We start from the raw sequence: 72,089 nt of genomic DNA on the forward strand, positions 1-72,089 counted from the left end.
ACCAGTAGTCGTGATCATGACAGAATCAGGAGTGAACTCATCCATGATAGAATAGGCGTGTGGAACCACATTAATACAAGACATAGACACACACACACACACACACAAACCTGATAATTTTTTTTTAAGGAATGGTTGGCATTCATTAAATTAAATATCAGTTAGCATGAAGGTACAGACCATCTAAATTTGAAGTTTCAAATAAACTGACAAAATAAGTCCATCATTCACTGTGTTTCCACGGAACCATTCAAGAAAAGACAATACCTGGGAATCAGTGAGCACTTTGAAAAGTAGAAACCACTACCATGTGAATGGCTTTGGGAGTAGGTTGTATTCCCCAAGGGATAATGCTAATGAAATCAAATGCTGTGGCCAAAAAAAAATTTCCAATATCACTTACAGAGGCAGTGTAAAAAGAGAACAGCAAACTGATTTCCAGAGTGGTTGTACCACCTTGCAGTCCCACCAGCAATGGAGGAGTGTTCCTCTTTCTCCACATCCTCACCAGCATTGCGGTCACCTGAGTTTTTGATCTTAGTCATTCAGACTGGTGTGAGATGAATCTCGGGGTTGTTTTGATTTCATTTCCCTGATGATTAAGGATGTTGAATATTTCTTTAGGTGTAACCAACAGATTGGGACAAGATCTTTTCCAACCCTATATCCAAAAGAGGGCTAATATTCAAAAAATCTTGTCCCAATCTGTTGGTTGCAGTTTTGTTCTATTGACAGTGTCCTTTACCTTTCAGAAGCTTTGCAATTTTATGAGGTACCATTTGTCAATTCTTGATCTTAAAGCATAAACTATTGGTGTTCTGCTCAGGAAATCTTCCCTTGCATCCATGTGCTCAAGGCTCTTTCACAGTTTCTTTTCTATTAGTTTCAGTGTATACGGTTTTATGTGAAGGTCCTTGATCCACTTGGACTTGAGCTTTGTACAAGGAGATAAGAATTGATGGATTTTCATTCTACATGCTAACCTCCAATTGAACCAGCACCATTTGTTGAAAATTCTGTCAATACCATTCCTGAGCATATACCCAGAAGATGCTCCAACATGTAATAAGAACACATGCTCTGCCATGTTCATAGCAGCCTTATTTATAATAACCAGAAGCTGGAAAGGACCCAGATGTCCCTCAACAGATGAATGGATACAGAAAATGTGGTACATGGAGTACTACACAGCTATTAAAAACAATGAATTCATGAAATTCTTAGGCATATGGATTGAAGTAGAAAATATGCCCCAGTACAGGGGAACGCCAGGGCCAAAAAGTGGAAGTGGGTGGGTAGGGGAGTGGGGGGGGGGAGGGTATGGGGGACTTTTGGGATAGCATTGGAAATGTAAATGAGGAAAATACCTAATAAAAATATTAAAAATAAATAAAAATAAATAAAACTACTACCTGGGGATTGGGAGATGGCATAGAGGATAAAAGTGCTTGCTGCACAAGCAGAGGTCCTAGGTTCAAATCCCACCAAAAAAAAGGAAGGAAGAAAGAAAGAAAGAAAGAAAGAAAGAAAGAAAGAAAGAAAGAAAGAAAGAAAGAAAGAAAATATCACCCTGAGTGAGGTAACCCATTCAGTCACAAAACAACACACAATGGTAAGCATTCACTGATAAATGGATATTAGCCCAGAAGCTCAGAATACCCAAGATACAATTCACAGACCACATGAAGCTCAAGAAGGAAGACCGATGTGTTGATACTTCAGTCCTTCTTAGAAGGGGGAACAAAATACCAATAGACAAAGATACAGAGACAAAGTGTGGAGCAGCAACTGAAGGAAAGGCCATCTAGAGACTGCCCCACCTGGGGATCCATCCCATATACAGTCACCAAACCCAGACACTATTGTGGATGCCAACAAGTGCTTGGTGACAGGAGCCTGATATAACTGTCTCCTGAGAGTCTTTGCCAGTGCCAGACAAATACAGAGGTGGATGCTCTCAGCCAACCATTGAACTGAGTACAGGATCCCCAATGGGGAAGCTAGAGAAAGGACCCAAGGAGCTGAAGTGGTTTGAAGCCCCATAGGAGGAACAGCAATATGAACCAACCAGTACCCCCCAGAGCTCCCAGGGACTAAATCACCAACCAAAGAGTACACATGGAGGGACCCATGGCTCCAGCTGCATATGTAGCAGAGAACGGCCTTGTCGGTTATCAATGGGAGTTTTGGCCTTTGGTCCTGTGAGGGCTTGATACCCCAGTTTAGGGGAAGGTAAGGACCAAGAAGCAAGAGTGGGTAGGTTGGTGAGCGGGGGGGGGGGGGGATCAGAAAAAAGGATAAAGCATCTAATAATATATGTATATACATATATATTTTATATATGGATATATATGGATATACATATATATACATACATATATATATGTGTGTGTATATATATATATATTATGTGTATATATATATATATATATATATATATATATATATATATACATATATACATATGAGAGAGAGAACAGCAGAAAGGCAATAATCATTCCCAAGTTATCCTACCACTTAGCAAGACATAGCCTTATGGAGGAAAGATCACTTCCCCAAACAAAAGCTGGACCAGGAAAAAAAAAAAAGAGGCATTTTATTTCCAGTGGCCAAGGAAGAAAGCATAAGGCAGCAACCAACAGCACTCTACTACCAGAGGAAGATGAAGAGGTGAGATAAATATCGATGAGTTTAAAGTTGACAGGGGAAGCTAAATTTGTGGGTGGCCTGGGGACACTGTGATATAATTTCCAACAAATCGGATTCTACCCAAGATAAAAAAATAAAATAAAATAAATAAGGATTAATCACGTCAACTCCAAAATCAAAATTTAGCTCTACTACAGACTACCTGTAATTAACATTATACCGTAGGTGCCTAGCACATGTACCCAGTCCAGAGACAGATTACCTACCTCAGTCTCCACTGTACTATGTAAATTCTAGCATTCAATCAAAGGTAACAACACATACATGCCAACAAAAAATAGATATATATATATATAGCCTACAATCGGGGGCAGAGGGAGAACTCAGAAAAGCCAAACTCAGAAAAGAACAATATGTTTGAACTATTAAATAAAACATGTCAAAGACATTGGAGAGGTGGATTAGCAGTCAGATAACTTTCAGCTCTTCCAGAGAACGTCAGCTTAATTTCCAGGGCTCCCACTGTGACAAGCAACCATCTAGAGCTCCTGTTCTGGGGGACACAGCCCTCTCTTCTGACCTCTACAGGCCTCTACAGGCACTATATGGTGCACATAAATAAGTTTTTAAAAGTGTGTGTGTGTGTGTGTGTGTGTGTGTGTGTGTGTGTGTGTGTGTACATCAAAACAATAATTGTTAACATAATTATCTATTATTAGTAGGCATGTAGTAAAAACATGGATTACACAGAGTCACTCCTCATCCCAGTTTGCATCCTGTTATTGTGTTTTCTGGGCACAGTGAGGTTCTGCCTCACTCTACATCTCAATAAACTGAAGGCCATTAGCAACTCTGTGTAGATAAAGTCTGTCAGTACCACTTTCTGAGCAGCTTCACCAACCACCTCTACCATATGTTTTAAATAAGGAATACACACCTGCTTTCCTAAAAACAATGCTATTATACATTTCACACACTGCAGTGTAGGATAACCATGATGATTATGTGCCCAGAGAAACCAAATATTTCTGTGAGCCCCTTACTGCAGTGAGCTGGAGCTAAACACACAGAATTTTCAAGGTGAATCAGTAGAAAATGGAAATGGAAGTTCTATCAGAAACAGAAGAGTCAACAAAGTGAACATGGTAAGCACTGAGAAAAGACAGAAACCAAGGTTCAGAGAGCTTTCCATAGGTTCATCAGTAAATTCATACAACCAAAGGAAAGACATCCCATGAATTTGAAAGCACAAAGTCAGAAGAAGAAAAAAAAGTATATAATGGAAACAGAAAGAAGACTAGTGAGGCAGATAGAACAGGGCAGTTTCTAAACATAAAGTATCAAACATCCACTAGATAGAAGAGGACATGAGAAGAAGAAGGGCCCAAAAGAGGCATGCTTAAACAAGGCCTCGATGGAATTCTAGGAAACTCTCAAACAGATGCATATTAAAACAGACAAAAACTAAAACTTTCAAACCAAAACCATTGTAAAGCAAAGGTGAACAAAAGAACATATTTAATGCATCCAAAATAATACGAAGTCACAGATGGAAAACAAGTACAATTGCCAAGGTAAGACAGAACCGCTTGCATTTTTTTAAACTACGAAATGGTACAGAACAAACTCTCCGTGGGAACTGCACTTTAGCCTGGAAGCTTAATCTCTTTCTCAGCCTAACGAGCTTGTCTCATCATGCCAGGCAATGTCAGCAAGACAGGTGTCCTTCATCCACATGACGGCAAGGGTAAAGTGGTGATAACTTTAAAGGGTACGGGTCACCAGTGTTTCTTAGACACAGGCATTAATTAGTTACATGAACTAATTGATACTGAATTTCCAAATGGGTTTGTGTGAGATGGATTTGCACCACCCTATGATAATGCAAGTGGTATTAGAGCTTGCGTGTAAAGGCGACTGACCTTTGATGAGCAGGAGGTGAGATATATTAAATGCATTTGAATGTACAGTATTTTCAACTTACAGTCAGGTTATCAGGATATCTCATCATTATACAATAGAGCTTCTACATGAGAACACAGCAGACCTATTGTCAAAAGCTTTGTAAATTAATAGCCAATAAAGTGACTACTTAGCTAGAAATAATTTTAAATTTTCTGAATATCCCCTTCATTACTGAATTATCCTTTTAGATATAAATTTTAAAACATCCTTTTTTTTAAAAAAACAAGGAAGGGACTTGGACCACTGAAGTAAACTAAGATTTAAAAAATATACAGATTAGTAGATGCTGATTTATCAATTTATTTGGTGATTTATTGAAAGCCCTGCTTGTGCTGCTCATTTGCCAAGCATGACTTCACTTGCTACCTGAAACAGAACGACTTGGAGAAACAGCTGAAACAGTGGGTCTTTGCCCTTAACAACCTGCTGACTGCCACATATGGCTCTGCAAATTGTAAATTCTTGATTGCTTGCCCATGTCACCTTGTGCTTTTAGAGAATAAAAAGAGAATGCAAAGTGGACTGGGGTAGAAACCTTTCAGGAGTTGTCCTGGCTTTGATCTCTGGTGACACCCCCTATCTTCCACTCTCACTGGCATCTGGGTGCTTACTCCAAAAGATTCCCACAACACCACACCCCAGAGCCTCCTGGAATTCACCATGCAGCTCACATTAGCCCCAGACTAGCAGAAATTATCCTGCCTTCACTTCCAGAGTGGTGGTGTTACAAGCAGGAAGCCCCAGGCTCACCTCTACATAAATGAAATTATAGAAGATTAATTTCCAAAGAACTTAGAGAGAAATCTATGTCATATAATTAAGAACCTTCTTAATAAATATTTCAAAATTTAAATATAAAAGTACTGACTTTTCATTTTTGATTAAGATAAAGAAAACAAAGCATTTTAGGGGTACACAAATTCCAAAATTCAAATGTATCATAAAAATGATGAAAATAAAGGGAAAGTGCCACTTGAGAATATAGAGATAGTTCTTTGGGTAAAGTGTTTGCATTGCAAGCATGAGGACCTAAGCACAAACTTCCATAAACTAAAGGCTGAAGCTGGCGAGCATTCCCAGCACTGGAGAAATAGAAGCAGGAGGATATTTGGGGCTTTCTCTCCAGCCAGCCTAAACTTCTTGGCTGATTCCAGACCAGTAAAGAACAGTCTGAGAAACAAAGGAATAACACGTGAGATTATACTGTGCCTCCAGCCTCCACCCCACTTAAACACCCCCTATACACACACACACACACACACACACACACACACACACACTGTGGGGAAGTGAGCAATTGAAGTAATATACATTAAAGTTATTACACTACACTTCAAAAAATAAGGCATTACTTGAAGATAGATCATGAAATGACATTCATTCTATAAACTCCAGGGAAAACACCACAACTTGTCAAAAAGAGTATAAAATAATGAATTAGCATTGAAGATAAAACAAGTCAAAAATAATACAGAAACAGATGGTAAAACATAGAAACAAATGAAACTCAATCTGATGAAGTGGGAAAAAACTAGAAACACGATCTTCCAGCACTCCAAGTTATTTTAAATATAACCCAGGTAAAAGAACGATTTTGGTAATGAATATGCATCATCCAACGTATAAGTATCTTTAAAAACTACAAAAACACGATTTAGAAACCAAACACGAAAATTCATATGTAACTCTCAGTAAATCTATCTGAAATACAACTGTAAAATAAATTCTCCTACCATATTATTTTTATTTTATTGAATATTGTCTTTATTTGCATTTCAAATGTTATCCCCTTTCCCAGTTTCCTTCCCTCCCAGAAACCCCCTATCCCATCCTCCCTCCCCCTGCTTCTATGAGGGTGTTCCTCCACCCACCCACCCATTCCCACCTTCCCCTACACTGGGGCATCTATCGAGTCTTCATAGGACCAAGGAACTCTCCTCCCGTTGATGCATGACAAGGCCATCCTCTGCTACATGTGCAGCTGGAGCCATGTGTACTCCTTTGTTGATGGCTTAGTCCCTGGGAGTTAAGGGGGGTCTGGTTGGTTGATACTGTTTTTCTTGTTCTTCCTCTGGGCTTGTCTCTCAGGAGACAGCCATATCAGGCTCCTTGCAGCATGCACTTCTTGGCGTTCAAAATAGTGTCTGGTTTTGGTAACTGTATATGGGATGAATCCCTAGGTGGGATAGTCTGTGGGTAGTCTTTCCTTCAGTCTCTTTTCAACACTTTATCTCCATATTTGCTCCTGTGAGTATTTTGTTCTCCTTCTAAGGAGAACGGAAGCACCCACATTTTGGTCTTCCTTCTTATTGATCTTCATGTGGTCTGTGAATTGTATCCTGGTTATTTGGTGCTTCTGGGGTAATATCCACTTATCAGTGAGTGTATATCATATGTGTTCTTTTGCGATTGTGTTAGCTCATCAGGATAATACTTTTTAGTTCCATCCATTTGCCTAAGAATTTCATAAATGCATTGTTTTTAATAGCTGAATAAATGTACCACATTTTCTGTATACATTCTGTTGAGGGACAACTGGTTACTTTGCAGCTTCTAGTTATTATAAATAAGGCTGCTATGAATATAGTGGAGAATGTGTCCTTATTAAATGTTGGAGCATCTTCTGGATATATGCCCAGGAGTGGTATTGTGAGTCCTCCAGTAGTACTATGTCCAATTTTCTGAAGAACCAAAAAACTCATTTCCAGAGTGGTTGTACCAGCTTGCAATCCCACCAGCAATGGATGAGTGTTTCTCTTTCTCTACATCTTCACCAGCATCTGCTGTCACCAGAGTTTTTGTTTTTAGCCATTATGACTGGTTTGAGGTGGAATCTCAGGGTTGTTTTGATTTGCATTTCCCTGATGACTAAGGATGTTAAACATTTTTTTAGGTGCTTTGCATTCTTTATTCATCAGTTGAGAATTATTTGCTTAACTCTGTACCCCAATTTTTAATAGAGTTATTTAGTTCTCTGGAGTCTGACTTCTTGAGTTCTTTATATATATTGGATATTAGCCCTCTATTGAATGTAGGGTTGGTTAAGCTCTTTTTCCAACCTGTTGGTTGCCATTTTGTCCTATTGGCAGTACACTTTGCCATAAAGAAGCTTTGCAATTTTATGAGGTACCATTTGTCAATTCTTGATTTTAGAGCATAAGTTATTGGTTCAGTTAATTTTCCCCTGTGCCCATGTGCTTGAGGCTTTCCCCCACTTTCTCCTCTATGAGTTTCAGTGTCTCTGGTTTTATGTGGGGTTCCTTGATCCACTTAGATTTGACCTTAGTACAAGGAGATAGGAATGGATCAATTCGCATTCTTCTACATGATAACCACCAATTGTGCCAGCACCATTTGATGAAAATGCTGTCTTTTTTCCACTGGTTGTTTTTAGCTCCCTTGTCAAAGATCAGGTGACCATAGGTGTGTTGGTTCATTTCTGGGTCTTCAATTCTATTCCATTGATCTACCTACCTGTCAATGTACCAGTAAGATGCAGTTTTTATCATAATTGCTTTGTAGTACAGCTTGAGGTCAGGGATGGTGATTCTGCTTGACCTTTTTTTTTAATTTTTTTATTATTGAGTAGAGTTTTTGCTATCCTAGGTTTTTTGTTACTCCAGATGAATTTGCAAATTGCTTTTTCTAACTCTATGAGGAATTGAGTTGGAATTTTGAATCTGTAAATCTGTATTTGTTTGAGTTAATTTTATATACAGCCACTTTACTGAAGTTGTTTATCAGATTTAGGAGTTCTCTGGTTGGATTTTTGGGGTCACTTACGTATATGATCATACTATCTGCAAATAGTGATAGATTGATTTCTTCCTTTCCAATTTGTATCGCTTTGATCTCCTTTTGTTGTCTAATTGCTCTGGTTAGGACTTCCAGTACAATATTGAATAGATAGGGAAAGAGTAGGCAGCCTTGCCTCATCGCTGATTAGTGGGATTGCTTCAAGTTTCTCTCCATTTTGTTTGATGTTGGCAACTGGTTTGTTGTATATTGCTTTTTATGTTTAGGTATGGGTCTTGAATTCCTGATCTTTCCAAGACTTTTATCATGAAGGGGTGTTGGATTTTTGTGAAATGCTTTCTCATCATCTAATGAAACTATCGTGTGTGTGTGTTTTTTTTCCTTTGAGTTTGTTTATGTAGTGGATTACATTGATGGATTTCCATATATTGGACCATCCCTGCATCCTTGGGATGAATCTACTTGATCATGATGGATGGTTGTTTTAATGTGTTCTTAGAATCAGTTTGTGAGAATTTTATTGAGTATTTTTGCATCAATATTCATAAGGGAAATTGGTCTGAAGTTCTTTCTTTGTTGCGTCTTTGTGTGGTTTAGGTGTCAGAGTAATTGTGGTTTCATAGAACAAATTGGATAGTGTTCCTTCTGTTTCTATTTTGTGAAATAGATTAAAGAGTATTGGTATTAGGTTTTCTTTGAAGGTTTGATAGAACTCTACACTAAACCCATCTGTTCCTGGGCTTGTTTTTTTTTTTTGTTTGTTTGTCTTTTGTTTTTGGTTTTTTGTTTGTTTGTTTGTTTGTTTTGTTTTTTTGTTTTTTTGGTTGGCAGACTATTAATGACTGCTTCTATTTCTTTAGGGGTTATAGGACTGTTTATGTCATTTATCTGATCCTGATTTAAGTTTGGTATCTGTCTAGAAAATTGTTCATTTAATCCAGATTTTCCAGTTTTGTTGAGTATAGGTTTCTGTAGTAGGATCTGATTACTTTATGGATTTCCTCGGTTTCTATTATTATGTCTTCCCTTTCATTTCTGATTTTGTTAATTTGGATACTGTCTCTGTGCCCTCTCCTTAATCTGGCTAAGGATTTATTTATCTTGTTTACTTTCTCAAAGAACTGGGCTCTAGTTTGATTGATTCTTTGTATAGTTCTTTTTGTTTCTACTTGTTTGATTTCAGTCTAAGTTTGATTATTTCCTGCCTTCTACTCCTCTTGGGTATATTTGCTTCTTTTTGTTCTAGAGCTCTCAGATGTATTGTCAAGCTGCTAGTGTATGCTCTCTCCAGTTTCTTTTTGGAGGCACTCTGAGCTATAAGTTTTCCTCTTAGCACTGCTTTCATTGTGTCCCATAAGTTTGGGTATGCTGTAGCTTCATTTTCATTAAATTCTAAAAAGTCTTTAATTTCTTTATTTCTTCTTTGACCAAGTTATTAATGAGTAGAGTGTTGTTCAGCTTCTACGTGAATGTTGGCTTTCTATTGTCTATGTTGTTATTGAAGACCACCCTTAGTCTATGATAATATGATAGAATGCATGGGATTATTTCAATCTTCTTATATCTGTTGAGGCCAGTTTGGTGACCGATTATATGGTGAATTTTGGAGAGGGTACCATGAGTTGCTGAGAAGAAGGTATATTCTTTTGTTTTAGGATAAAATATTCTATAAATATCTGTTACATCCATTTGGTTCATAACTTTGGTTAGTTTCACTGTGTCTCTCTTTAGTTTATGTTCCATGATCTGTTCATTGATGAGAGTGGGGTATTGAAGTCTCACACTATTATTGTGTAAGGTGAAATGGGTGGTTTGAGCTTTAGTAAAGTTTCTTTTATGAATGTGGGTGTCATTGCATTAGCATAGATATTCAGAATTGAGAGTTTTTCTTGGCAGATTTTTCATTTGATGAGTATGAAGTGTCCTTCCTTAACTTTAGGTTGAAAGTCAATTTTATTCGATATTAGAAGGACTATTAGAATGGCTTGTTTCTTGGGACCATTTGCTTGGAGAATTGTTTTCCAGCCTTTTACTCTGAGATAGTATCTGTCGTTTTCACTGAGGTGAGTTTCCTGTATGCAGCAAAATGTTGGGTCCTCTTTGTGTAGCCAGTCTGTTAGTCTATGTCTTTTTATTGGGGAATTGAGTCCATTGATATTCAGAGATATTAAGGAAAATTGATTGTTGCTTCCTGTTATTTTATTTGTTAAAGGTAGAATTATGTTTATGTGTCTATCTTCTTTTTGGTTTGTTAAAAGATGTTTATTTTCTTACTTTATCTAGGGTGTAGTTTCTCTCCTTGTGTTGGAGTTTTCCATTTATTATCCTTTGAAGGGCTGGATATGTGGAAAGATGTTGTGTAAATTTGGTTTTATCATGGAATACCTTGGTTTCTTCATCTATGGTAATTGAGAGTTTTGCTGGGTATAGCAGCCTGGGCTGGCATTTGTGCTGTCTTAGGGTCTGTATGACATCTGCCCAGGATCTTCTGGCTTTTATAATCTCTGGCAAGAAGTCTGGTATAATTCTGATAGGTCTGCCTTTATATATTACTTGACCTTTTTTCCCTTACTGCTTTTAATATTCTTTCTTTGTTTTGTGCATTTGGTATTTTGATTATTATGTAATGGGAGGAATTTCTTTCCTGGTCCAATCTAGTTGGTATTCTGTAGGCTTCTTTTATGTCCACGGACATCTATTTCTTTAGGTTAGGGAAGCTTATTTTCTATAATTTTGTTGAAGATATTTTCTCGCCCTTTAAGTTGGGAATCTTCGTTTTCTTCTATACCTATTATCCTTAGGTTTGGTCTTCTCATTGTGTCCTGAATTTCCTGGATGTTTTGGGTTAGGCCCTTTTTGCACTTTGCATTTTCTATGACTGTTGTGTTAATGTTTTCTATGATATCTTCTGCACCTGATGTTCTCTCTTCTATCTTTTGTATTCTGTTGATGATGCTCAGATCTATGATTCATGATCTCTTTCCTAGTTTTTTTTTTCTCTCCAGAGTTGTATCCCTTTGTGATTTCTTTATTGTTTCTACTTATATTTTTAGAGCCTGGATGGTTTTATTCAATTCTTTCACATGTTTGTTTGTGTTTTTCTCTAACTCTTTAAGGGATTTTTGTGTTTCCTCTTTAAAGGCTTCTACTTGTTTATCTGTTTTCTCCTCTATTTAAGGGTGTTATTTATGTCTTTCTTGAAATCCTTTATCAGCATCATGAGATGTGATTTTAAATCTAAATCTTGCTTTACCAGTGTGTTGGGGTACCCAGGACTTGCTGTGGTGGAAGAACTGGGTTCTGATGATGCCAAGTAACTTTGGTTTCTATTAGTAAGGTTCTTGCATTTGCCTTTTGCCATCTGGTTATCTCTGGTATTAGTTGGTCTTGCTGTCTCTGGCTGGAGCTTGTCCTTCCTGTTGGCCTGTGAGCCTGCATCAGCACTCCTAGGAGACTATTATTTCCTGGCAGAACCTGTGTACAGAGGGCTGTGGAAAAGCCTTACCTCCTGGGTTCAGATAGTGACCAGAATAATCCAGTCCCAGCTGTTCCACTATTCCTGTGCGCTATGTGCTCCTGGCTGGTCCTATATTAGACAGTTATTGGAGAGAAAGTGGCTATTTCACCTCTGAGCCCAGGAGTGAGAGCACTTCTGGGAGAACAGCTCTCTCCTGGTAGGACCTGTGTGCAGAGGGCTGTGAAACAGCCTTAGCTCCTGGATGCAGATCTATTCTGCTTAATATTATAAGGCATATCATGAGCATTTATGAAAATCACAATTAAACTCATTTTAATACAATTAATATACAATAATACTAAAATTACTCTCTAGATTCACTGAGTCATACTTCATTCACATCAAAATTATTTTAAAGAACATTACAACAAATTCTTTAATATTGTAATATGCTCTTTTTCCAGCAGGTGTAATGAATGGTGGAATATATGGATTTTTCCTCAGTAACCACTGACTCTACCTAGTTAAGCAGAAGATAACTTTTATAATGGTCACTCAGCACTACAAGAAAGTGATGTCTCATTAGGCAGAAGTTTATTGCATCCATGCTGTCTAAGAAGAAATATTTGGCAAATTAATTATCTTTCCTCTTAACTAGCTACTCTGCTCAAGTTCCTGTGATATATCCAAAAAGAATATGTCTATGGCAACATGCACATTCAAAGTAATAAACTCTAATATATTCCTCAGTAGCCTCGTTCTGCTTTGAAAGTATAATTCAAGAAATATGGAGGGACTCTTCCCTTGTGGTTTATTTATTAGGTTCCTAGGGTATTCAGTTGGGTTTGTTTGTTTGTTTGCTGTTGGGTTACTGGTTTTCATTCATGGATTTAGAGACAGCATATCATTTAATCCACAGCTTGTCTCAAAATTTCTGTCATTAAATGTAAGGCTTACAAGACAGTGAAACCACTAGAGCCACACTGAGACCAAAGAACCAAATTATACTGAAGTACAAGCTGCCAAGTTTTCACCAAGAGAAGGAAGAGTAGCATTGCCAAAAGGGAGGTTAGCTTTCATGGGATGATTTAAGTCAAGTGGGAGAGTGGTCAGGGAGCACTGAGGGGAAGAAAATTGCTGCAAACAAAGGGATTATTGTAAGCAGGATGAGGGCCTCTGGTCTTTAAGATAAAAGGATGCTTTCAGGGTTCAGATAACAGGATGCTGTTGTCAGTCTGCTCTCGATGAGATAAAGGTCAGATTCCTGAGATGTGCAGTAAGGGTAGGTTTTATTTCCCCTATGGGGCTTGTTTCATCTTGGTCAGGGACTTGGGTCAGCCTAAGATCTCAGCCTTTTATTGATTATAGGTCTGTTGGTAGTCTCCTCCAGGTACCTCCTGTTGAGTGGGGCATCAAGTCTGGAAGTAGAAAGGCTGGGTATGTCTGGTCCAAGTCATAGAGTGACTTATTCTTCAAGAGAACCTAAAAGGTGATATGGGAAGGAAGACAGACTGGTTAGGAAAAGTCTGAGGAAAGTATGTTTACCTGGTTTGAGTGCATTTAAGGAGGCACGAGGCTGGGAAGCAAACAGTATGTGCAGTTTCTATTTCTCTGAAAGGTCTGCTTCCCTCCTAGCCAAGGACTTGGACAAGTCTAACAAGAAGCATGGCCTAGCACTCCTAATCTTTCTGCCTCCATCTCCCAAGTGCTGGGATTACAAATGGATGCTACCACACCTGCTCATAGTCTAAATAATAATCAAAAGTGCAGATGTTTAGAATCTAGATCATGGTGGATGTGATCTCCAGTTTTTATGTCTCCTGCATTTATAATTTGATAATCTCTTATTTCATGTCCATGATAGATGTACCTTCACTTGAGCTTAAGGACAACACTGTAAGAAAATTACAGTTGAGTGAGGAGCAGAAGTTTCTAGACAAAGCTAAAACTCTAGGCAAATGTCTGCTTTACCATCCACTGCTTAGTGAGTCTTGATGATCCAGATGCATAAGAGTAGCCTTGCAGCAGGCACACGGATGATACCATCTTACCTTCCAGACTAGGATCTCCAAAATGCCCTGTACTTTAAAGCCACACACAGCAGTGTCATTCAAGACTTCATAGGCAAAAGCATTCTTTTAATCTGCTTCCTACTCTTGTTCTTGTGGATGTCTCAGAAAGCAAAGACAGACTTTAATTCATTAATTCATTCATTGAACAATGTTCGGGTTTGTGTTAATCAACCATTGGGTAGCATTTTCTCTGGGATTAGAGCATTCCATCATACAGAGAAGCTCTTTAAGACAGAAGGTAAACGGCAGCTTTAGGAAGTTCCTGAAACCTACTAGACTCAATAGGCCTCTCCCTCCCAAGAATAAACAATAAGATGGCTGAGAGGCTGAGTCATACTCAGACAAGACAGAAAGTCTGCTTCTTTGCAGAACAGTTGAGCTTCCTAGAAGAGGTGTAGACCAACTGAGCAATTCTCTAATCTCTTGAGCCATCTGTGTGGTAAGTTCTAGATTTTTTAACTTTTGTCACCCATGACGGGATAAGCTTAGGTGACACAGCTATCTTTGAGTCATTTCTGCTCCTAAGTAACTCCTCAACCATACACTGTTAAGTAAACCTAATACAACTCATTGGTTCACCAAGTTGGACTTTGGACTTTGGTGGCATCCATCCTTTGTTGTGTTGTGAGCTCCCTAGCTGGGATGAATAGATGTTTGTATGTGAGTTACATCTTCCCAGGGAAAGTGTTGTCATACAACATATCTTTTCTCTTTTCTCTTTTCTCTTTTCTTTTCTTTTCTTTTCTTTTCTTTTCTTTTCTTTTCTTTTCTTTTCTCTCTCTCTCTCTCTCTCTCTCTCTCTCTCTCTCTCTTCATTTTTTTGAGGCAGGGTTTCTCTGTGTAGCTCTGGATGTCCTGGAATTCACTCTGTAGACCAGGCTGGCCCCAAACTCAGAAATTCACCTGCCTGTGCCTCCCAAGTGCTGGGATTAAAGGTGTGTGCCACCACTGCCCAGCACAAAGACTTTTCTATACATTTTTATATGTAAGTCTGAGATAAAAATCTTTGAAAGAGAAAAAGATTAATAAAACATCATCCATATCTATAGAAGGTCCAAAAGGGAGAAAATAAGACTCTATTTCTTCAGCCTTGATGTTGCATTTGACCATTTCAATTTAATCCTTGTACAGCCTTGTCATCTTACACTTAAAGTAACAGTCACACAAAGAATTATACATACAGAGATAGAATTAGCACACTAACATAGGCAGGCATACTTACTCTTACAATATTAAAACTTATTGAACAATAAATTCATTACACATCAATTTAATTGACTACAATTTTTGCCAAGTAGTTATGATTTTCCTCAGTTGGTTGACATGGCCAAGTATATATCTTTTTATTCCAATTTTAATTACTAATATTAATTCTTTTACCATATAGAGAACATCACACAGTTGATAGATAGATAGATAGATAGATAGATAGATAGATAGATAGATAGAAAAATAGATACATAGAAAGACAGATAGACAGATAGATGATAGACACATATATGTATGGTTATAGAAAAACTATAATAAGATTAAAGAGGCTGCAAAGTCCAAGGAATTCAGAGCTCTGACTGAAGGCAGAGAGATCATACAGATGCAAAGAAAATCACTGCAGATGATTAGTCTTACCTCCTGCGTACAGCTTCTGGAGTTAAGCAGAGCCAAGCTTCAGGGCCTCAATGTTGAGCCAGGTGCAGGATTGAGTCTAGCTGCAAAGGAACACACTAGTGTACAAGAGGCAGAGGTCTGAAAGAACAAAATATGAATGGACAGATGGAAAATTGAGTGAAGACCATCAAGAAGTAGAGCCTGAGCTGAGCTGAGCTGAAGCTATAGGGGTAATTAGTTCTCCACTTGACCTCTTTATCCACATCGCAAGTGGTCAAATAACAGGTCAGTGGAGAAGGTAATTACTGTGTTATCCTCACAAAGTTAAGTTGTCTCCTCTTTATGGGGTCCATGTGAATATTTTGTACCAGTCATCAACAGTGCACTCACTAAATTCTCAAGCCTGGCTTTGATACCTATACCTATACCTATACCTATACCTATACCTATACCTATACCTATGTATACATAATGGATCTATATCTATGTCTATACTTATTTCAATATAAATATCTATAATCAACTTATATTTGTCTATATCTTCTACATCTATAACTATACCATTATCTAGATGTATCTATATTGTTAGATATATCATTATATATCTGTATCTCAATACCGACACTGATACAGATACAGACATAGTTATAAATAGACTTTGTAGATATATGTGTGTATATGTGGGAGTGTGTATCAGAATTTGACATCAGGGTGTCTTCTTTAGCCTCTTCTATTTTTATTTTGATCTTTTATTCCAGGCAGAGTCTGTCACTGAACCTAGGGTTCACTGTATCGTTGACATGAGCTTGGCAACAAGTCCCAGAGTTCTCCCTGTCTCTGCCAAGCACAGTCCTGAGGTCCTAGAGATGCTCTGGCTCACACGTGCTGGAGACTTGAGCTCAGATTTTCATGCTTGTTTATCAAGCTTTTACCCACTGATCTCCCTGTGCTGTATAAGTTTTATCTATTGTTCCTAAAATATTCTTTGGTAACTTTTAAATTTGGAGATTATAAGATAATTACACAATTTCTCTTTTCTCTCTCCGCCCTCCACAATTTCCCATACACCCCTCCTTGCTCTCTCAAATCCATGACCTCTTTTCCCATTAGTTCCTAAATATAACCAGATCAACCCATATGCTGTCACTTGTACAGTTGTTTTCAGCACTGACCATTGATATTGGATAACCATTTGGTGAGCTCTTCTCTGGGGAAGATTATTTCCTCCACTCCCAGAACTCCTTAGTTGCCTGTAATTCTTTGTGTGGGGTTGTGGCTTTAATATATCCGTGTGCTCCTACTTTCCTGGTGTACTTTTGTAAATTTATGGACGGTGCCTTTTTATTTTCAGAATGAATGATCAGTTTGTGTCTTGCAGGTAGTGCTAGATGCAGATAGGAGATGGTGTCCACCTGCTAAACTAGAGATGCAGAGTCATCCTGCCTCTGTATGTGTGCTCAAAACAGAACCAGCCTGCTTATAAAATGGAATCACTCTAGGCAGAGCACAGGATGAAAAATACTATTTATCTCGGTATTGGCATGGCTTATATCAGGGCAGAGACACTCATAAATACCAGGCCTGTGGCTTATCCTGAGATCTCTTATTTAATAAGAGATTATTTAATAATACATTATGTTTATTGTCTAGCAAAACAATTTGTAAAGGATCTGTATGTCAATATTATACAACACCTTTATTGTGGTTGTTGTGGAGTTCAGGCAGAGGAAGTCAGTGTAAAATTGTCCTCACCCAAATAGCATAAGCACCTGGAAGAAAGAGAGAAATTTCTAACTCACAACAAATGAGCCACCTAGGAACAGCCTGTCTGTCTTAGCTTCAACTTCTATGTGCTGAGCAAATAAAAGATACTGCATGTGTGCAGCAGAAAGTGTTAAATAACACAAAAAGGAAAAAGAAGGGGGGAAAACAGAGGTAATGGAGTTTCAATTTCTCGGGCTTTAGAAGACCAAGCAGCAAAGAAATACAGGGGTTGGGGGCAGACCTTTGCAGGCCCTAGGGGACAAATTATCCACTTAGGGAATCTCCTTCTACAGTCCCTTTATGGTTTCAGTGACTCAAAATTTGCAAGACACCCTTCCTTACTGCCTTGCTTTTAAGTGAAAGCAAGCTCTGTCAGGAAGGTGTCTGAGTGATAAATTAGATGTCCTCTGTTGAAAGAGGGTGGAGCAGGGGCTGACCCAGGAGTGCTGGCAAAGCATCCTCTTGCCAGCGGGGATGACTTGAGAGATCATCAGTTGGCTAATTATAGCCTAACCAATCACAAGCTCCCTGCAGTCCTCTGGAGATGCAGGCTGCATTCCCATTGTGAAGCCACACTCCAGGGCTGTGTGAAGGCAGTCAGTTGATCTAGAATTCTAGACAATAGACGCTGCTGCCCTGCCTCAACAAGTCTGTTGATTAGCAGAGGAGCAAAAACTATTGTGTATCTAGACATCTAGTTTCTAACACCTTTTAGGAATCACACCCCTTCCCACTTACTTTGTTTGCTTTGGGTTGGTATTTTAGCCAAGCATGCATAGTTCTTAAGTACCTATGATTTATTAGACTCTGTCAGGGAAGAATAGGAGTGTTGTGGCCTCTTGCCTGTATTTGCATTTGTGATGTCCTGCAGTTTTCATGTGATAGAAGTTGAAGAATTATTGTTAAATGCATAAATGAATAGCATTGTAGAGTCATAAAGCATCCTGTGGTACTTTACACTGTAGTAATTGATGACATCATTATTTCAATAAAAAAAGACATGGTGAATAGAAACTCATACCAATCAATATTATGCTGGAATCTATAGACTGCTTTCCCCCAAAACAAGCTCAGTGGCTTCATCTCCCTTAAAAACAGGCTTCTTCTGTGGCTTGCTATCTATTAAGTGAGCTTCAATATGTATCCTACCGATTGCTAATCCATATTCCTCAGCCCCACCTGTGAGTCCAGGATATCTGGGGAAAGGATATGCTGTTCACAGTCTGAACAAGTTTAAGACTACAGCTATCCATGATTAGAAACGTGCAAAAAGAAACAAAGTGTTATTGTGTAGAAAACACTGAATCTAAATCAGGGGCACCCTGGGACAAAGGAGAAAGAGCAGCAGCTCTGGGACCTGTGAGTGTCAAATGCAGTCAGGGCTATGTGATAAAGAACAAGTCCAAAAGAGCAGCTATGACGTCAGACCATGACCAGTCAGGATGAGTTGGGTTATCCCTGTTGGGAACACATCTGGAAAATGTGGGCTTGGTTAGGAAGTACAGCCCTGGTCAGCCTCCTCTTCCTCCCATGAACCTCTGGGAGAGATACAGCTGCTGCCTCCTTCCTGCCTCCATGCTATGCCAAAAGCTCAGATTTTCTCTGTTTATCTTACTGAGCAAATGCCCAGTCCTGATACTACTCCACACTAGTGGCATCGCCATGACCATGATGGAAGCGGTCTCTACCTTAGACTATCCAATGTTTAGGAAAAAGCCATGGGCATGGGACTAGTTGGAACCTGTGGAGTGTTATATTTTCTTTCATAAACCTAGTTCCTTTTTAGTGTCCAACCGCTGCCATCTAATGATGCCTTGATATTTCAATTCTGCTTTTCCCTTCTGTGAATTTCCCACTCTGTACCTCCGACTTTCAAGATTTTACTAAACTTCAGATAGTGCTCAGCTATGCTGTAAATGGTTACTAGTTATCATCCTTGGCCTAGTCATTTCAAATACTTGTTTGTTTGTTTGTTTGTTGGTTTGTTGGTTTGTTTGTTTGTTTTGGTGTATGGGGTTGTGATACTTGGTTGGAATTTTGTACTTTGAAATGTGTTAGCCTTTATGATAAGCCTCTCCTTTTATTAGGCAGTTAACATCACCTATAGCTACCTTTAAGGATTGGGTATTAAGTGGGAAATTTTTATTCTCATCTACAAAAAAATAGAAGATGCCACATCTGCATGACTAACCTGGCCTTCCCTACATCTGTTTCTCCCAGTCCTTTGTGGCTTTTTCACTTTCACACACTTCAGAGTATGGATTCTGGGGGGGTGCTTGGTCCCCTTTATTCTTTATTCTTCCCAGTCCCCATTTAAATAAACAAAATCAAAGGTCACCTCTGTACTGTTACATTTGTGTGTCACCTTGACACAAGCTGGGGCCGTCAGAGAGAAAGGTGACTCAGTTGAGGAAATGTCTCCATGAGATCCAGCTGTAAGGCAACTTTTCAGTTAGTGATCAATAAGGGAAGGGCCCAGCCTATGTTGGTTGGTGCTATCCCTGGGTTGGTGGTGGTCCTGCATGCTAAACAATCCAAGGGAAGCAAGCTATTAAGCAGTAGACCTCGATGTCCTCTGCATCAGCTCCTGCCTCCAAGATTCTGCTGTGTTTAAGTTACTGTTCTGACTTCCTTCAATGATAAACAGTGCTGTGGAAATGTAAGCCAAATAAACCCTTTCCTTCACAACTTGCTTTGTGGTCATAGTGTTTCACCACAGCAATAAGCAAAGTAGCTTAAGCATCTATGGCTTGACCCTTTTCTATTCCTTCTATCCATAAAAAGATCATTCCATTCTGCAACTGTATTTAGTGTTTTCTTTGAACATCTCCAGTGACTAGGGATTTGTAAAAGGAAGAAGGGGGTGTTTTTTTCAGGCACAGAAGATACACACACACTGAACAATGCCCTAGAAGGTCAAAGCAGAGATTGCAATCAGTCACCTGCAAGCCTGAAAGTGTAAGGATTGCTAACAGCAACCAACACTGGGAGTAAAAAACAACGCAGATTCCCACAGGAACCACTGGAAAGAGCTACTGTGACTAACATCTTGACTTCAGACTGCCATCCAGAAGAAATAGGAATGAATACATTTGATTTCTATAACTCTAGGTATCTGCTAATATAGGCAATAGCCACTACTTATGGACAGTGCAACTCTTGGCAAATCATACTATTCCCAGTTCTGAAATATGAATGATGATGATAACGATGATAATGATGGCTATCACCAGAGCTGTGAGGAAGAAATGTAGTCAGGTTAAGAAATATACTTCCTAATAACAATATAAATATTACTTACTGGAGTTATTCTAATGATTTTCGTTCTATAAGGAAGAGATTGGGAAAGAAGAAAATATAGCAATGAGGAGAAGTTGAGGATAAGTGAAGCAAAGAGAGGGAAAGGATGAGTAGGAAATGAGATTTTAGTTCTAAGGTGAAATGTTGTTCCTGTCAACCATTGAATATTGTTATTGTTTTTAGAAAGCTAGTGCTTCATTGTAGGCACTTAGAAAGGGAGTCAGCAAAACTAGTTTTGACTCTCAGGTGGGAAGGACTTAAAAATTAACAAGTTGACTATTTCTAGATGCTAAACACTCTTGATCTCACAACTCTTTGAACTTTAGAGATGAGGGGCATACACGAGAAATCCGAGGTTCCAAGGCTTCATCATTGGTACAAGGTCATCATGTCAGCCCAATTCTGACTTCCAAACTTTCTACTATACCACTATCCAATACCGCATCACTCACACAACCAGTAAAGCCAGCAAACACACACACTCCCTGTCAGAGTCTCCTTCAAGCCGCTGACATAAACCATCCCATAGTCTCCACAGGAAGGGCTTACTCCCTCCTCCTCCATTCAATGGCAGGTGTGTCACTGCTGCTCAGAAATATGCATGCCAACGCTATTATTAACCTGCTGGAATCTGAGCTGCCGCCTCCTACTTGGGCAATTTTCCAACCATTTAGTGGCATAATCATCAAAGACAAGGATGTAAACATTTCCCCCTGCAGGGTGGGAAGAAGGCCAGAAGACTCAACCTTGGTGAACTCCCTATGGGAAGCCGCTCGGTGGGTGAGTATAGACACAGTCTTCTCTGATAGCCAATTTGGAGGGAGGAGAATTATTTCTGGCCCTAGTTTCCTTGTCAAATCAATAGGCCATGCATCAATAGCAAACTGAGATTCAGCAATAAGAAATCATGGAACAATAAACATGCTATAACCTAGAAGGAAAAAATGCACTGTTGAATGAAAGAAACCAGTTGCAAAAGACCACATATCACACACATGGGTTTATGTGAGATGGCCAGAGAGATACGTCTATAGCAACAGAAAGCAATCGGTGATTGCCTAACGGTGAGTGAGCAGTGTAAACTGTGAATGAGTCTGAGCAAACCTGCCAAGCAGATGAAGACAGGTAAGCACTGGGGTGCCAAACAATGCAACTTAGGTCCTTTGTGCAAATGTGACTTAACTGTACCTTCAACGTATTCTATGGTGTGTTCATTTTTACTCTTTAAAAAGCAAATCCAGCCTTTCTTAAATTCCTGGGACGAGGCTGGAGAGGTGGCTCAACCAGGAGTGTCTACTGCTACATCCACTCCAGTAGTGACTCGAATTACAGACCTAGAAACCTGGATGCAGTCCCGAGACAAAAGTTCATGGAAACGTAGTCTCCTGGGACTGTGGCATCCTGTATAACAAATACTCCAGTAATGTTCTTGCTTTAGTCAGAGAACATATCTGTATGCTTTCCCTCAGTATTGTTTTACTATAGGTGTCTCCAAGAAATGACTTGCCAAATACTCTGACAAAATTGAACTTTGCTTCCTGGCCTTCACCAATGCCCTAGGTAGTCCTTGAGCTGACTCTGGGCTTGGAATTCAGTGCAGCCAAATTACTCCCATATGCAAGAATTTACCATGACCTAGGAAGAAGGAAGGTTGTGGTCTAAGAAGGAACTAGAGTAAATACTTAGGACTATAGATAGCTGAGTCACTCCCATACACAGGAATTTACAATGGCTTAGTGGGCAGGTGGACTATCCAATAGACTAGAATTGCAACTACAGCAAGGGCACGAAGCCCCTGCCCCTGGCTTCTAAGATTAAGCCAACCTTGGGTGGGGCTGCTTTTGATCTCAGTTGTTAACATTGATTTTTATCCCAGTTGGTTCCTGTTAGCTTTTAAGTATGCATTCCTCTGTTTTGTTGTAAAAGTATATATATAAGACTGATGTTCACTTTGACAAATTACATCCAGATACAGCATACTCCCTTGTGTCCATGCCTGTTTGTCACCCTTCTCACCTACTCCCTGCCCACCTGTAACTGGAATTCTGATTTCTCCCGCGGATTGATGGGGGCCAACTGAGGCTGGTCCACGGTAGTCTGCTGCACAAGCCTGAAGTCCAGAGTCTGATCCACACATGCCTGTAAAAATCCAGTATGTAAAAAACCTACTCCTACTGTGGAAGAGGCAGGAACAGGAGGGTCTCGGGGCTTATTGGCCTGCAGCTTGAGCCAAATTCTTAATCCCCAACTTCAATGAGAGAGACCTTGTCTCAAAAGCTAAAGTGAAGGATTGTACAGGAAGATACCCAATGCTGACTCTTGGCCTCCACATGTGGGCACACATATGAGCACATACATATACATACACCATACACAATTAGTTAATTAATATAAAATTCCAGAGTTGATTGCTAGCTGAAAATCCTAGAAACAGAACTCAGATATAAAAATACCAAATACATTCTCCAAAATGCACAGGGAGATTCCTGTTTGGGGAAAGTTTTCTAAGAGTACCCAGTTTTCTTTCTCCTTGGGAAATATTTAGAGAAAGAACAGCCATCTGCATCCTGACAGTTCAACATTGAATTATTTCCCTTAGTGTTTCCTGGGAACCTGGATAGTAAGAGTTTAGATCCAAGTCTATGGTGAAGTAAAAGTTAAGTTATTTTATCCCTCTGGTCCTTAGCTTCTTTGCCGACCGAATGAAAAGGCTGGTCTACACCATTAAATCCATGACTGTCTACAGGTCTCATGCTTTATTGTGATTATATTAGTTGAATTCCAGATATTCTGGTAGAGAATAACCATATACTTTTAGCCTTTCAACAACCTTGAGAAAAAAACCAAACCAAACCAAAACAATTACCTCATAAAAGAAGAGTCTCCAAGGAGTTGCCTTCATTCAGTAGGTTGCACAACTAATGAGAAACAGAGCCAAAGTTTGAGTCAGGCTCTTTCAACCTTAAACCACACTATTCCCAGATCTCTTCCAGTCTCAAAGCACAGAGAGCCACTGTGCCGTTAACTTCCCAGAACAGAGGAAACTAAGAGCAGGTAGCATTCATAGTGACACAAAATATAAATAATACCTCTTAATAAATGTTCATACTACTGAAAATACTGTCCGTGTGTGTGTGTGTGTGTGTGTGTGTGTGTGAATGGTGTTGAGTAAGAAACGGTGACTATAACCATCTACCAGTTCCTAGCTTTCTCATGTATGATATAAGTTATGGGTAACCAGGCACATGCTAGTGGAACAGAAGCTAAGTAGATCAAGAAATAAGCAATTGGATGGGAAGCAATTATGTTCTGGGATAGTCTTGAGTTACCAGTCAGATTGTGTTTCCATGACCAGCTAGCTCCTCTCTCATGAAAAGCACGTGTCCAGAACTCATATTTAACCTTTCCCTTGGCTCTGGTGTGAGCTATCTGCATCTGCTGGTAACTTCAGTTATAAAGAGAGGGATCCAGTACACCAGACATGAACTCACTTTAATCTCAACAATTCACAAAGAACATACTTTTCCATCAGTATCTTCTGAAAACGCCACCGTTACACTAAATTCCGAATTATATTTAGACCAAGTCCTTAATCCTTGTATTTTTTCTGACACTGGCTTTTCTATTTCTTGGGTCCTGTTTCTTGTAAAAATCATGATGCAGGCTTGATCATGAACCCGCCTTTTCACTTCCTACAACCAAAGCCCTTTCCCAAGATAGCAGTGAAATGGCCTTGGCAACAATGTCCTCATGTCACTGGGAGAACTAGCAAATCAGGAGCAATACTAAAACTGTGCCTGTCTGGCAGGTTTCCTGACCTCTACAGAAACTCTAAGGGCTTTCCAGAATCTCTTATTTAAATCGTTGGGGTTTTAAGTTAGCTTGCATTGATTTGTGGTGCTTACAATTAAGAGCTCCAACCAATGCATGCAATAAAGCCTCAGAGAAAAGAGAAAGAGGACCTTGGGGAAGGATGATTCATAAAGCTGTAGTTCAGGTTGTGTGGTGGAAAATTAGACATTATCTCCCGTGGTCACTTGGAATAATGAATCCACTGAAGACAAGGTTTGTGAGAAACACATATCTTCTCTTATCAAAGCCAAAGAGAGAGCTTGAAATTTTCAAGAACTGTAGAATTGGGGGAATACTTCACAGATGAACGACTTAAAGAAATAGTCTGACAAGATCAAAATATTCTATTCTTGGCTCAAGGCACTGACCAAAAAAATACAATAAAATAAAAACCCGAAACTCTCTCTGGCTGTAGAAAATAATCTCTTATCTCATGCAGCTGCGGGGCTAAGATAGTTGAAAAACCAAACATGGTGTTTGATCCTACAGCTTGCAAGAAAAGATGTCGGATGAATTCGCCAGTTCTCTTTGGGGAAGTTAAAGTGCTGATAGGGAAAGACAGAATAGAAAAATCGGAATGGGGTAATGGGAGTCACAGAGGACACACGCAGCACCAACACTTCCCATCAGCTGGAGGAGACCAAGACAAGATTTCTTCCCTGTCACTAAAGAGACTTTTTGCTTAATAGCAAACTGTGAGGATGCAGGTTGTAAGATCTATTTTAGCAGAGAGATTCAGAAATCACCACATGTTCTTCAAATGCAAACACATCACTAAGATTCCACAGGGAATAAGAGGAAAACACTGACTATCGTGGAAAAGGCTTAGCCATGGCAAGGAACTTACAGCACATTACAGAATAGTTTGACAGCCTAGGAAATGAGGATAAAAATGGATTTTAAGGGAATCAAAGGAAAGGGAGAAAGCTTTCAAATCCAAGGGCAGTGCATGAGTATGGGTGTAGTAATTGGTATGCTGGCACAAGCAGCTGGGAATCATTCTAAATTTTTTTTTTTTGCTCAGTTTATTAACCAAAACCCGAATTCAACAGTGGCCTTGAGTACATGGAACTGAATTGAGATGCTATGCATGTCATAATGCACACAATAAAAATGTCAGACCCAGCGGAAGGAAGCAGTACAGGAGTGAACTCACCGTCTCTGCCATGCTCGCCTTTCCTAATGAGTCCGGGAGGACCTTCAACTTTGTTCTGCAGCCACTCATTGAGAAGTTATTTTCAGCAGAACATGAGCACCTTGTAAATCACACACAGCTCTTTTTAACCTGCCAGAGATGGTGTGGGGAGTTGCCACAGTTGACATTGGCTTTCCTGTTTCAGAGGAAAGTTAGTACGTCCTAGAGGCAAGGCGGCTGGGATGTCAGAACCCTAAGAAGTAACCACAGGTGACTCCGCCATCAAACACGCAGAAGGTTTCACTTCTTCCTGATCTCTCAGTGTCAGGTTAGCTCTATATTCCTGTATGGTATCTCTCTCTCTCTCTCTCTCTCTCTCTCTCTCTCTCTCTCTCTCTCTCTCACACACACACACACACACACACACACTAGTTACTTCATTGAAAAAGTAGAATTTTGATTTAAATTGAATCCAAACCTGATCTTGGATGCAGCTCAACTGTGTAGTGCTGGATTCTGGGTATGCATAACTAGATTCAACCTTCCAAGTTCTCATGTGCTGCTGTTGCCTGCTAGTTCAGAGAGATTAGAATTAGAAACCATTACTTATTAACAAAGTAAATTCTATCTTGATCAGGCTGGAGCACAAGCAGATCTAACAATGAGTTAGCCTGTCCAGTGATACTAATATTCTATCTACAGCAGGCTAGAAAGCTTTGTGAACCAGCAGCAAGCCACTCTGGATAGATCAAGGCACTGTACTGAGCTTAGAGAAATATCTATGCTTCCTTCAGCAGCTGGTGATTCTACCAGTATGCAAAAGATCTTGGTCCCTGATAAGAGACTCTACACATGATCAAAGGAGGAAAGAAGACCATAGACGTTAAGTAAAGCTATTTACATTTTTTTTAAAGGCCAGGCTTTCTGATCAGTAATATATTCTGCCTAGCAGGGATTTTACATTTCTGCCTTGGTTTATGTCCAGGGTTGTGATGAGAACTGGCTTCCATCTCTTACTCTATGATAAGCTTGATCACAAAATACTTCTGACTGTGCATCATCTCAGAGGTTGCAATGCTGGAGGCTACATAAGTCTTAGTTCTGGATCAGCTCTCCATGGTCTTCCATCACCTCACTTGTAAATAAGGTTATGTTTAATGTCACAACTTTATCTTCACTCTACATTTATATGGATATATTTCTCAGGTCTTTCAGATATACTACGTCCTACAACTCTAAAAAAATCTCAGCTTTCCCCATTGATAGGTTTGGACTTTGCAGCAGTGATTATAGAACATTCCTTGCTCGCTGCACCTTATACAGCAGTTGTGAGGAACCTCAACTGAACAGTGACCAGGGGACCTTTCTCCCTGAAGCTTTCAACTGTAATTGAATTCGTTTCTGTTCCCAAAATACTCCAGTGAGTTGCCTATATTGGAAATGGGGATAATTCGTACTTCTCCTTCTCCCAGAAACTTCATATTTTAGAATACTAAACCTCAAAACAGCCAAAAATGACCTTTCCCCCTAAATAAGCTAAACACACCACAACACTGGCACAGTCCTCTCTATGGGCTGTAAACAGTTGTTAGGTATTACAAGAGCTCAGATGTCTCAACTCAGTAAAACTCAAGATAAATTCAGATGGTGACATTTTCCTCTGTGATTCTTTTATTTCTGTACCCATTTAAGTGATTTCCAGAACCTGCTAAATGTCATCTAAGTTACCTAAAGCTTGAGGAACTATTTTGCAGAGATTTTTTTAAATGCAATTATACCTCTATTTGACAATACCATCTGCTTCTAGCCTTTCTCACTCTGTCAGCTTCTGGTTTAGTTAACTCCTTTATGGCTGCAATTGTCTGACTGCTGATATCGTTTTTACGGTACAAACAGGTGAGGTTATTAAATGAAGAAAAACAAGTATAAGTATTCCCCAGTAAACATCAAACTTACCAAGGAATTCAATTATAATAAGTCCAATATTTCTGTTTCTAGTATAAGAAACTACTAATGCAGGCATTAATCTATCATAATCACTACTGCATAATGGTAGGAAGTTGATATTGATATTAGAAGGCCTAAATGAAGTACTCTTTATTTCTGAGCAAGTTAATTAAAAGAAAAACTCTTTCACATGTGTCTAAACAGTTGTGAAAAATGCAGATAACCAGAGCCTCCAAAGAGAGTAACTTATAAGTTCACCACAATGAGAAAACATACTTATTTGTGTCCAAACACTTCTTCAGACCAAAGAATTTCTGGGTCTTCATCCAATGAGTGTGGTAAAGGCCTTTAACTCAGAACACTATATATCATGAGCCTATAATGAGATGATTGTCTGGAACATGACTAATTTAACTAATTAGTAAGCTTATGGTTTTTTTTAAACATTTTCATTTTTCTCTGTGTCTCTTCCTGCTCCTCCCCTATGTGTGTGTATGTATGTGTGTGTGTAATGTAGGTGTGTGCTACCATAATCTGCATGTGGAGATTAGAGGGCAACTTCATGGAGTTAGTTCTCTACATAAATTCCATGGATCTACAGATTACATTCAAATTGGCAGAATGCATGACAAACAACTTTACCTGCAGAATCATCTCTCTAGCCCAGCTTACATTTGGATGGGTAAATAGAAGTAAGAACAGAATGACACTTCCTGGACAGTTTCAGGAAATTGAGATATCTTTTGAAGGGAAATTGGAATAATCCACTGAGAAGCAAACACTAAAATGTGTCTTGTGGTCAACAATAGTCAGAATTCCAGAAGGAAAAATAATTGATTACTGGGCACCAGACTGCAACAGATATATCCATAACACAAATCCTGTACCTAAGGCTCAGAACCATTCCAGAAGACGGGACAGGAAGAGTATAAGAACCAGAAGACCAAGAAAGTTGTTATGAGATTTTTGTTTCCTACAAATGACAGTGACAGTTGATACCACAACTATTTGGCTGCCTAAAAATGAAGAAGTGCATAGCCAATTGACATTCTAGCATGGGTAAATGTTAGGGGGTGGTCCTGACCATAGACAGAAAGCTACAAAATCAAGGAAACCTGAGAGCTGGAGAAATAACACCTCCCAGAAATGAGATTCTAATTCATTAACTACTACTGAGTGGTCAGCCATGAAATTACATAATACAAGTAACACTAAATGGAATAAAGAGCTTGCAATTATAATCTAGCAGTGTGCGTGTGTGCATAACACTAATAACCAAAAGATAATATTTTATCAAAAATATAAAGAAAAGGCACAGAAAGGAAGAAATAATAGCAATAAAGACTATCTTTAACATTTATTGATGCTTAAAATTCTTGAAATTATTCCAATAAAGCTTGTAGGTAGTACTTCTGAAAAACTGCACTAATCCTTCCCAGGAAGTGACATGATCTCAAGAGCTGGCCCATCCCCATAGGTTAAGTAGCTACTTCTAATATCCTCAACACAGCCAGCAACTGGCAGGCCTTCCGTAGCAAGCTTGAAATTTGCCCCCAAATATATTGATGCTAAAATTGAAGCTTCATAGGGAGAGATGCTAAAGGTCAAAACAATACTTCTGCTTCATAGGGCACTAAATTTATTTATTTATTCATTTATTTATTTATTTATTTATTTATTTATTTAATTTTACCTCAGACTCTTTGCAATTCTCCTGCTTTGTCTTCTCAAGTGTAGAGACCACAGGCACATTTAGATTATCATTCTCCCATGAGCTAGACATTCCATAGACTTGAAAAAAAGAAAGTTGCTCAGAAAAACTTAGATATTATCATAGTTAACTAGATTTCCTTAAAGGTGGGCAATGTAGTTTAGAAAGAAATAGAAAATCAAGGAATTTTTATACATTACAAACCCTTTAAAAACAACATAATATGTTTAACTTCGACAATCTTGTTTATGTCACTATTAAGGCAAATGATACATTCTTTGTCCTTTTAGACATTGTGTAATTGCGTGCCTAGAAGACATATTGATGTATTCTCAGACCCTGAACACAGTGTTGGTAATGTTCATTTGTTATTGGTTTTCTTCCAAAGAACGCTGGCCCTATATCAAACTTGTGAAATATGAATTTTCTTTAACCCAGACACATTATTTTCTTTAACAGTGTCTAAACAGAGTCACACAATGTCAACACCATCTTCCTAGTACCCTTCAGGGACACTTAATCTTTAGTAAGATTTTTAGAACAAATACTCTTGACTTAGTATGCATTGTTTTATAACCTAATCACGATTGCAACTAACTTGAACATGAGAATCCAAAATCCTACTCATTTGGGAAGTATAAGCATCATGAAGACCAGGCTATATCTGAAATTACTAGTTGTTTTCATGTATGCACGGTCATACTTTACAATGTACTCACATTCTGTGGAGTTATGATGACTCCACATCTTACCATAAGGAAAATCATCTTACCATAGTTTCGCAGTATTCTTAGAAACCAGCACTATAAAAGATAGTCATTTTACCATAGTTTCATACTATTCTTGGAAACCAAGACTATGAAAGGAGGTATTTTAAGTATTTTTCTAGTTTTCCAAATACTCTATCAGCACGTAGGTTTAAGTTGCCAACACTTAAACTCGTAGCTCAAATTTTTCCTGAATGACTGACTTTGTTACACTAATGTGAGATGTAGCTTGCACCCCAGCAGTCCTGAACCTCCTTCTTTGACTTGATTTAAAACCAAACCATGTAATTCAGAAGTTACCATTAAATATCAAAGACACATTTTAAAGTCTGTCCACAACTCTTGGGAAGACCCGAGAATCTCACTTGATATTCATTCATCCATCAAATATTTATTGAGTCTTTTGATCCCAATACAATTAGCATTTGTAACCAACACAGACTCTCTATAAATTATAAGAGAGTCTTTCATACATACATAAATCTTGCTCCCTCCACTATCAAATCTATATATAACAATTAAATATTTAAGCAGCTTCAGCTGCAATTTTATCACCTTTAATGTAAAAAGATACATAAATATACCTGTAAGTATATAATAACTACAGAAATTAGTAAGAACTTTAAGAGTATATGTGTTTAAACTGTGGGTGTTGTATGCCCCAGGCTACATGGTTTTTCTGTTATGTGATATTTTTTCCTCCATAGCATGTTATCAGGGTACCAAATGTCATATTTTTATGCCTCTGCTAGATTATAACTAGGGTTGTAAGCTGCTTGAACCAATAGACTACAGTCACAATAGCTTTCATGGTAGCATGTGACTAGAATTTTTCCATCCCTTCCTTTTTCTTCAAATCTAGGATGGACCATGTCTATGTGAACCCTCCAGATTTTTTTATCATTGATAAGTGGTCAAAGTATAGAGAAATGTCTTCAATCAAGACTTTGGGTGTTCAGTCATTCACTAATGACTAATTGAAATGAGTTGATTCTTAAGGAAAAAGTTAACACGGTTAGTGACGCTGGTCCTTTTCAGTCTAGACCTTCTTAAAGACAGTGAACTGTGTCATGTTCACCGCTGTAAGTCTGGGATTTATCATTATGTCTCACAATCGTTAAGCACTTGAGAACTATTTGGTGAATGAACGAATGATTGCATCAATGGAGAGAGAGTGTATTTCAGTCAGTCAGACCTGAAAACGGCAGATGAGAAGCAAGTGTTGCAATGATCACAGTCGTGCACCAGCAGCGCTCCTCAGTATTGCAGCCTACATCTTACCTGCAGTACAGATCATTATTGTTACTGCAGTTTTTATAATGTACAGCTTGTGAGGCTGGCTACTTTAATGACTCTTTGGGGAGTTATATGGAAACTATTCTAGAAACTGAAACATTGCTGCTCTAAGATGTTCAGTTTATTATCCAAGCCATGCAACTAGTTGGGATGAGGTGGGAGACTCAATTGTAGCATCTTCTACTTAAGTGTGGTGCTGTCTCCTCACTTAATTGCAAATAGTATCAGTAGTATTAATCATTACTATATCTTTCCGCTGCTAATATTACTAAATATGATGATGCAAGACTTTTAAGCTCTGCCTATGCACAGGAACTCCGGGATAAAGATAAACATTCCGAATAGAAAAAGAACTGATTTCTTAGGATCAGCCAGTATAATTCTGCATAATATACTTTCACCAGTAAGCTAGCTACAATGAAGCAAATTTCAAGTTTCCATTAAAGACAATCAATAGGCGTCTATCTCTTTCTTCTTTTCAATAACTCAAATAAAATTTACTTCTAAAACTTAATGATTTTCTCATTTTACAAATATATGATTCATATTCATAGAAAGAAACAATGGGTTTCACAGAGTACTGGATTATTCTATATTACTTTGGTATCTAGAACTATAGTAGTATTGCCTGATTGGTATTCAGTAAATATTTATTCAATCATGTCTTAGCCCGTTTTGAAACAACGTATATTTTAATTACATCTTTGATATTTCAACTTTGAAAGAGTAACTTGCCACGAGGAATAAAGTCGTGCTTTGCAAATGACTAGTTATTAACACAGCCAAGAGGTTCATGGAAGTATCGCGGGGCAACGTTAGTGGGAGGTGAACAACCTCTCCTGCCAATCGATCGTAATGAGAGGACTGGAAGACACTGGGTCAAGGGAGAAGTTAGGACCAGGAGCGCTTGAGTAGAAACAAAAGGGAACTTGGAGGAACCATTTGATAAGCAGAGTGTTCCTGTCATAAAAGCAATACAGGAGCAAAAGGAAATGACAAGCTAATAGGAACCCTAGTGAGAGACAGCTGGTACACATTTCTTCCAACACGGCAGGCTGAACGATCACTGCCATTCTTGTTAGAGTGCTCTAGAGTTTCCAGACAGCACTGGTTCTCTGGTTTCTCCAGCCTTGGGTGCCCTCGGCACAATCAAACCAATGAGAAAGAAAAATGATGAGAAAGAAATCCCCTAAGAGCCGAAGAACAGAATGAGTCTCGACATGGATTCCAAACCGAAGTGCCAAGCAGCATCAGTTACCACAGGGAAGCAAGTATCCCCACATCGCCAATAAGAATGCTCTTACTGCTAAACTTCAGAAGGATTGGGCGCAGAAAAATACCAGGTGCCTTGACGGCCACTCGACGCATTTAGGCAGAAGAGGGTGGACATCAGAAATGTGGAGAAGCAAAGTTTAATGTCAGGTAAGCTTTTTGACTCCATGTGGCCTTCAAATCTTCAAATTCTTTTGTTTGTTTGTTTGTTTTCGAGACATGGTTTCTCTGTATAGCCCTGGCTGTCCTGGACTCACTTTGTAGACCAGGCTGGCCTCGAACTCAGAAATCTGCCTGCCTCTGCCTCCCAAGTGCTGGAATTAAAGGTGGGCGCCACCACCACCCAGCAAATCTTTAAATTCTAATACCATATTATTAGCTCATACAACAAAGTTCACTCAAAAGTGTTCAAAGGAATGTCACATAACTCGTGAACTATAAGAAATGTTTCCCATACAGAATCACCTCAGAACAAAGGCTGAAGATAGTAACATACCCCATGTGTGAATGAAGGACTGTTCAGCTATGCAGCACTTACAATCCTAGGATACCAGACAACCCCACAGAACCTCAAGGAAGCAACACACAAGCATTGGGATTACTTCCCATTAGAAACCCAGAAAAATGGCATTTGGTTACCTAGTGTTGATGAAGGACCTACTGTATGATAGCTGTAGTTCTGAACACTGTGAATACAGAGATCAAAGTCATAGTCCAAGACTTGACACATAAAGGTTACATTCTTGTGACAAAAGAAAGAAAATAAAAACACACGTGTGTGTTACATTCTGAAGGGCTAAGTGCTGAAGAGATAAAAATGACTTGTACTAAGACAATGTGGGGGGTGGGGGAAGATCATCATGTTTTAGATGACTAGAATTAGATGGCTGAGAATTGAGGAAGCCATGAGCAAGCCTCCTGGTTGTCTAGAGGAAGACAGATGACAGAAGAGAAGGCCCGTCCATGAAGTTATTTTCAATGAAAACCAGGTGAGGAGGAAACCAGATTGTACAGATTGTACAACAGTTCAACAGTTCAGTTGGCTGGTTTTCGGTTGTTCCTCTGGGTTAGGATAGAAGTCCCTGACTTGACAGTTTAAAGGGTTAGGTCAAATTCATATGTAGATTAGAGGCTAGAAAACAAACAGGCGAGGTTAAAAAAAAAGCAAGAATTATTAAGTGTTTCAAAACTGTAGGTAATAAAAAGGTAGGCTCGATCACATCTAAAAGTGAGGGATATGTAGGGATTGGGATATTATTTAACCACAAAAAGAGTAAAATGTTACCATGAATTGCAACACAGATAGTCAAATGAACACCATATGTTCACTTGTAAAATCAACTAGTAGATTTTAGACAAAGGGGTTTTAGAATAAAGCCTATCAGAGACGGAGAAGGTTATGCAGGGAACAGAATGGAAAGAGGGTGTGGCTCCTGGGGACAGAGTTGCAGTTGGCTAGGAGAAATAACTTTTAAAGCCCTTTAGCTCGGCAGGTCAACTGGCATTAAGCACAATTATATATCCTAAAGGAGTCAGTATATTTGTTTTTGAATGTTCTCAACACACGTGATGGGTAATAGGCATATCAGATAATGTGATCTGATCAATACACATTGCAAATGTGTAATGAAATGTTCCACATTGCTCATAAATATCTAAAAGTCCCAATTTAAAAAAAAACTATATTTAGAACATATGTGTATGGATCCATGGCTTGCTGCAGTTCAGTATGGTTTTATCTGAAGATAGATGACATCTTTACTCACTGTCCTTAAATACAGCACCATCAGTTTAAGATTGGGTTGCCCATGATGCTTGGACCTTTATGTAACTCTTTTTCAGTTTAGTCAACTTTTCAGGGGCTAGCTTGGAGACCTTTTTTTTAAAAAGTCTAAAATAAAGATAAGGACATTGCTTTTTTTTTCCAGAAATGGAAATTATTTTAACCTGCTTATTTATACTTTTGAATCATCACCTATTTAGGATGAAAAACCTCCTGCTACTACACATTACACTAGCAGGCACACAATTACATGCAAAGTTTAATACATATGCCTGGCATCATGACTGCCTGTTTTCACCTAACTGTGCATCTGTAACATCCTTAGACTCCCTGGGAGGTAAATTGGCTCCTGGAGAGACTGAGGCAATGAGACAAGAGTGTAAGTGGCTGGCTGGCTAGTGGTCACTAAGATCACAGCAGGAAATGGTTTTAGCCTCATGCTCAGCACCACTCTTCCTTAGTCATTCAGCAGTTCTTTTCCTGAAATGCTCTACGAAAATATTCATGAAGAGCGCCAGATGGATTCATCATAATTGACATTTTTGGATTTAAAAGTGTCTGAGAGACAGTTTGCACGTTCCATAAAATGAAGGGGCGTTGGACTTGACAATTGCGAAATGCTATGCTGGTGGCAGTTTGCTTTCTGTGCAATCAGAAATTGTTTTTATTGTTGCGAGTGAGACTTACAATCTGTCCATCTGAATACCGTTTCAAAAAATTATGCAGGCCCCAGTATAGTTGGAGCTCATGTTGGTAAACTAGTAGGTAGGATTTTGTCCTGGTGTTTAGCTGCCTCTTCTTCTCACCCTTCTGCTCAAGCTTCTTGAGAAGAATAAACTATTTATCCAAACTAAGAACTAACGAAAATTTGTGATCAATACTTTTTGTTGTTGTTGTTGTTGTTGTTGTTGTTGTTGTGACAGGGTTTCTCTGTGTAGCCCTGGCTGTTCTGCAACTCAGAAATCCTCCTGCCTCTGCCTCTGCCTCTGCCTCTGCCTCTGCCTCTGCCTCTGCCTCTGCCTCTGCCTCTGCCTCTGCCTCTGCCTCTGCCTCTGCCTCTGCCTCTGCCTCTGCCTTCCAAGTGCTGGGATTAAAGACATGCACCACCACTGCTCAGAGTGATCAATATTTGACTAGCATGTGTGCCCTTTGATTCAATTCTTAGTAAACAATAAAGCGGATGGGGCATGGAGAAAGATTTCCCCCCTCTTGCCCCCCCCCAGACCACCGCTTTATGTTGTCTTCATTTTTTCCATTTTTTTTTTCAGGACTTCTGAGTTGTTAAGGTCTCAGAAGGACCAGTCCCACATCACAGTCACAGAATGCCTTCCAAAAGAGGCATTTGATTGTTAAAAGATGAATCTGCACAGAGTAATCCTGAGTTTGAAGTTTTAAATTTTAAAGGACGAGTGAGTGGGTTGACTAGTATCTCTACAAATTGACGTTCACATGGAACCTCAGAAGATAGCCATATTTAGAAATAGAGTCTTTGTCACTTTGATCAATTAAGGCTCCCAAGCTGAAGACATTCTCGATTTTGGTGGGCCCATGTGGTGGCTTGAATGAGAATGCTCTTCATGTGTTGAACACTTGTTTCCCTGTGGGTGGCACTGTTTGTAGATGTTTATGAGCTGCAGCCTTGCTGGAAAACATATGTCACCGGAGAGGGCTCTGAGTCTTGATAGCTTTCCCCACGTCAGTTATGGGTTTGAACTAATATGTGGGATATGGCTTCCTGTTTCTGCTGCCATGCCTGCCACATGCTTCCATGTTTCCCAGCTCTGATGGACTCTCTATCACGTTGGAACCATAGACAAAATAAAACATCTTATATAAATTGGCTTGATCATGCTATTGTTCTATTACAGCAGCGGAGAAGTAACTAATGCGGCCCCCACTGGTGCTGATACTCTCAGTGAAACAGAAAAGAGGCAGAACGAAGCCATGTGAAAACTGAGTCAGAGGTGACACAGAACTGTGATGCAGTAAATCCAGGAACATACGGAGCAACCAGAAACTGGAAGAGATATGGGAAGATTCTGCCCAAATGTCTTCAAAGGGTCTACAACCACACCAATACCCAGAATTGGAACCTTCCGTCTTCCTTTCAAGGCTTTAAGTTACTAAGCCTGTGGCAATTTTTTTTCCACTTTTTATTAGGTATTTCGCTCATTTACATTTGCAATGCTATACCAAAAGTCCCCCATAGCCACCCACCCCCTCTCCCCTACCCACCCACTCCCCTTTTATGGCCCTGGCGTTCCCCTGTACTGGGGCATATAAAGTTTGCGTGTCCAATGGGCCTCTCTTTCCAGTGATGGCCGACTAGGCCATCTTTTGATGCATATGCAGCTAGAGTCAAGAGCTCCGGGGTACTGGTTAGTTCATAATGTTGTTCCACCTATAGGGTTGCAGCTCCCTTTAGCTTCTTTGGTACTTTCTCTAGCTCCTTCATTGGGGGCCATGTGATCCATCCAATAGCCGACTGTGAGCATCCACTTCTATGTTTGCTAGGCCCAGGCATACTCTGACAAGAGACAGCTATATCAGGGTCCTTTCAGCATAATCTTGCTAGTGTATGCAATGGTGTCAGCATTTGGAAGCTGATTATGGGATGGATCCCCGGATATGCTAGTGTCTACATGGTCCATCCTTTTATCTCAGCTCCAAACTTTGTCTCTGTAACTCCTTCCAAGGGTGTTTTGTTCCCTCTTCTAAGGAGGGGCATAGTGTTCACACTTCAGTCTTCATTTTTCTTGAGTTTCATGTGTTTAGGAAATTGTATCTTATATCTTGGGTATCTTAGGTTTTGGGCTAATATCCACTTATCAGTGAGTACATATTGTGTGAGTTCCTTTGTGAATGTGTTACCTCACTCAGGATGATGCCCTCCAGGTCGATCCATTTGGCTAGGAATTTCATAAATTCATTCTTTTTAATAGCTGAGTAGTACTCCATTGTGTAGATGTACCACATTTTCTGTATCCATTCCTCTGTTGAGGGGCATCTGGGTTCCTTCCAGCTTCTGGCTATTATAAATAAGGCTGCTATGAACATAGTGGAGCATGTGTCCTTCTTACCAGTTGGGGCATCTTCTGGATATATGCCCAGGAGAGGTATTGCTGGATCCTCCGGTAGTACTATATCCAGTTTTCTGAGGAACCGCCAGACTGATTTCCAGAGTGGTTGTACAAGCCTGCAATCCCACCAACAATGGAGGAGTGTTCCTCTTTCTCCACATCCACGCCAGCATCTGCTGTCACCTGAATTTTTGATCTTAGCCATTCTGACTGGTGTGAGGTGGAATCTCAGGGTTGTTTTGATTTGCATTTCCCTGATGATTAAGGATGTTGAGCATTTTTTCAGGTGCTTCTCTGCCATTCGGTATTCCTCAGGTGAGAATTCTTTGTTCAGTTCTGAGCCCCATTTTTTAATGGGGTTATTTGATTTTCTGAAGTCCACCTTCTTGAGTTCTTTATATATGTTGGATATTAGTCCCCTATCTGATTTAGGATAGGTAAAGATCCTTTCCCAATCTGTTGGTGGTCTTTTTGTCTTATTGACGGTGTCTTTTGCCTTGCAGAAACTTTGGAGTTTCATTAGGTCCCATTTGTCAATTCTCGATCTTACAGAGCAAGCCATTGCTGTTCTGTTCAGGAATTTTTCCCCTGTACCCATATCTTCAAGGCTTTTCCCCACTTTCTCCTCTATAAGTTTCAGTGTCTCTGGTTTTATGTGAAGTTCCTTGATCCACTTAGATTTGACCTTAGTACAAGGAGATAAGTATGGATCAATTCGCATTCTTCTACATGATAACAACCAGTTGTGCCAGCACCAATTGTTGAAAATGCTGTCTTTCTTCCACTGGATGGTTTTAGCTCCCTTGTCGAAGATCAAGTGACCATAGGTGTGTGGGTTCATTTCTGGGTCTTCAATTCTATTCCATTGGTCTACTTGACTGTCTCTATACCAGTACCATGCAGTTTTTATCACAATTGCCCTGTAGTAAAGCTTTAGGTCAGGCATGGTGATTCCACCAGAGGTTCTTTTATCCTTGAGAAGAGTTTTTGCTATCCTAGGTTTTTTGTTATTCCAGATGAATTTGCAAATTGCTCCTTCTAATTCGTTGAAGAATTGAGTTGGAATTTTGATGGGGATTGCATTGAATCTGTAGATTGCTTTTGGCAAGATAGCCATTTTTACAATGTTGATCCTGCCAATCCATGAGCATGGGAGATCTTTCCATCTTCTGAGATCTTCTTTAATTTCTTTCTTCAGAGACATGAAGTTTTTATCATACAGATCTTTTACTTCCTTAGTTAGAGTCACGCCGAGATATTTCATATTATTTGTGACTATTGAGAAGGGTGTTGTTTCCCTAATTTCTTTCTCAGCCTGTTTATTCTTTGTGTAGAGAAAGGCCATTGACTTGTTTGAGTTAATTTTATATCCAGCTACTTCACCAAAGCTGTTTATCAGGTTTAGGAGTTCTCTGGTGGAATTTTTAGGGTCACTTATATATACTATCATATCATCTGCAAAAAGTGATATTTTGACTTCCTCTTTTCCAATTTGTATCCCCTTGATCTCCTTTTGTTGTCGAATTGCTCTGGCTAATACTTCAAGTACTATGTTGAAAAGGTAGGGAGAAAGTGGGCAACCTTGTCTAGTCCCTGATTTTAGTGGGATTGCTTCCAGCTTCTCTCCATTTACTTTGATGTTGGCTACTGGTTTGCTGTAGATTGCTTTTATTATGTTTAGGTATGGGCCTTGAATTCCTGATCTTTCCAAAACTTTTATCATGAATGGGTGTTGGATCTTGTCAAATGCTTTTTCTGCATCTAACGAGATGATCATGTGGTTTTTGTCTTTGAGTTTGTTTATATAATGGATTACATTGATGGATTTTCGTATATTAAACCATCCCTGCATCCCTGGAATAAAACCTACTTGGTCAGGATGGATGATTGCTTTAATGTGTTCTTGGATTCGGTTAGCGAGAATTTTATTAAGGATTTTTGCATCGATATTCATAAGAGAAATTGGTCTGAAGTTCTCTATCTTTGTTGGATCTTTCTGTGGTTTAGGTATCAGAGTAATAGTGGCTTCATAAAATGAGTTGGGTAGAGTACCTTCTACTTCTATCTTGTGAAATAGTTTGTGCAGAACTGGAATTAGATCTTCTTTGAAGGTCTGATAGAACTCTGCACTAAACCCATCTGGTCCTGGGCTTTTTTTGGCTGGGAGACTATTAATAACTGCTTCTATTTCTTTAGGGGATATGGGACTGTTTAGAAGGTCAACTTGATCCTGATTCAACTTTGGTACCTGGTATCTGTCCAGAAATTTGTCCATTTCGTCCAGGTTTTCCAGTTTTGTTGAGTATAAGCTTTTGAGGAAGGATCTGATGGTGTTTTGGATTTCTTCAGGATCTGTTGTTATGTCTCCCTTTTCATTTCTGATTTTGTTGATTAGGATTTTGTCCTTTTGCCCTCTAGTGAGTCTAGCTAAGGGCTTATCTATCTTGTTGATTTTCTCAAAGAACCAACTCCTCGTTAGGTTAATTCTTTGAATAGTTCTTCTTGTTTCCACTTGGTTAATTTCACCCCTGCGTTTGATTATTTCCTGCCGTCTACTCCTCTTGGGTGAATTTGCTTCCTTTTTTTCTAGAGCTTTTAGATGTGTTGTCAAGCTGCTAGTATGTGCTCTCTCCCGTTTCTTCTTGGAGGTACTCAGAGCTATGAGTTTCCCTCTTAGAAATGCTTTCATTGTGTCCCAAAGGTTTGGGTACGTTGTGGCTTCATTTTCATTAAACTCTAAAAAGTCTTTAATTTCTTTCTTTATTCCTTCCTTGACCAAGGTATCATTGAGAAGAGTGTTGTTCAGTTTCCACGTGAATGTTGGCTTTCCATTCTTAATGTTGTTATTGATGATCAGCCTTAGTGCATGGTGATCTGATAGGATACATGGGACAATTTCAATATTTTTGTATCTGTTGAGGCCTATTTTGTGACCAATTATATGGTCAATTTTGGAGAAGGTCCCGTGAGGTGCTGAGAAGAAGGTATATCCTTTTGTTTTAGGATTAAATATTCTGTAGATATCTGTCAGGTCCATTTGTTTCATAACTTCTGTTAGTTTCACTGTGTCCCTGTTTAGTTTCTGTTTCCACGATCTGTCCATTGATGAAAGTGGTGTGTTGAGGTCTCCCACTATTATTGTGTGAGGTGCAATGTGTGCTTTGAGCTTTACTAAAGTGTCTTTAATGAATGTGGCTGCCCTTGCATTTGGAGCGTAGATATTCAGAATTGAGAGTTCCTCTTGGAGGATTTTACCTTTGACGAGTATGAAGTGTCCCTCCTTGTCTTTTTTGATAACTTTGGGTTGGAAGTCGATTTTATCTGATATTAGAATGGCTACTCCAGCCTGTTTCTTCAGACCATTTGCTTGGAAAATTGTTTTCCAGCCTTTCACTCTGAGGTAGTGTCTGTCTTTTTCCCTGAGATGGGTTTCCTGTAAGCAGCAGAATGTTGGGTCCTGTTTGTGTAGCCAGTCTGTTAGTCTATGTCTTTTTATTGGGGAATTGAGTCCATTGATATTAAGAGATATTAAGGAAAGGTAATTGTTGCTTCCTGTTATTTTTGTTGTTAAAGTTGGCATTCTGTTCTTGTGGCTGTCTTCTTTTAGGTTTGTTGAGGGATTATCTTCTTGTTTTTTCTAGGGCGTGGTTCCCGTCCTTGTATTGGTTTTTTTCTGTTATTATCCTTTGAAGGGCTGGATTCGTGGAGAGATAATGGGTGAATTTAGTTTTGTCGTGGAATACTTTGGTTTCTCCATCTATGGTAATTGAGAGTTTGGCTGGGTATAGTAGCCTGGGCTGGCATTTGTGTTCTCTTAGTGTCTGTATAACATCTGTCCAGGCTCTTCTGGCTTTCATAGTCTCTGGTGAAAAATCTGGTGTAATTCTGATAGGCTTGCCTTTATATGTTACTTGACCTTTTTCCCTTACTGCTTTTAGTATTCTATCTTTATTTAGTGCATTTGGTGTTCTGATTATTATGTGTCGGGAGGAATTTCTTTTCTGGTCCAGTCTATTTGGAGTTCTGTAGGCTTCTTGTATGTTCATGGGCATCTCTTTCTTTAGATTTGGGAAGTTTTCTTCAATAATTTTGTTGAAGATGTTTGCTGGTCCTTTGAGTTGAAAATCTTCATTCTCATCCACTCCTATTATCCGTAGGTTTGGTCTTCTCATTGTGTCCTGGATTTCCTGGATGTTTTGAGTTAGGATCTTTTTGCATTTTCCATTTTCTTTGATTGTTGTGCCGATGTTCTTTATGGAGTCTTCTGCACCTGAGATTCTCTCTTCCATCTCTTGTATTCTGTTGCTGATGCTGGCATCTATGGTTCCAGATTTCTTTCCTAGGGTTTCTATCTTCAGCGTCGCCTCACTTTGGGTTTTCTTTATTGTGTCTACTTCCCTTTTTAGGTCTAGTATGGTTTTGTTCATTTCCATCACCTGTTTGGATGTGTTTTCCTGTTTTTCTATAAGGACTTCTACCTGTTTGGTTGTGTTTTCCTGTTTTTCTTTAAGGACTTGTAACTCTTTAGCAGTGTTTTCCTGTTTTTCTTTAAGGACTTGTAACTCTTTAGCAGTGTTCTCCTGTATTTCTTTAAGTGAGTTATTGAATTCCTTCTTTATGTCCTCTACCATCATCATGAGATATGCTTTTAAATCCAGGTCTACCTTTTCAGGTGTGTTAGGGTGTCCTGGATTGGGCGAAGTGGGCGTTCTGGGTTCTGATGATGGTGAGTGGTCCTGGCTTCTGCTAGTAGGATTCTTACGTTTACCTTTTGCCATCTGGCAATCTCTGGAGTTAGTTGTTATAGTTGTCTTTGTTAAGAGATTGTTCCTCTGTTGATTTTGTTACCCTCTATCAGCAGGCGTGGGAGACAAGCTCTCTTCTCTGAGTTTCAGTGGTCAGAGCAGTCTCTGTAGGCAAGCTCTCCTCTTTCAGGGAAGGTGTACAGTTATCTGGTGTTTGGACCTCCTCCTGGCTGAAGGTGAAGGCCCAAAACAGGATCTTTCCCAGAAGCTGTGTTGCTTTGGCCAGGAAGGTGGCCAGTTGTCTGGAGTCGAAGATGTCGCCGCCTGAGAAGCTCTGTGGCTCTTGTCCGGAAGGAGGCCGGCCGTCTGGAGCTGAGGATGGCGCTGCCTCAGAAGCTCTGTGGCTCTTGCCGGGAAGGTGGCTGGTTGTCTGGAGCTGAAGATGGCGCCGCCCAGAAGCTCTGCGACTCTCGCCCGTCCCAGAAACGGCTGGCACTCTGTATTCCACACGGTCACCCGTGCAGCCTGCCCTCCGTGGAGTCCCGGAGCCAAGAAGGCTCCCGCCGGCGCCTGTGCCACAAACCTCTCAGGCCGGGCAGACCCCCGTGCTCTCACCAGGAAGGTGGCCGGCTGTCTGGAGCTGAAGATGGCGCCGCCCAGAAGCTCTGCGACTCTCGCCCGTCCCAGAAATGGCTGGCACTGTGTATTCCACACGGTCACCCGTGCAGCCTGCTGTGGCAATTTTTTAAGGCAGCATTGGAAAATTAACATGGTGGAATGTGAGACGTTTTGTAATCTGATTACACAGTTCTGGGGAGAAACTCAGATACCTCTATATTCAGAATCTTATACTGACACAATTCTCTGGGAGCCAAGTGCATCAACAAAACTACAGACTACCATATCCCTACTGTAGAGTTCTGGGCAGATAGTGCCTATACTCTTCATTGGTAAAAGGGGGTTAATTCTCTTTTGAAGAGTTATTGTGAAGATTAAATCAGCTAATGTGTATTAAAGTCTTAAGACAGTGACTGAAACATACTAAAGATTTAATCACTATCAGAGATTTTTTTATGCACAATGACCTGCTGACTACTAGCATTCTCTGTAAGATTATTTGATTTGAAATGAAACATTTGATTTATTATATACGTATTCCTTTATCTTAAAGTCAAATCCTTTGCTTTGTTGCCCTGACAACATGATATTCAGTAACTAGGACAGGGGAAATTCCCAGAGTAGAGTCATCAGCCTCCAGATTTTCTGAATGAAGCCTCTGGCAGGCTCACCAAGAGAGATGGACTCTGTTGTTCTATGAATGGCAAAGTATGTTTGCTGAGCAATCGGTAATATGAACTTAAAGTGAACATAGACCCTTGGTTCTATAAGAAAAGATCATAGAAAGTAGACAGAAAAACATCTACAAGAGCCTGCATCAATATCTATATTCCTGTGAATTCTCCAGTGAGGAAATTGTTCTAAGCCTCTTTCCAGACAGACACCTATCAGGAACATGGCCTCAAAAAAGGTGCATCAGATACAGGTGAACACTGACTTCCTGTCATTAGGTCAGGTTTTCTGTTCACCACTGCAGCACCCTTCTTAGGACATCATAGTTATCTGGGCATGAAATGTGCAAATGTTTCTTAAAATGAAGTGATGAGGACCTTGGGCAGCAAAGAGCAAAGTTGGCCATGACATGGCATGGACCCTCATGAAGTCAACTCTAGCCAGCATCTTCTTCTGTACACCTAAAGGCCTGATTGCACTGGAGTAATGGAGAACAGCTGCCTCAGAGATTTGCAGCTTGTTGGGCACATTGCTGGCTTACAGTTCTTTAACACGATCCTCTGTTCCTGGGTGCAGTACTTGGGATTACACAGAGTAGTTGTTCAGGTTCTTGCTGTCCCATCACAAAGTAGCACTTTGGGTATGTAGTGGGAGCAATAGCCTCAGAGAATGGCTTCTGACAGCAGCCAAGGCTCTGGCTTGCAGAAATCCATTCTTGTCACATCATATTAAGTATAACTCACATATATTGTCCTTTAAATTGTTCTAGAGGTCAGATGGGTGTCTGTTGCCAGCAAAACTCTTCATCTCCAGGGTTCAGTCATTGGGGCGACAGCTTTGGCCCATCAGCATGGACAATGCTTAAGATGAAACGTGCACAAATTATACCTACACCAACACCTAGTCTTCCTCTAATATGAAGGAGATATGCATGCTTTCCTGAAAACTGTAATATGTTTCAGTCTACAAAGTTGCTCTAAGTTCACAGAGGAAATGCTGGTTTAAAAACGCATGGCCTTTCAGTGGAGCTGATACACATGATGTTCTCGACACACATTTGTCCACATTCTAGAGACCAAAAAGAGAGAAACCATAAGGAAATCACATCTTTTGGGACCGGAATGGTACAGGGTCTCTGAAGTGGATTATATAGGGAAGTCATGGTTGGGTAGTGTGAAGGAGGAGCTGCTGATGAAAGAACAAAAACATGTATGGTCTTCTAAATAAAAGATCATGGGCAATTCTTCCTTCATCCGCAGTCTTTGTGGCTTTCCTAGTTTAACCCTGATCACCTTTTCCTGTTCTAAAGTTTATTTGACTGACCTCAGATTCCTACATTCTTAAGAATTCAAGGTTAGGTATAAAACTATACCTACCTATTAAGGTTTCTGGAGTCTACTTTTCAGGAGTGATGGCCAATTCTCTGTCACTTTGACACAGCCTATTGCTGAGACTGAGAAAATGGAAGCTATAGAATTATACTTCAGAATCTCTCTCTCTCTCCATCTCCCCCCCTTTCTCCATATCCCCCCTCTCTCTCTTCCCTCCCCATCTCACTCCCTCTCTCCTAATGGGATTGGTACCCACTCAGACCAACCCTGAACCAATCTCCTCAGCTTACCAACTGATATGAGAACCCAGGTCCACATGCTTGCCTCCTGCCTGTTATGGTCGAGGCTGATGACACACTTTTCTTGCTGTCACCAAGAAGTCTTAGTGAATATACTTCCAGCCATGCCAATCCTACCCATTCAGTTAAATGCACTGGGCTCAGCCTCAGCAAAGGAAGCTGGCCTCAGGATTCTTGCTGTGGTTTCATTTTCAATACTCACACAGTAAGCTGCAGGTTGTCATCTACCTGTTTATCAAAGCAGAGTAGGTGTCCTCCTGAAGGTGATGCTAAGTTAAAAACTTGAGTGTAAGGTGATGTATATTTAAAATGTATGTCCTACAACTTATCCCTGTCCCCTCCCCAAATCACAGCACCTTCAAAATGTTAATTCAGTGATTCTCATTTATCTACTGGGCCATGTGTGGGCTTCTCCTGTGATGCTGCATTCTACAAGACCAAGGACAAGAGGAGGAAGTTCATGCATACCATTCCTAGTACATCTTCGCACTCAGAAGTGATGGATGATGAATAAATGTACTCACCAATAAGGCAGCAGCATAGCCTGATAAGCTTAAGTTGAACATATCCATGAGAAATATCCATCCCTAGGCTCACAATCGATTCCTGAAACTGTGACCTACTACATGTTGCCCAGTACATACTATTTCTATGACAAAGCTAAAGTTATGAATGGGTCAGAATAAGAGATTGCTAACTGATAATACTGTAGGGCAGTTAGAATATAGTATACGTTTTAAGAATTCATGAATATTTATCTGTACAATTTTTCATTTAATATTTTTTGAGATTCTACTATAATTATAATTCTCCTTCCTGCCTCCAAACCCTTCCATAAACCCCTCTTTGTTCTCTTTCGAATTCACATGGCTTCTCTTCATTAACTGTTATCACATGCATGTATATATATACATAAGTAGTTGTGACTAGAACCTACTCAGTCTGTAGAGCATCCCTCATATGTATGTTCACAGGACCGGCCACTTTGCATAATCAGTTGGTATGCTCTTCCCTGGGAAAGAATATTCTCCTGCTCTTGGAATTACTTAGCTGCTTACATAGGCACGGGGCCTCATAGACTTTCCTCTATCCATTTTGGCATGTTTCTTGGTGGTGTCCTTGTTCAGATCATGTTTAGGCAGGCATGTTGATAAGAATTTATGGGTGTTGCTTCTGAAAACAAAATCCTTGATTCTCTACAATCTTTCATGCTTCGACCATGTTCCTTGAGCCTTAAATGTAGCAGTGTTTTGGCATGATAACCCTAAGAATGTAGTAGTGGCATGCGTTCCTTGGTGTTACCAACAACTCTCTAATTGGAGTTAAAACCTGCTCAACAAGAGATAAAACATGCCTGGTACTGGGACCTGCTTAGCTACCTACCCGTTGCTACTGGAGAAGAATCTATAACCATTAATTTACTGAAACATCATAACCCTTAATAATCATCTAAACCTCAGTTCTCACACCCACAGGTAAGTTTAGTCTTTACATCTCATCAAGGGAACTTCTTTTTGCAACAGAGACAATATAGAAAAGTACAGTCAAATAAAATGCAGAGCTCTGAAGCCCAGAGCTCAAGGGATTCATTTATAAAATATTTAATACGTGAAGAGTGGTTGACAACTGCAGAAAGCGAAATCACAGATGACAGGACTTGGGCTTCTGTGCTTTGCTTTGTGGTTTTCTTTCACTCCTGAGATTGTTTCGGCTTGAAGAGCAATGACCCTCAGGCAACATGGCATTGACTGCAGGCAGACTGCCTGCCAGAGGCACAGCTTCTCCTATGCTGCCCCGTCCTGAGAAGTTCCCTAAAAGTAATCACTCTGCAAGGGTTCTAATGAACCCAGAGGCCCTCTCAGCTACAGTTCATCCAAACTCCCTGAATAGCCGTGACACTTCTTCCTGTGAAGCCAGGATCACTTCTGTGCCCCTTCTCAAACACTGGGAAAACATATTCAGCTCATGTCGACCTCAGTGGTTCCTGCTCATCTCATGCCAGGGCTGGCTGGCAATAGCCTCCCAGTACTCTTTATCACTTCGGGGCATCTTTTGATGACTTGAGCCAGAATATTCTCTGACTAGAGAAACAGTGAATCTCTCTATGAAACGGGAGCATTCTGAAATACAATTACAGTCACAGCATCCAGATTCATTCAGGCATTCAAGCGTGGGTCTCTGTTACTTCAACAGCACAGCTAGATACTGGCTCTAGTTAGCCTGCAAGATAGGAAAAGGTCAGCATTGTGAGAACACATGTGTGGGGGGAGAGAGAGAAACAACTCCTGAGTGTGGGTGAAAGACCAATTACACATTGACTCTATCCACCATGACACCTCTGTCTCCTAGCTCATAACATTCTTTCTTTCTGTTTTGTTGCGCGCACTCAACAGGCCAGGAAGAACGACGCTGCTACAGGATCCTTCTGCACACATTTATTCAGTCCTGTTTCTTCTTTCTCCATATATCTCCCTTGTTTATATCTCCCTTGTTTATATCTCCCCTGTTTATATCTCCCCTGTTTATATCTCCCCCGAACCCTGGGCCTCTCACTCTTTTATACTCTCAGTTCCCATCCACGCACAGCAGGCCACGCCACCTCACCAGGCACGCAGCTTCAGCTAATCAGGGCAGCAGGGGCAAATCTCCACCAAATTGGATTCACCTGTATCCTGGTACACCTGCGCAGCACTCAAGATGTTTGTGTCTTATATGAGGAAGTCAGGTGCAAGTCATATGACTTAGCTGCAGTCCCTGGCGCCTTTGGGACTGCCGCCACACCCGCTCCCCACAATTCCCCCTTTTTTCTTTTTTGGCAGAGAGAATGTCTGTAGATAGCCCCCCGCAGCCATGCCCCTTACCCGTCCTTGGGTGACAAACAGCATTGGTTTGATCCCTGTCTTAGGTTGGTGACATGCCCAGGGAGTCTTATCACTGACTACCTCTCAATCATGCCAAGCCACTCCTGGGGAGATTGTGTTTTGCTTGCGGCAGGTGCATCAAAAGGCCAGGATGTTAATTAACTTATGGCCAGATCTTAATTGCTGCAAGCAAGCCTCATGGGTGAAGGTAGAGGTCTGATCCCCAGTGTGCAAGCATAGGGGCCCTACACAAAACCATCCCTTAGGCTCATCACCCAGAGAGGTCTTGGCCAGCTCCCGTGTCATTTTTCCTGGGGGAAGGGAACTAGGACACTGAACCTTCATGCAATCAGACGTGCCTTCCACAGGATGCCAACAGCAAGCTATCCTCTGTGCAGTGCTTAGCCTTGCACCCCACGGCATAACGCAGCATAATTTCTTTTAGAGCGGCAAACCAAATCTGAGGAGATTGTCCCGCCTCCACTGCAGCAAAAGCCTATGCTACCATGGCGAAAGTGGGGGCCGCACACTCTGCACCTAACACATGTGCCAAACACACAACACACACACACTATAACAAGCATACATCCCAGGGCTCTCATCCCCACTCATCTTCCCTGAAGCAAGGGATAGATAGCCAGAGGGGATATCTCTTTAAGGGGAATTCAGGGATCAAAAAGCGTGGAAAAATTTGAATGTCATGTCGAGCTGGTATCGGCTTCTGGAATACCGAAAGGATCTCCCATCACAGCTCCATTGTTTGTGCTTGTGGGACCATCCACCACATCCACAGGGGCAACTGGATCAGGAGCCTCATTCTTGCAGCGTCTCACCAATCTCTCCAGCACCCAAAGAGGTTCCATCTGGTCCTGTGGAAACACACAAACAGACCCTCTCGCCCACGTCAACACCTGATCCTGTCGATCCCCAGGGGAGATGGACACAATACCTCGTGGTAATGAGACCATAACCTCAATCACCTGTGTGTCCATCTGGGGAGTCAATATGAGAGTCAAGTTTTCACTGCTGAGGAGGCATAGGGAGGAGGCACAGAAGCTAATTCGCCTTCCTCTTCCGCCTCGGCTCTGTTGTCCTGTCCTTTCTGTCCACCTGATAACACTGTGTCTCCTTTCTTTTTCCTTTTTCTTTTTAAGCCCTTTTCCTCTTCTGACATACTTTCTTGTTGCTCTGTAAGGATTTTCTGACCTGTCTTGACTGCCTCTACACACAGTTTCAAACAGTAACAGAGTCCATATATCAGAACAAACAAGACCAAAACTATCAGACCTACCCACAAAGGGTCAACGGGAGAAAAAAGCATAACTACACAGCGAGGATCTCTTGATCACTACACTGAGGTTATCATACTTCCTTAATCTATCCTGAAACCGTGAACCTTAACTTGTCCCAAAGCCATGAACCTTTAGTTACCTTGTACCTGCTTCCTGGCAACGTTATATTCGCCTCTATTTTATCGGAGGTCCTTCCCAAACTCCTGGGTTACTTTGTGCCTACTTCCAGGCAACTTTATGCTCACCTCTATTTTATCCGAGGTCCTTCCCAAACTCCTGGGGTCGCAAATTTCACTCACCGTGAACTTACCCTGCCGGCAACCACTGACTGCTGAAAGTTCTGAACTCGGTGGGGGAGTCAGTTCCCCGTACGGGCCACCAATTGTCGCGCCCGCTCTCGACCAGCAAGAACGACACGACCACCAGTCCTTCTAACAACAGTTTATTCAGTCTTCATCTCTCTTCTTTCTCTTCATCAGTACCGTTCCCCAGCTGAAGAGTTCTGAATCCACGCCGGATCCTTCTCAACAGTCTGTTTTACAGGAACCTTTATTAACCACTCCTTCCCCGTGATGCAGTTCTGAATCCTCCCTGTAGCAGGGGGTCTTCGCTCATGCCTGAAGATGTTTCTTTTCCCTTGTCCTGGGTCCCAGGTCTTCTCGTCCCGTCCCGAGTTTTTCTTCCCGGGTTTCGGCACCACTTGTTGCGCGCACTCAACAGGCCAGGAAGAACGACGCTGCTACAGGATCCTTCTGCACACATTTATTCAGTCCTGTTTCTTCTTTCTCCATATATCTCCCTTGTTTATATCTCCCTTGTTTATATCTCCCCTGTTTATATCTCCCCTGTTTATATCTCCCCCGAACCCTGGGCCTCTCACTCTTTTATACTCTCAGTTCCCATCCACGCACAGCAGGCCACGCCACCTCACCAGGCACGCAGCTTCAGCTAATCAGGGCAGCAGGGGCAAATCTCCACCAAATTGGATTCACCTGTATCCTGGTACACCTGCGCAGCACTCAAGATGTTTGTGTCTTATATGAGGAAGTCAGGTGCAAGTCATATGACTTAGCTGCAGTCCCTGGCGCCTTTGGGACTGCCGCCACACCCGCTCCCCACACTGTTTCATTGTCCAGCCCCTAATTTCAGTTCCAAGTTTAACTTCACCTACCATCTAAAAGTTTACCTAAGGAAATACCTACCAAGCTACAGCAGGAATACCTCATGAATTCTCCTATTCAGCAGGTGCTTCTAAACTCATGGGTGACCCTCAGTCTCTCCCACCAAGATCCAGAATAAAAGGAGCTTTTGATGGGTGGCCCCTTATGGATACAGCAGTCGTATAATCATTTTGTCTTCACAACACATAGAATAAGAGTGATCTCCCTTTGAAAATGAGGAAACAAGTTCAGACATGCAAATTTTCCTCAAATTCATACAGCAGTGTTGGAGTGAAGATAGAAGTGTTGGAGTGAAGATAGAAGATAGAGGTTTCTTGGCAGGAGTGCAACCATTGTGAATGCTATTCATAGGGACAGGAGTCTGCATAAGTCTTTCCAGAGTTCTCAAGGGATTCTTGGACTGATCAAGATATCCTCCTTGCTGTCCCTTGACTCTGGGGCTTTAGACCAGGAAGTACCTGCTGCTCCATCACTTGGTATCCTGGTGAGGAGAGGATGAAGTGGGTCAGCCATTCATCCTTCAGTCTTCCCCTTCTATCACTGTTTAGATTAGAGTGGCTGTATTGTCTCTATAAAGGTTTCAAGGAACCTAGAGAAATATGTTTCATTATCAAGGTCTTGGGTAAAGGCAGGAGGAGGTATTCCAGGGGAATACATATAAACTCCATCTAAAAATAAAAATAAAAACAAAAAGATGGGAGGAAGGGAAAAAAAACTCTACTTAGAGGAAGATCAGTGTCATGGCAAAACCTTATAAACACTCTACTTCTGATTCTGAACAGCATGACATGACAGGAATGGGATCCCAGCAGGCCCCCTTGTTTCTGTTACCTCATCCCCAGGGCCACATGCACACATCCACAAAAGCATTATTTTCTATTTAACCACATTTTTCGATACTTACATACCTACATACATATATGAATGTTTGATGTCTTTTAGTAGTGGCACCAAAGAATCACATAGGTTAAATGGCATGTAGCTACATTCTGCGTATTACAGGAATGGGGTCTCTGTCTTGTAAATAATGTCATTTATATTAGCATACTTACCCCCAGTAATGCCATCAAGATGTTAATACCAGGGTTTCTTTGTTTCCCCTTACATCAGGCGTTATCAGAAAGATGCACTCACTTCAGGCAGACTAAGGGGTCTTTGGTTAGTTATGTGTCCGTGGACTCAACGTGGACACCTGTGGACAACGCGACATCTCTACAATGACTGGCCTCGGTTTCAAAGACCCCCTTCCAGCGCTAACAGTCAATGATCCCATTGTGCCTTGGCCATTTACTCCCACGTGTCTGCAGAGTGTAGCACAACATATGGCTTCTTTCAGCCTAAGCCCAAAGCAAAGCCAGCACCACTCTCGCGCTTTGCTCTGTGCCCAAGAGAAAATCGCCTCTGGGAAGTCAGCACCTGCCTCCCCTGCCTGCCCCGCCCCCTCTTCTCCATCCTCCCTCCTCACACCTGTCTCTGTCTCGGGGGCCTTAGCTTCCTGGGTCACAGTAGGAAACTCCCACCCACCAGCTGGGCTGGTTTTATTTTTGAGAAAAAGAGAACAGCTGGGTGATTTTAAAGATGGAATTTAAGATCCACTTAACTAGTCAACTCCGGGTTGTCAGGCCCCGAAGCTGCATTTAAGGACAGGAGTTGTGGATGTGACAAGAAAGCAAAATGCCTCGGATGCTTTGTCCGCCCCCAGCAGGAGAGATTGCATACTTCATGAGGTTTTGCCGAAGGACTTCTGCTGGGTCTCATTCTTCTCTTTTTATAAAAAGCATTCACTGGTGTCTGGTCTTTTGAGGCTTTTGGCTTAGAGAAGAAAGAGGGTCAGCAAGTTAGCAAATTAAACACGTTCCACCTGGCCAGGCCATCAAAAGCCGAGTTTACTTGGTCTCAGCCTAAGCGCTCCTCAGATCCTGACACCTATCTAAATGATGGAAAGCTTTGTTCGAATTCATAAAATATTTTACAGCAGAGTAAAGCAGATCTAATAGATCCATTTCTCATTAAAAAGGTCAATGCTGGGAACATATGACGCGGTGTAACTGTCTGATTCAATTTAGTAGGTCAAGCCTGACTAATCCTGTCTTCTGATTGGGGTGAATTCATTTCCCCTGGAAAGGGGGTTGGGGAGAGGATTTCCCACGGGCTTCCAGATTATGGACTTATGAACCTGTATGTTCATAAGACCTTACCAAAATGTGGATTAAACCCAACTCAGCCAGTAAACAAAAAAATGATCCCATATTCAAATTAACATTTAGAAGCCATAAGCCAAGAAATATAAATCCTCTTAGAAACTGGATGGTGTCCTCAGTGAAAGAACAAAGTTGGAAAGAACAAATGAAGGAAATCTGTTCAAAGTTCGTATATGCTAAGGCCACAGATGCTAAGGGAAAAGGAGACAGTCAGGGTTTTTTTTTTATCCCCCCCCCCCCAAACTTTCCCTGGAATCAATAGATTAAGAGAAACATACTGTGCTCTAGCAAGACTAGACCCTGAGACAGAACTGGGTCTGGTTTTAGTTCTGTCTGCTGTTTGCTGAGTGTGTGTGTGTGTGTGTGTGTGTGTGTGTGTGTGTGTGTATGTGTGTGTGTGTGTGTGTGTGTGTGTGTCTAGAGGGGGTATATTCCTTCACCTCTCTGGGCATTAATGACATCTACTGGGTAAAGGTTTGAAACTTGCCTTTTGCATTCTACCCAGCAATGTTAGCCTTGGGCTCTGATCTAACTGCCAATTTTGCAGAGCACCCACAATGAGAGCACTAAGCATTTGGGTCTCTGTACCTATACACACACTCTCTCCTGGTAAACACAAGTTATCCTTGGGAACACGTGATGGTGCCACTTTTTAAGAGTGTCCTCTCAGACCTGTGTGCATTCTCGCCTTTGGACATTTAAGTGTAATTCTCAGTGTTTTATAGGTAAACTATTACCCAGAAATAATTAATACAAGATATCCTGTACATACCAAAAATATCTCTGTTTCTCTTTCTGAGCCTTGAGCCTTGATTGGATGTAAATGTATGTGTGTGTGTTTCTACAACTCATCACAAATGCATACACATACACATTTGTCAGTCTAGAATTGGGCACCACCTCCCTCACGGCATGCTTTAGTCTAAGGAACGTGAGAATTAACTGCAGAGCTGGCCCAAAGTTGTCCACACTTTCTCCTTTGCCACCGTGGTTCGGGAAAGGATTCAGAGAAGCAAAGGCCTGCACTCACCACCTATCATCATGGATCAAGGGTGTAAGAAAATATTTACTTGCTGAAACCACTGAGGTTTACTAGGAGGGTCTCTAACTCCAAGAAGATTGACGTTTTGGAAGAGCCAGTACCAGATCCGGAGTAAGTGATAGGCAAGTACACTCTTAGTTATCTGTAACAGCAAGGTTGAGTTGTTAAGGGAATATGGATGGAGCCTTCCCCGTGTTGGTCGGATATCAATGTTCATGGAGGCATTGAGTGTTTTCAACTGAAATGTCTGAGATGTAGAATAGAGGTGAGAAAGCAACACAACAGAGAAACAAAGAGTAAACTCATATTATCTGAATCAGAAAAGGAAGTTTTGAGATAAATAACTGAATCTAAGATGCTCAGGAGGTAAATTACCATCTATGTCCAGCCTGAATCATCAGGATGAAAAGTGCCACCCTGAGACCATTTCATGATGACATTCTGCCTACTTTGTAGCTTTGTCATGCCTCAATAAGGGGGTCATAATTTTTGGTTCCTTTTTGTTATCTGTAACCCACTTTGCACTCCTTAAAACCAGCTAGAGGGGACAAGTCAAACCTACCAGAAGATATTATGTTCAACGTAGTGGCATTCATTTTCTTCTAAATGCCATTTAGTTAGTTGCTGCAAGTTTAGTAGAAAAAAACATGCTAACTTCTAAAAATTAAATTGGGGAGCAATGTGACACAGAAGCAACAGTTCAAATACAAAGTTGGGAGCAAGGACAAGACGCTGTAAGACAGTGTGGGATGCTTCCGACAGCAGTTGGCTCTCTGCGGTCTTTTTGCATCTGTGGACCACTGGCTCTCTGGGTCCCTGAGAACCTTATCAACAGTTATGCTGCAGTTTGTATAAGGGAGAAAATCAGGATGGGGGGGGAGCAGATGTACAACTGATGGTTTTGCATCAGACAAACGTAAAGAGTAAAAAGTTCACAGCCTGCAAAATGAGATCATATTATCTGAACTGCAGATTTCCCCCCACCTACTTCCATGGCATCCTTGAAGGTGTGCCTCTTACAGCACTGGGTTTTCTGTTCTCAAAGAATTACTTTGTCTATGAGGTAATGGAGCCAAAGCTATGTCTGTGGGTAGAATACTTAACAGCGTATTTAAAATCTTCTGGGGAGCTTTAGACACCCTGAGCAACAAGACCACACCCTGGACAATTACTTAGCTTGACTGCAGACACCAGCGATGCTCATAGTATTAATCCTGTTGCTTGCCTAGTGATTTAAAAATATGTCTGTGATTTCTGGCCCTCTTTCCAGAGAACTAGATTTAACTGGCATATGCAACAGACAGATTCATGGTGATTTTCAGCTCTCTAGGTAATTTTAATGTACAACCATGTTTGAGAACCATTTCTACAGAGGAGTCACTGTGTCTGAATAGGAAGTAAAAAACTATCCATCTAATACTGTCCCTTCAAGATAAGGAATGAAAGCCCTTCAGTGTGAGTATAAAAAGAAAGTGTTTAAAATCAATTACTTAATTGATTTTAAAATTCCAAACAGCAGTGTATGAACACAAGCCAAACTCTAGGCCAAAAGCGTAAGAAAATTATTCCTAGAGCTCAGACTCCTTAGAATCCAGTTTAAATATCATAGTAACATGTGGTGCCATGGAGTGGTTAGAACTCACATTTGTTGCTGAGTGACATAAAATGGTGCAGCTTTAACATGTATTTAAAAGGTTAAATATATATTGACCATAGGAATTCCACTCTTAGGTATTTACCTAGAAGACAACAAGATATAAGCCACCAACTACAGGCATAAAATTTTTTCAACCTACTTTTGATAAGAGTTCAACCTGTCATCTAGCCCACCACCCAGCAGAGGTAGTGGAAGAGAAAAGTTATTAGGATACGGGGGATGTGGACCTGTTCAGCAACAGTTCTTTGGGTGTGAGCTTGATCTTCTTTCTCCACAGTTCCATCCCATAGCAAACACCAAATATGACTCAGCAGCTGCAGACCAGTCCTCCAGGCAGGCAGACACCAGGCATGAACCAGCAACTGTAGTTCAATCCTGATGATACCCCAAGGCTCGCCAACCAGGCTGAGGTGAGGCCACAGAAGTGACAAGCTGCCACAGGAACGTCATGAGCAGTTCTTGTGCAAGTTTCTCTCAATGACATTATTACCACAAGTTGAGCTCAACAACGCTGTGTAAGGCAAACCAGTGCATGAGTGTCATTAGTGACAAATAGCAAGGTAGAACAAACCAAACCAATGCTCAGGGCTCATCTCCCACGGTGGGTGATGGGGTCATATTTACACTCCTTCATCCCAGGTCCTATCACGTGTTTGCTATATCAAAACACCCTTTCACCTGCGTCTGCTTCAGTAATAAATTCTTTCCATGTCTGCTTCAGCAAAACATCCTGCAGCTTCAGGAAAACATTCTTTCACCTGTCTCCTCTAGCAAGACATCCTTTCATCTGTGTGCCCCAAGAAAACATCATTTGACTTAATTTTCCAAAGAAACTAAAAATTTCCTCCTCAAACAATAGTAGTTTTGAATTAGTATAGTAATTTTATACATAATTAAAAAAATAGAACGTATTAGTTTTCTACTGCTGTATCATCAGCTACCTGCTTAAAGGATGGCTTTATTATCTTATAGTTTCTGTGTGTCAGGTTCTAAACTTAACTCAGTACCTTAGGTACTTATGTACATATTGAGAAGGGTATAAAGAGGGGTTGACTACAAGAGGCTACTACAAGATACCTAAGGGAGCTTTCCTGACATTCAGTATATATATGATGTTAATTAATTCTACAAATGTAGACATGGTTCAAAATTCACAGAACTATATATCCAAAAAGATGGATTTTTCTATACATGACTTTTATCTTAATGAATTTGACTTTGAATACTAAAGTGGCAGGGTAAAGCAGCTTCCAGCCAATCAAAATATCTTTTTGATCTGGTTCCCAGTGCATGCCTCGATGAAATTTAAGGCCAATAGCATACTACCTATGTTCCCTATCGCGATACATTTACTAACAGTATTGCTCATGCTAGATGAACTGCTGGATTTGTCGTGGAAAGTACATACATGTAGGAAGAATGTGAGGCTGCTTACAGTGGAGGGGTAGGGCCGACCTATGACTAATACAAGTAACAAAATCAATGTCCTTCTATTAGAAACAAAACAATAAATTCCCATAAAGGTCCTCCATTCAGAAACCAAGTCTTACACATTACTGCAAAGTCAAGCACAAAAGAGCATTAATTTAAGATACCTAAGACCATCTATCCTTGAACACAAAGCTATAACCAGCCCCACAGAGCATTTATCAGGTGACAGCTTATGACAAGGAGAGTAGGGGAAGCCTTGTAGACTTGTGACACTGGATTCAGAAGAGCCTTCTAGCCAAACATCCACCAGCAAACAGAACTTTGTTAAGAATTTATCAGCTATACAACAAAGCAGAAAGGAAAGGAATTTTGGCTTAATTCAATAAAAACACAGGGAGTGGGCAAAGGAGTAGAGACGTAGGCAGTAGATAACATTTTTATGAGCAAAGGTCACTTTAAGCAGTGTTTCTCATGATAGACTTCAGAAGCCTAGGGAAGTGATGAAGAGATGAATCAAAGTAGTTGGGGGAGAAAGACAGAGACAGATGGGAGAGAGAGAGAGATTTTTAAATATGCTTTAATTGTATAATTATATAACTTTTATATACTTCCTGTCCTCCCTCCAGATCCTGCCAGCTACTTTTCCTTGAAACCCTTCAATGCCCTCTCCCACACTCTTAAGTTGATGACTCTTTTTCTTTTATCATAGTCACATACGTATGTATTTGTATGTGTTTATGTATGTGTATGCATAAATATATAAATATAACCTGCTAACTCTGTTTTTATGTTTGTGTGCATATGATTTCATATATACATATATATATATATATATATACATATATATATATATATGTATATATATCTTTACAAAGATGTTGAAGCAACACTCAAGTAACTAACCCTGGAAGAGATCTAAATTGAGTCGGTTACTGCTTTTATTCCTCTAAAAACCCTACGATAGCATCGTGCCTTGGAGGCACAGGTGGGTTCTTGTAGTAGTTCTGTGAGTAATATCTAGATTTTGGACAAAAAATACTGAGTTATGGAAAGAATCTGGTGCCAATGTGAATAGGAATGGAGACAGAGCAAGATCACCTCTAGGGAAGCAGTTCACACTGGGTAGTGGGTAGGTAGCTCTAAAATAAGGAATTAAAATAATGGTAGATAAATGTGAAATTAACAGCTAGAACTATGTTTCTTACTATTTCCATGAATGGTAACAGGGTTCGTTTTAATTCTTCTCATTTTACTTCACAAAAAGAATGCAGAACCACTAAAATAAAAATGGAAAGTATATAAGGCACTGGGCAGAGCCAAGGGGAGATTAAGTTGCTACATCTGCTAAAAGATAGTAGGACACTGTCAAAACACCTTCCCGGTACAGAACATTGGAGATGGTGGTCAGAAGCAGAAAGCTGTGCCTGCCTGGGATCTGCAAGGATGCTGAAGCAACATTCAAGTAACTAATCCTGAAAGTGATCTAAACTGAGTCTGTTGCTGCTTTTATTCCTATGAAAACCTTACCAAGTGTTAAAAAAAAAAAAGTCTTGCCAGTGTAAATATCATTCCTCTCTAGGAGAGAACCATGGGGCTCTCTTAGAGACTTTACAACTGGGCCTAACACCTGTGCTAGATAGCGACTTATAAATGTCCTATAGGCTGTGCCTTTGACTTTGAAAGGGAACTATTTTCCACTTTCCCACAGTTATTTTTGAATCTTAATTCCACTTTCATGGACCAATCTCAATTGTAGTCTCTATTGTTCCCATATACACTGACAGTAACTTATTTCCAAACATCTGCGTGCTGATCTGGAGGTACATGAAGCACAACTCCATGGTCTGGAGAGGCTGAGTGGCTACCATATTCCTGCTATCAGGGGATGGGAGAAAACAAGCCACTGGCTTCACCTGCCTCAAGATCCAAGCTAAGAAAACCAAAAAGGCTTCTTGGGTTTACAACTGTGAGGGGACTTCCTAGATGCAAACTTTCAGTACTTTTTTGGTAATGACATATTTGCTCCTTCCTGTGGATCTTCAATGTGTCTACCCTTAACATAATTGAAACAGGAAATGTAAGGCCCTACCTAATGGTGATATATTATACACAAATAAATTTAGTATGCAGGTGGTGAACTTTGATGATACACAAGCTAATAAAAGCAAGGTACAATAAAAATAGAAAGTAGCAACATATAATAAAAATAGAAAGTAGCAACATACATATATTTATAAGGGTAATAATCTATAGAGCTGTGAATTGTTAAGGTGACCCCATAGATAAAAACGGTTCTTTTCTTTTTCTTTTTTATTGCATATTTTCTTTATTTACATTTCAAATGTTATTCCCTTTCCCGGTTTCCCCCACTCCTAGAAATACCCTATCACATCCTCCCTCCCCCTGCTTCTATGAGAATGGTCTTCTACCCACCCACCCAAACCCACCTCCATGCCTGGGGCATCTATCAAGCCTTCATATGACACCTCTCCTCTCATTGACGCATGACAAGGTCATTGTCTGCTACATATGCAGCTGGAGCCATGTATATATACTCCTTTGATAATGGCTTAGTCCCTGGGAGTTCTGGGGGTCTGGTTGCTTGATATTGTTGTTCTTCCTAAGGGGTTGCAAACCCCTTCAACTCCTTCAATCCTTTCTCTAACTTCTCTATTGGGGACCCTGTGCGCAGTCCAATGGTTGGCTATGAGCATCAGCCTCTGTATTTGTAAGTCTTTGGCAGGGCCTCTCAGGTGACAGCCATATCAGGTTCCTTTCAGCATGCACTTCTTGGCATCCACAATAATGCCTGGGGGATAAAACTGGTTCTTATGTTGAGACATAACAGGGATAGGGTGCCCAGACCATTTGATTCCCATAACTCAGAAAGTAAATAAATAAATGAATGAATAAGTAATCAATAATGAAAGCAAAAAAAAGTAAAAAGCAATAGTCTAAGCTTAATCCTGCAGTATTTTCATTTGTAAATATATGTAAGTTTGTTATGTCTTCTTACATATAATGTTGTAGCTATGGTACACTATGGCTGAATCTTAATTGAATTATCATGTGAATAAAAAGATATCAGTGAATTAGAATCAAGATCCACAAAAGGAGAGTGTTGTGTTGGTAAGTGTTCCTTAAAAGCTTGTGCATACATTTCATGCTAGGTGTTACAAGACTAGAATTTGCCAACTTGGACCTTAAAAGAAGTTTAAATATATTTGTTGTTTTCAACTGAGGACATTCTTGTGAGGACTGGGGTGGTTAAATGTTGACTTGTTAAAAGAAACCTCCCAAAGCAGCAGATGTCTTCTTGTACCTAAGCTAGCCTTTGATAAGATATTAGGCATTTGATGTTTCTGCTTCAAAAGCAGTCTTTAAAAAAAAAAGTCTATCTATAAATAAAACTAAAGCAAGCATTGCAAATGCCTCACTGGTACTCTGTCCTTAAGCATCTGATCTATGACAAGAGAGCTAAAACCATCCAGTGGAAAAAAAGGCAGCATTTTCAACAAATGGTGCTGGCACAAGTGGCAGTTATCATGTAGAAGAATGTGAATTGATCCATTCTTATATCCTTGTACAAAGCTCAAGTCTAAGTGGATCAAAGAACTCCACATAAAACCAGAGACACTCAAATTTATAGAAGAGAAAGTGGGGAGAACCCTCAAAGATATGGGCACAGGGGGAAAATTCCTAAACAGAACAGCAATGGCCTGTGCTATAAAATCAAGAATTGACAAATGGGAACTCATAAAATTGCAAAGCTTCTGTAGGACAAAAGATACTGTCAATAAGACAAAAAGGCCACCAACAGATTGGGAAAGAATTTTTACTAATCCTAAATCTGATAGAGGACTAATATCCAATATATATAAAGAGCTCAAGAAGCTAAACTCCAGAAATTCAAATAACTCCATTAAAAATGGGGTACAGAGCTAAACAAAGAATTCTCAACCGAGGAATACCAAAGGGCTGAGAAGAACTTGAAAAAATGTTCAACATCCTTAATCATCAGGGAAATGCAAATCAAAACAACCCTGCGATTCCACCTCACATCAGTCAGAATGGCTAGGATCAAAAATTCAGGTGACAGTAGATGCTGGTGAGGATATGGAGAAAGAGGAACACTCCTCCATTGATGGTGGGATTGAAAGCTTGTACAACCACTCTGGAAATCAGTCTGGCGGTTCCTCAGAAAACTGGACATGGTACTACCAGTTGATTCAGCAATGCCTCTCCTGGGAATATACCCAAAAGATGTTCCAACTGGTAATAAGGACACATGCTCCATATGTTCACAGCAGCCCTATTTATAATATCCAGAAGGTAGAAAGAACCCAGATGTCCCTCAACAGAGGAATGGATACAGAAAATGTGGTACATTTACACAATGGAGTACTACTTAGCTATTAAAAACAATGAATTTATGAAATTCTTGGGCAAATGGATGGATCTGGAGGATATCATCCTGAGTGAGGTAACCCAATCACAAAAGAAGTCACTTGATATGCACTCACTGATAAGTGGATATTAGCCCAGAAACCTAGAATACCCAAGATACAACTTCCAAAACACAAGAAAATCAAAAAGGAAGACCAACTCGTGGATACTTCATTCCTCCCTAGAATAGGGAATAAAATATCCATGGAAGGAGTTGCAGAGACAAAGTTTGGAGCTAAGACAAAAGGATGGACCATCCAGAGACTGCCCCACATGGGGGTCTATCCCATAATCAGCCACCAAACACAGACACTATTGCATACGCCAGCAAGATTTTGCTGAAAGGACCCTGATAAAGCTGTCTCCTGTGAGGTTTTGCCAGTGCCTAGCATATACAGAAGTGGATGCTCACAGTCATCTATTGGATGGAACACAGGGCCCCTAGTGGAGGAGCTAGAAAAAGCACCCAAGAGTTGAAGGGGTTTGCAACCCTATAGGTGGAACAACAATATGAACTAATCAGTACCCCCAGAACTCGTGTCTCTAGCTGCATATGTAGCAGAAGATGGCCTAGTTGGCCATCAGTGGGAAGAGAGGCCCCTTGGTATTGCAAACTTTATATGCCCCAGTACAGGGGAAAGCCAGGGCCAAGAAGTGGGAGTGGGTGTGTAGGGGAGCAGGGCAGGGGGAGAGTATAGGGGACTTTTGGGATAGCATTTGAAATGTAAATGAAGAAAATATCTAATAAAAATAAATTTTAAAAATGCAAATACTTTTCCTTCCTTGTCTGCTTCTATAGGACTGTCCTGGGCTGACATTTGAGGTTCACAAGCAATGACCTGCTTCTTATAAGTTGTACTAACCAACCCATGCAAACAACAATTGCACGTAAATATTGTCACGGATGCCACCTACCTGGTTCCTGGCACCGGGTTCCTGGGAAAGAAAACTGGAGCAGCTACGTGAACATGGCTTTAATTGCTATTTCAACTGGCTTTGCTAGTGACTTCCCAAGCTGAGGGCAAGGTCTTCAAGCAAGCTCTGTGATGATTCTGGAACCTGGAAATCCTGCCTCACCAGCCTGGCCAGCTCAGCCCTGCACTGTCTAAAGCTGAGCCTCCCTCACTCATATAAGGAGACAATTCAGTGCTGGGAGAAGAAGCCCTTCGCAGTAAGAGAACAGTCTAGGAAGAGACGCACACGATGTTCACTTGCTCTTTTTAATGTGCTATGAGTTAAAATCCTCAGCACACAATTGAACAAATACCAGTATGACAGTTTCAGTGGAGGAAGGTGATGCCTTCCAAGGCATACTGATCATTGCCTATGAAAATCCTAAAATCCCTTAAATGCAAACTTAGCTACTTAGACCCCTATTTCTTGACATTTAGATGACTACAGCCACACCGTAGGGATAGGATGAATGTTAACAAGCTGTTTTTAGACATTGTTCTAAAAAATAGTCATAGAAAGAAAATCAGACTTGAACTTGAACAGCCCAGATTTAATTCCTGTATTTGTCTCATCAACTGTAATAACCAGGAAAGCCTATATTTTCTTGATGAGACATGATTTACCACATTATCAAATGGGGATGGGGCTATTACAAAAATCTGAGATTCCAAAGGAAGCATGGTAAGACTCAGAACTGGTAGATTTTCCAAGATCCTGAAATCCATGTGTCAAATGTAAACCGTTTTCAGAGCCATGTGGCTGCCGGAGACTTTGCAATGTCTGCCTCTGCATCATGTGATAATCCTTGCTGCTCACAAGCGTTTGTCTTTCCTCACAGTATTGTGATGCATTTGGTTCTTTTTCTTATTGCTCATTTCCCAGAAAGCCAAGGGTAGACAGAAGGCACTCAATACATTCTGATGGGTTGATTGATTAAACCATCTCAGCACCTTTGAAGCTCAGAGAAATCCTTCTGCAAACACTAGGGCCATTTACCCAGTGAGTTGAAGCTTTGGGAAAGGTTCCCAAAAGGGATTTGACCCTGGAAAGAAAAATGCCTGGATGTACGTTATTATGTCTCCTATTCGGATTGACCTTGGGAAAGTTGCTTATATGCATACAGTCAGACCCAAGGCACATAAGAGGAAAATGGAAAAAAAATCATATCCCTCACCCCAGGGGCAATAGTCCAGGATCATTGATCGAGAGACCAAAACTTCTGTTTTCCTCCTTTTTTCTTGTGCTCTGGATACTGGGTGCAATGATTCTCAGAATTCAGCATAAGAATCCGGAACGCTTGTTCTTGATGCGATGAATCTCATCTCAAAGTATCTGACTTCAAAGGTCTGAACTCAGCCTTGAGAGTCCCTGTCTAGTAATTTCCAATGGTACAGTTGCTGCTGGCTCATAGACCATATTGCAAGAATTTTAACTTTAAGACATACGTGAGTGTTTCAACTCTCCCTTAGAACTATGTTCCTCCTTCTACTGTGTTATATAGATGTTACAAATGCTGATCGAGAAAATATGGAAAGAAATATTCCTAGAGCTGTAATCAATTTTTCTAGGAAACTTGACAATGTGTGAGCCACCACAGGACTTAAGAAGTAAAGAGATCCTCCATTTTGTTCTTCTACAATATGAAGAGTATCTACCAGCAATGTGTAGCAATGTTGTTCACACCCTCTTTCATGAAAGACATACCTAGAAACAAATAACTTCTGTAACACATTATAATAAAAATGGAGACTCCACACGGCCGGAATAAAAGTAACAGAAGACTTGGAGATCCCCTTCTCTATGGCTCTCTGACACGCCTCACACACACACACACACACACACACACACACACACACACGCGGCTCAACATCTAACTGACCTGAGTCATGGTTCATGTTAGAGAAGGGATGTCCCAGATTCAGAGCACTGATGCAGCTGAGGACCTGCAAAACATGAAGTGCTCAACAATATCAATGCTTTGCCCTCTAAGGACTGCAACAGAATCTAAATTATAAGATGTTATTAAAGCCTGAAAGTCTTGAGCAGGGGGCAGGAATAAAACCAGCATCAAGGACTAAGGATTTTGGTCAAAGAATGAGGTGCCCAGGATTTGAGAATCTTTCCCAACTCTTGACTTCTGAGTATGAGTCCTAGGGTGTGGACGAGAATAATTTTGTGCAAATCATTTTTCAAATAACAAAACCCTCTTGCTACTTGTTCCACTGAATCTACATAAACATTCATGTTAGATGCATCACTCCTCTGTGTGTTGCTTAAGAAATGATTCTGCCAATAAGCAAGTATGTCCCAATACATTTTGATTAGCCAAGAGTAGCATTTCATGCTAGCAGAAAGAGTTGTATTAAACTCACTTGGACAAATTTTTTACATCACTCTAGGTATCTTTAGCAAGCCAAATCAATTAATCCCATCTCTCCCTCATATCCTGTGGCACTTGCCAATCATATCATGACTCCTCTATGACTCCTGTCCCTTCCTACTCAGAGTCATGCCCTTGTACATCCTTAATCATAATGCAGTCTTTTAAAAACCTGATGAACCATTATTTCTAGAATCTTCTCTTAGCTCATGGAAAAGCCACACCCCTGAGTTTCAGAGCAGCCACACTTTCTCTTTATATAAGAGAACACAACAAGCTTGCTCATAAAGCTAATCCTAGCTTTCCCACTGATCAGAAGCAAGGAGTAACTTATAGTCCTGATTGACCCTTTACCAAATGCTGCCAATCAAATCTCTGCTTACAGATGACTTTAATGTGCTTCCTTGGAAGAGTGCAGGGCTTAGCAAACCATGTCTTTTAACAAGTTGTATGTATCATATATTTGCATATCAATCTCTTTTTCAGCACTGCAAACAGCATCACCCTATGTTTCTACAGGATCACTCGACCACTGTGTAGCTCCAGCTGAGTACCATGCCACCAATTACCATGCAAAACCAGACTATTCTGGGATGAGTGAAAATCTTGGCCACTAAGGTTTTATATTCAGACCAATTCAACAAGTACCATGTCTATTAGGCACTTTCTATGATTTCAAATTTTTTTTAAAAATGTTTTTAATTAACAAAAAGGAGAGAAGTATGTTAATGGTGTGAAGGTTAACTTTGACCTATGTTAATGTTACAGAATTATTAAATCCGATTAAGTAATACATATATTAACATACTTGTTCTCTGGGATGCAAACATTTTAAGTGTACTAATCATTTCTCAAGTGCACTATACATGTTACTAACTACAAACACTATGTTCTGTAGCAGACCTCTTGAACTTTGCCCCCTAACTGCACGTTTGTTATTTTTAACAGTCACCTGATAAACCACTTCCCATTCTAGGTATATATGCAAAATATATGAAGTTAAATTGAAAAAAGATATCTGCATTCTGGCGTTTGTTGTAGCATTATTTCCAAAAGTAGAGGTAGAAAAACAGCCTGGTGTGCATATACAAGATATCACTCGGTCTTTCAAAAGAAGTTAGAGCTGGAGAGACAGCTCAGCATAGAATGCTCTTGTAGAGTACCTGACCTTTGTTCCCAGCACCCACAATTTACATGAGGTAGCTCACAATCACCTTTACCTCGAGATTTGGGGACTCTAATATCTCTGGCCTATTTGGGCACTTGAACGAACTCTCTCTTTGTCTCTGTCTCTGTCTCTGTCTCTCTCTCTCTGCCTCTCTCTCTCTGCCTCTCTCTCTCTCTCTCTCTCTCTCTCTCTCTCTCTCTCTCTCTCTCTCTCTCACACACACACACACACTTTAAAATAATGAAAATAAATCTTTAAAGTCTCATGTATTTGGAATCAAGTACTCTTAAATCAGGACTGCTTGAGTGGGGCTTACAAATTGTTACAGTAGAGATAAGCTGTCTTTATCAATGCCAATGTCTTTGCCAATGCTTTAGCTCAAGAAACAAGGAGTAGGCTCATGAAACCATTAAAAAAAAACTACAAAATATATTTAATTCTTAAATCTTGAATCAAAGTCCAAGTATACTACTAATGCCCACAGTAAACATTGTAATTGTAGGTACAGTGTTAGCTGAAGACATCAGGAAATATTGATGTAAGTTTTCCCCTAAACTATGCATGGAGTTGAGTAAGAAGACCTGTTCAAAGTGAGGAAAAACAAACTGTAGGGGTAGGGGTATTAAGCATACAGGATTTGGTGGACTACACAGAGACAATCAAGTACATACACTACAAAATGCATAATAAGTACAAAAGAGTAAAATTTAATAAGACATTGCATGGCTTTTCCTAGGGAGACACACAGAGAGGGCACTGACAAATCAAAGAAAGGATTTCACTAAGTCAGCTTGCTGAACCTAGTTTCCTGGTTACAGTAGTATCACTGACAAAACCACATCATTGGAAAGTCCCCTTTGACTCTCATCGGCATCTATAACACCAATGAGTCATACCAGTAGCAAGGGCAATTCATGAAAGGCTGAACCACTAAACCATCCGATTTGGGCAACATCCAGACAGGTACATCACCAAGGAATCCAAAGCCTCAGTCTGTTGTCTACTTCTTATGTATCTCAGTGTAGGGAGGGTCTTGTGAGAATCTCACAAGGATCTTGTGAAGACTTTGGGCATCTCTGGAGACTCCCACTCTCTAAGAGACAATTATTAATAGACCAATATGTGTGGGATTTACATATAGGAGATCACATCTGCTCTCACTGCAAGTGGCCACGGTCAGGTCCAAAGGGGAAGGAACAGATCCATTTCATGCCTGAGGATAAATCAATACCAAGAAAAGAAAACAAGAGAGCTAACCAACATTATTTGTAATGTAGTGCCAAGGAAATGTTAGTGATCCCCAAAACCAGACAGGAGCTGATCTGATCTGATGCAACTCACAGCAGGGCCTTTATTCTATTTGAGCTAGCACCATCATGCGGGATAGTTTTGGTGGGGGGAGCCCTGAACATCTATCAGGGCAAGGCTTTGTAGTAAGTAGCAAGCAGGGGGTAAGTGTGGAAGCATCTAATTGGAAAGCGACTCTGTCCTTTAACATCATTGGCTGGTGCTAGGAGTCATAAAATTAATTGCAGCTCTTCTCCACATTGGTAATCATTAGGCAGGGTGTGGGCTTGTAACTTGGGGGTGCAGGTTTGTTTGGGGTGTAACCTGGAGGTGCTCATCTTGTTGAGGGTGTAACCTGGAGACTCTGGTCATGTTGGGGATTAGCCTAGAGACTGGAGTTAGGCTCAGGTTTTGTGGAGGGGCAACTTGGAAACTAATGTTAGGTACCAGCCTGTTAGTTTACCTGAGTTCAAACGTAAGTCATGTTCTCTAAAATGAAGTCTGAACTTAAAATATTTGGCCTCTCATTATCAACCATGTTACAACTATCTTGGACCCAGGAAAGAGCAACTCTTTCCCAGGTGCACTGTTTCAGGCTTTGTGGCCGAACAATAGTGTCTGCTAACTGCTAATGGACACCCCAAATTGTCATTCCTGGGGTCCAGGACAAGCCCTATCCTCTTTCCCAGACCTAAATTGTTCTTGTCAACTGCTCTCATCTGTGCTCAAGGTACTGTCACCATGGCTCCCACATGTGACTTTGAGTAGTAGATCTGTTCTGCCCTTGTTCCTCCTCCCATCACAGAAGTGGGTGAGGCCACCCCTTACGGAATAGTTTCTTCACTGTGAAGAAGCCTTGTTTTGACAGGACAGTGAATGAGCAGCAGAGGAGGAAATATCAAAGAGCAATATTTTATTTGGATTCTCTTTTACCTACGCCTGTTAGGAGCTGTTATTTCCTACAGACTGGACTGACTCTGAAATTACTTGACCAATGCCACCTGATATATATCAAACTCGCTGGGACAACTACCTAAATCATTCATTTCCTGCTTGGTTTAAGATGACAGCATTGTTTCTCTTCAGGTCTCTCTGTCTTTCTTATGGTTCCCACTCATGTCAGAAGCACAGCATGTGGGCCTAATGTAGGGTGATTTTATCTCACAGTTGGGTCCTAGCTACTGGGTGGCTGTGTCTTGGCTGAGTCTAGCCCAGTATAATTTCACTCCCCAGCCCTGACTTCCCCAACTGGCACTGTGGGGCATCTGTGCTGGAGGGACACAGGCAGAAGACAGAACCCATTGAAGAACATACCTAACAAATTGCAAAAGTGACCTGCATTTCTATGGTTACAGTGTCTTGAGTGCTATGAAGTGGTAAGAGAACAGAAAAAAAAAAAAGATTTGTCTACAAGGTGATAGGTCACAAGCAAGAGAGTAAGACCCTGTCAACATCTGCAGCATACCCATTTATTAATGTCTATCATAATAGTACAGGACCTTGACATCTGCTAAAATAGTCTTGTAAATAGACCTCCTGCACTGAAAAATCGCTTTCTAGTATCACTATAATTAACGCCTCTTGACAGTTTTATCATCCTTTCATTCTCTGTGCATACTCTAAGCATCATCTGTGTTCAAGACACTGTACTATGCAGCATCTTGAGTCAGGACGTTGGAAAAGTCTTTAGGAGTTCACAGTTACCATCAGTGCTTCTCTCGATTTTACTCTAAAATCTTTCTTGCTCCATGCTTTTTTCATAGTCGGCTCTTTGCACCTCCCAGAGAAGATACTTTTGGTGAATATTTTCAGTAATTTGTTTTAGGAAAACAACAGGAATACTGAAAAAAAAATTTAAATGTTTTCTCAAAGTTCCCTGTCCCTATTCCTGCTGTGCTTCTGGTCAACGCTCTGAGGGAGCTGGTTATACTCTGTAAATATGTGGTCCAAACGAAGGCATTAAGCCCATGATGCAAAGAAGTGACTTTCCCCAGGTCTCCATGCTCATCACTCTCCACAGGTCGGGAAATGCAGCAGAACACTTCCTGCATGCCGTGAAGATGAACGCATTGTGTTTCTACAGATCTATGAGTAACATTCTCCCCATCATTTTTATTTCCAAACATCGGGCTTTCTAATCACTGTGTATTCAGTAAAAGATCCAGAAAATCCAAGCCCTGCCAGACAGATGCAGAGCAATTCAACAGCGGCAGCTTTAACATGCAACCTCGATAAGGTCTTGCAACCCTTCATTGCCCCCATCCTGGGAAAGCAAGTGTTGTAACAGAAAAGGCATAACCATGCTGACAGATAGGTCTGAGGTGACAGCTCACATCTGCCACTTCTGAGTTGAGTTCATTTCATATTACTTGATGCCAAGACTTTTACTGGCATCTTTTCAGTTCTTCATAAAATGGGAATTACCATCGTAATAGTTACAGTTCAACCCCCTGGTCAAAGGCCAAAGGCAGGTCTGTCACTGCTACTCTCAAGCAGAAACTGTGAAAGACCAGTGAAATCACTACGGCATCTATGCCATAGCTCCTTCCAGACTGATTAATGTCACATCTCTTATTTCCTCTCTCTTGAAGCAATGCTGTTTAACTCTGTCTGTTCTCTAATACTTAATGATACACACCCCTCTTGATTCCAGAAGGGAAAGGAAGTCTATGTTATTTAGCTTTGTCCTCTTCTGTCTATGTCATCCAGGCTGGTTCAACATGCCACAAAATGTGCAATTCCAGAAAGCCTCCAGAATCTCTTTACAAGTGACGTCTTTTTGAAAGCATTATTTGCTCCTCGAGAATTTTAATCAATGGGCTCCAGGAAAGAGTCTCCGAAATTGTCCTTTTTAAAGAGTACCAAGGAGGTGCTGATGCTAACATTTCAGAGACCAAACTTTAAGAAAGACTCATATATGTCATCTCCAGACACCATTAAAGAAACAAATAACCTCAAATAAGCAATTGCAGGATGTATGAATGAATCACAGGGCACTGTAACCATTCCTTTCATTGTTTGTGCCTTTCACCGAAATAACTTGAACGTAAACACCAAAGATTCTAATAATGTAAATGTATACTACTTGTGACCAATAACTTCTGTAGTCATAACTGTCACTGTCATTAATTTCATATTTTTATATATTGATTCATTCAGAAATCAGCAATCATTTCCTTTAAAAGTCAGAGAATGAATTTTTGAGAGGTATCAGTGGGACCTTAGATCTCTACTACAAATTCTGAACTCTACATTTGATGTAGCACAAAAACAGCATAGACAGTGAACGAAACAGTAGTGTCGGCTCTAATTCAATACATCCTTAGGTCCACAGGCCATAATTTATCAACCTCTCCCATCACATTCACTGTACATGGGAAAACATTAAAAGAAGGATGTGAATCCTTTATGATGTGAGGGACTTAAATAGGAACCAGAAAAGTGTGTGAGGTTGTCATTCTTATATCACTGTTGTGACCAAGTTGTGTCCATCGTTATTCACCTTGAATCCCTAACCTGAGACCTTTCATAAGTCACACTCTATCCTAAATCATTTCATTCTTCTTTTTACTTATCTGGACCTGCTGTTTATCTAGCTGCCTTTTTCTTCATCTTCATTCAGTCCTATTTGTCTTCTGCATCTTGACTCTACAGTTTCACTTTAAAATCTGTGATTCACAGAGGCCTATTTTACAACAGCAGGTCTGTGAATTCCTAAGGCTTGCCAGCTTTGACTTCTCAAGACTCTTTGACATTTCATACCTTTATAGCCCTTAATAGCGACACTATAACACAAACATTGTATATATATATGTCAACATGTGATATGTGATCTGATAGTTATTATTTACAATTATGATTAGAACAAAAGAACTGTTGGCTGCCTTAGACAGGTTATCAAGGAAAGTAGGGGTACCTAGAAAATTGCTCCTTTTGAAACACTCTAGCTTGTGAATTTACTATTAATCAATAAATTCTGACATTGCAGTAACACACAAACACGCCACTTTATGTTTGTGACATAACAAACTCACAATAATAACCAATGACATTTTAGGGACAAGAGGTAGTCAAGATGGTGAAGAAGAATGGGTGGTCTTACAAAAAAGTATCTTTCTTGACCTACTATCCAAGAAAGTAGTATCAAAGGTCAATCGAAATTTAGCTTCTAATGTAAGCTATTAGGAGATTGGGCCTTTAGTCTGCTTATGGTCCTGATGAGACCTGTGGGAGATCAATAACATCAAATGGGAGCCCAGGGATAGAGCCTCTAAAGAAAGGAGATGGTGTGATTGTGCAAGAGGAAAGACCTGAATCAGAAACTTCAGTTATCTTAAGCTGGTTTCAGAAGCTTAGGAGTTCCCACTCCCCTAACCCAGGAAGAAAACTTCTACCAGATGCAATGGGTTAATCGTGAAATTTCTAACCATCAGGACTGCGAGCTAAATATGCACTTATTCAGTTTGTGTTAATTTACTTATAGCAATAAAAAACAAAATACAGGAAGACACCATCTCCTTTCAGTGACCTCTAAGCATGTTCATACCTCATTAGGGGAACTATGTGATTCTCTTTAGAGAATCTGTTCAAGTACAAATGAAGTCACTGGCCCAAGGTGATAGGAGAGTACAGATCCTAGCCCCAAGGTGTTTGGAAGAAGGGGGTCATTGCAAATGTGAGAACACAACCATGTGTCCCTCCCTCCCAGGGGAACATGAGAAGATGGAGGAAAGAAATTAGCTTTGGTACTGTGAATCACTACACTCCAGCAATGGTATTTACCATCAAGTCGCAGATAAGAAAGTAAGCAGTAAATATTCATTTTTGAATTCCTAAAGAGCTCTGAAGGATGTTCTACAAGATAGATAAGGTAACAAAAGAAAGAAATCAACTCAACATTTTCAGTTAGAGAAAAAAACACTGCAGCCCCCAATGGAAGAAAGCAATGGATTCCACAAAGGACCGCCCCATGGGCAAGCATTCTTCTGTGCTACAAGTGAGCATGTTGCCCAGGCTTCCTCTTAAATGAAGGAAGTCTACTACTCCAGACTCCGGAGATTGCAAGAATCGCAGTAAATATCTTTACAATACCTTCTCAGTGTCCTTACTCCAC

General features: G+C 40.4%; 1 long non-coding RNA gene across 1 annotated transcript; it reads right to left on the reverse strand.

Annotated features, from left to right (window-relative positions):
* Positions 1-11,369: 11,369 nt before the first annotated feature.
* Gm31908 (predicted gene, 31908) lies at positions 11,370-23,570 on the reverse strand. The gene is made up of 4 exons (NR_168034.1): positions 23,435-23,570; positions 22,600-22,707; positions 15,526-15,642; positions 11,370-13,309 (listed from the first exon to the last, which is right to left on the reverse strand). It is a non-coding gene; the product is annotated as a predicted gene, 31908 (long non-coding RNA).
* Positions 23,571-72,089: the final 48,519 nt, after the last annotated feature.

The sequence above is a fragment of the Mus musculus genome, chromosome 18 (assembly GCF_000001635.26).
Source record: "Mus musculus strain C57BL/6J chromosome 18, GRCm38.p6 C57BL/6J".
Lineage (NCBI taxonomy): Eukaryota > Metazoa > Chordata > Mammalia > Rodentia > Muridae > Mus > Mus musculus.